At 40.7% G+C, this 72,089-nt stretch overlaps 2 protein-coding genes across 2 annotated transcripts; both read left to right on the plus strand.

Moving 5' to 3' along the window:
* The first annotated feature begins 1,089 nt into the window (after positions 1-1,089).
* Positions 1,090-35,668, plus strand: LOC113015946 (NLR family CARD domain-containing protein 3-like). Its single transcript, XM_026158332.1, has 8 exons — positions 1,090-1,191; positions 14,155-14,233; positions 14,396-14,600; positions 14,732-16,529; positions 26,785-26,958; positions 31,684-31,857; positions 34,849-34,895; positions 35,070-35,668. Exons 1-8 carry the CDS (start codon positions 1,151-1,153, stop codon positions 35,588-35,590), a joined length of 3,039 nt encoding a protein of 1,012 aa, XP_026014117.1. The 5' UTR covers positions 1,090-1,150; the 3' UTR covers positions 35,591-35,668.
* A 10,317-nt stretch (positions 35,669-45,985) lies between these two features.
* LOC113015943 (NLR family CARD domain-containing protein 3-like) lies at positions 45,986-65,339 on the plus strand. Its single transcript, XM_026158330.1, has 10 exons — positions 45,986-46,147; positions 46,383-46,438; positions 46,753-47,037; positions 48,785-50,576; positions 55,360-55,533; positions 55,818-55,904; positions 56,056-56,229; positions 61,511-61,684; positions 62,194-62,240; positions 64,418-65,339. Exons 1-10 carry the CDS (start codon positions 46,116-46,118, stop codon positions 64,960-64,962), a joined length of 3,366 nt encoding a protein of 1,121 aa, XP_026014115.1. The 5' UTR covers positions 45,986-46,115; the 3' UTR covers positions 64,963-65,339.
* The last annotated feature ends 6,750 nt before the right edge of the window (positions 65,340-72,089 follow it).

The raw sequence follows: 72,089 nt of genomic DNA on the forward strand, positions 1-72,089 counted from the left end.
AGTCCACTGTCAGAGGCCATAAGAAGATCATTGGTAACCTTCACTAAAGCTGTTTCTGTGCTGTGATGAGCTCTGAAACCTGACTGAAACTCTTCAAATAAACCATTCCTCTGCAGATGATCTGTTAGCTGTTTGACAACTACTCTTTCAAGGATTTTTGATATGAAAGGAAGGTTGGAGATTGGCCCATAATTAGCTAAGACTGCTGGGTCTAGAGATGGCTAGATGGCTATTTTATATATGTGTGTGTGTATATATATATATATATATATATATATATATATATATATATATATATATATATATATAATAAAGACCCTACAATAATACAAACGAAACAAAGAAAATCCAACAATCATTTCACTGAATCTATTTATTTTCATCACAACATTTATTTGTAGTGTTACCTGCAGACATGCATTTACTATGATCTGGGAATTTGGAGGGTGAAATCATCTCTCTGTGACATTCTTGTAGTAAACTGATGAAATCTGTTTGTGACAGAGCTAACTGTCTGGCTGTGGACTCTCAGTTATGACAGGAAACAGTGTACAGTGAACATTTATACTGTGAAATTTACTTTTTTATCCTAATAACATGTTACTGTCATAATTATATTTGTTTGATATATTCATTTATTTATTTTATAATTAATAACATAATGTTGATTAACTCCGATCGAAGAGGCCCCGACGGACTCGAGGGTCAACACTGCATGTTGCTGTTAGTATCCACTTATTGATATGTGACAGCAGATATTTCATATTATCTTGACTCAGATGGAGTGGATGTTAGTCCAACACATCAGACATGACCTCAGCAGCTCTCAGTTGATGTGCACATGAATGATTTGTGTTTCCTCTGCAGGTGAAGGTAGAAAGTGTGTGTGAGCTGATGTGGATGTGAATTCAGCAGCATGGATCAGTGTGAGGACAGAGAGGAGGGAGTCCCTCCCTCTAAAACCACTCTGTGTGGGGAACATGAGAATCAGACCAAAGCTCAGAGGTGAGATGATCATCTCTAACTGTCCATGACTCTTCTGCATGTCACAGCTCAGCACTCACATCATTGCACCATCATTATTCACAGGAACCAACCTGGACCTGAACCCAGCTGTGTGTCATTAAAGAGTGACCAGTCTAAAGCTGACATGATTGGTTTTAATGTCCAGCCTCTGTCTGCTGCAGAGAGGTGAGCTGTTAGTAACATGAAGTCTTTGATTCAACTGCTTGATGTTGTTGGATATAAACTGCAGTCCAAACACATCATTCCCTCAATCCCATTTAAACTGTCTTTTAAAAACAAGCCATTGTTTTTTAAACAACTGAAAATCCACTAATGTAGGGGAGAGCAGTGTGTCATGGCATTTGAGATGAATCCTCATCAATTTGCAAATTCTTATCACATTTTAATGACCACTACATCACTGCTATTTTTGCTTTCCACAAAAGTTAACAGAACAAAATTTATATTTACAGTTTTCATGTATTCTGAAACTGGGTTTTTTTGGACCTGGAATGTAAATGTAGGCCTACTTGTCTCTAAAGGCCTTTTACTTAACTTTGGTTGTTTAAATGTACTCTGGGCAATATGTAACACGACAGAAACAAAACATCAATCCTGTCACACTGGTATAAACCTAATACCAATTCCAGGGTTGGTATCAATATTATTTATATTTGGATTGATCCACCAACTTCTATCATGCTCATGTTTTCTTCCATCAGTCATGTTGTGCTTTATGTTGTGGGAAGTTAGAGGAGGTAACACTAACTTTGCTGCACAAATTTCACTTTCACTCATTTTTGATGCTATGAGTTTTATAACTCAAACACTGGTTATTATTTTTAACTTAAAAACCCCCCACAATTCTCCACTTTTCTGAAAACCCATCACATAAAAATCAAAATATAATCTGCTAAAATGTAGAAAACAAAGTTTCTTCTCTGACTTTGTGCCTGTTGGAGATCAGTTCATCTTCTGCTCACTGAACTGCTGTCAGAAACAGTAATTTTTAGTTTTTCCAAGTAAATGTAAGCTTCAAGCATCCATCTGTCCACACAGGCTGTGCTGTTTGACTTGCTGAGTTGAGTTACCTGGTGGGTGCAGCAGAGACTGGCATCACTCTGACTCTCACTCGGTTTGTGTGCTGTCCCTGGTTTGGCCCTTGTTGTGATGATGAAGTCCACTGCAGATAAACAGGTCAACGTTTGCCAAACTTTTAAGGTGGGCAGGAAACTGAGAAAGTTCTAGAGTAAGATAGCCGATGTTTCAAACAGCTGTCAAAGGCACCATGTGGTAGTCATGACGACCCCTGTAAAGCTGCTTTGTGTATGTGAACTTTAGACAAAAGTCATGTTCACTTGTTGACCCTTGTAACTCTGAGTGAGGCTAGCCAATACCTAATGTACCTCATGCTCACTGTTGTTGGTGTGAGTCTGTAACTGTGCAGCTCGGCAGCCTGCAGGTTATGGGCTACTTGAAGGGTTCAGTTGTGCTGATTGCGTTTTGGATTTTTGCCAGTTTTGAATTCTAGTTGGTGTTGTTTGCTGTAGTTGTTTTGAGCCCTACTGACCTATTGATACCATCTCTTGTTAGCGCAGTGTATTGTCTTGGTTTTTGGCTGGTATGTTTTTATGCCATTTGATTAAGGAGTCTTTGTTTTAAGTTGTTGTCCAGGTGATTGATTTGGACAGGTTTGTGAAAGATGCTGATACCAGTCAGGGCTCAAGAGTGCAACCAATTTGGTCACAAGTGAGCCCAAATTTTTTAATGGTGTGACTAAAAAAAATCCTAGCTCACACCAATGTGACCAACTTTTTGAGTACAATTTTTTTTTTTTTTTTAAAAATCTGCAACTCTGAAAGTCTCTGTGCGGTCAACAACTGACACACATTATGCCCCTATTGTGGTCTAAACCAATCAGAGATAGTCAGAGGCTGGACCCCTTTGTGTTTACATTTGAAAGTGCAGGTGGATAGAGGGAGGTGAGTAGCTTGAATATAGCGATATCAATTCATGAAAACCTGAATCGACTTTTAAATATAACTGTGTATTTTGCCAGAAATGCCAGAATCTCAGGTTAAAGCTCACAAAACTATTTGAACAACCACCAAACAGTAAATGAGAGCAGGTAAATGAATTCCACGTAAACACAGAGTGTGGACCCGACGCATCAGAATCAGCTTTCTCTTTCTCGGCCCGTACACGGACACGCCGTCAGGGCTGAAAGCCGACAGCTCGCTGATTCTGATACGTCTGGTCTGCGCTTTTGTTTACGTCTTTTTTGCGCTAGATTCTGAGCTGGATGTTTTGTCTCTCACCAACCAAAATTCACTGACCAGCAGCAAAATAAGATCAAAACTATGCTTCACATTTGATAAATATTGTATTGAATTCCCTCTGACTTCTGCTGTTTTCCACCATGCTTCCACCATGATAAAGTCACACTTCATGCACAGCTCTCTCTCTCTCTCTCTCTCTGTACTTCAAGAACAGTTTCCCATCTCAAATCTCTGTTTTCAGCATTATTCATTTGCTTATTGCCCACCAGTCTACCGTTGTTTACAGCCCTGTTGGCTGCTCTTTTTTCTTTTTTTTGTTTTTACTCAAATGACCTTGGAAAAGAGAGGCAAATTTTTGTTGTTCAATACTGAAGAAATTTAAACTTTTTAAAATTATGTAAAATTGGAGAATATATTTAAGTTTATCTGCTATAAAAAGCATGCAGGCCAGGAAAATCTCCTTTTTCTGTGTTTTATCCTTAGTTACTTTGACACAAAGGCATCTGCTGTGATGCTCACACCTTTGATGAAGTCTCACATGTATCAGTATTGATAAATGACCAGAATTATAATATTTCTGACTATCTGAGGAAAAATTGAATCGAATCGGGACCTTGTGAATCGGAATTGAATGGATTATAGAAATCAGTGATGATACCCAGTCCTAGTGAATAGCCTAGGCCCGACAGAAGTGGATGTAGCTGTGGGTAATAAGAAAAGGGGAAAAGAACTATTGATAAATTTTGTTAAGTTAAGGCCTGATCCATCTGAAATTCATAGCCAGTGCTCTGACACGGAACCATCAATCTGTTTGCTGCTGCCTGCTGCAGCAATAACTTATCTCTCTTGTAGAATTGTGCTCCAAATAAAGAACTTTGTGTTAACAAGATTGCTAGTTAATCATTTACAAATTAATAGTGTCTATACAGACAGCAATCCCCCCCCCCCCCAAAAAAGTGCACATGTAAAACTGCGGCTTTAAGCGATGCGGTTGAAAAATTTGGGTGCGCCTAAGAAAAAAAGTTAGGCGCACCAGTGCAACCGTGGCAAAAAGTTAGTCTAGAGCCCTGCCAGTATGGTGTTAGTTTTCAAACAAATTTAAGAAAAGAAGAACTGTGTGCTAAAGTCATGTCTGATTGAACAGGAAATATTGACTGAAGAGTTTGACTTTGCCTGTTGATAAAATGACTCAAACACTGAAGTAGAAAAAAGAGGAACTGAAGAAAGTAAATGGTGCAGTGAAGGCAGCGCGGTGAGAAATCATATGCAAATAGTGTTGTCTCTCTGCACAATAAAGCAACGCAACTAATTTATTGAACCATCTGAACATACATCCCAATCTGCAGAATAGTTCATGCATAATGCAGATCAAGGGCGTAGATTTGGTTTTGGCATTGGTGGGGCTGGATGATTCAACCACCGAACCCTGCCCTATTTCTTTTTCCTTTTTGTCTTTGCTTCTTGATAAAAAAAAAAAGGAGAAATATACTTTCCTACATATGCTATTCTACATTTAAACCATTTAAAATTACAATTCATACTTTTATATGTGAATTATATAATGTTAAATTACTATTAAACAAATGACTAAGTATTTTAGGCTTCAGTTTACTTCAGCCATATTCCATATAAATCAGGTATCATACAAAAATAAAAATAGCTTCAAATACAGTCATGACAATAAAAGAATATGACTTTAAGGACTTAACAACATTAGTTCAGTCACAGTACACCAACATCTGTTATATTTTGGCACTAAGGGAACACTGAATGACCTGGTGAATTTTTGTCCATAAAACTACTCATCTAAGATTACCACAAAGTAAAAGATCTCTCGGAAAAATTATGAAACATTTTGGGCACACTATTGCCCCGATCAAATCAATGAGCTGGGATTTTTTATTCTAAACATGAGCTACTGTTACAGCAACAGACATGGACTACTGATGTCCCACAACAACTCAGTGTCCAAACACATGCTTTCTCCTCTTGTTAATGTATAGCACGAAATCATCAGTCAGTCACCTGTGAACTTGCCTCTTCACCTCTGTCCAAGCTACAACATGGCAGAGCTGTCTCTATCACCTGATAAATAACAGTGAGACATTTGAAATGCATGCAGTCACACATGTGCTTCAAATACAGTAATGAACCAACAGGTCATTATCCAATTTCACCTGTGATCTTGTATCACCATTACTCTCTGAGCTTTGTGTTGGTTCTTCTGTCACCTGACAAATACATGAAAATAAGAATAAAATGGGTAGCAGCTTCAGTGTGTCTGTCATTTAAAGAAAAATGTGCAAACTGCACTACAAGGTGGAATATTTGCAAAATCATGACTACCTCATTATATTTTGTCTCAAAAATTAACCCTATGAATATGTCAGTACCACTAGGATGAAATTATTGTGTCACCAACATTTTAACGTTAGACATATAATTTTAACAGCCTCTGTAAACTAATATCCTGGCTTGCTCGAGGCTCCCATTTTCTCTGACAGTTTCAATCAAAATTAGAAATGCTACTCTGAGACCGAGATAACTAAAAGTGCTGCCTGTTGTGCAGTTAGTTTCCAAAACACGTACAATTTTAGACTGATGTGGGCCAAAGCCTAACATAGCCTGTAACGTTATTATGACTGACATTTTATGAGTTAACTTGGCTTTAAGTGACTTACAGGTTTCTTTGAAAAATGCTTTCTTATATCCAGGTTCTTCCTTTTTGCTGCCATCCTCCCCTCCTCCTTGCAGGTCCTGGCAGCGCAGGCTTGCCAGGTGTTGTGCCAAAAATTGATTGCCGGCCAAAAACTGATTTCCAATGTTTCCGTGTATTTTTTACATGTAATATCTTTATGTATGTAAATAGAACGGTGAACAGCGTTTATAAAGGGGTTATATATAGAATTTAAAAAATTATCTGTTTTTTCAAGTATCTTTACAACTCTGTGTTATTGTACTGACATTATAACCAATCCGGTCCTTTATCCCCACTTAAAATAATTACTATTGTAATATTTGCTGCCATTTCTGCTGTCCTCTTGGCCAACTTACAAAAGACATTTTAATGTTAATGAGAGTTTTTGTAATTGCATAAAGGTTATATAAAAGTCACTGCCAAAAACTAATTGCAGCTTCTACCTTGTTACACAAATGTTGTTTGTGGCTCCAGATGACTTTATGTCATCCATGAGGGATGCATTTGACATATGTTTCACATATTATAGCCCAAGAAGTTACTTATAGCAGTATACATGTGAGCCATCAGTTTTTGGTAAATACCGGAAATCAGACAATCACTTTCTGGCACAACACCGGCCGCTGCTAAAACTAAACAGAGCTCCCTGAAAGGCCCAGCCAATCACATTGGCCATATTTGGCACATGAGGTAGGACTCCAGTAGAGAACGTAATTTAACTCTTTCTGCACCGCTGGGTGAATGAGACGATGACAGATCGTTTTTTTTTTCTTTCTATCTGGTTTGTTTTTCTTTACTCGAAGAGATCAAATTCTTGGTGGAGACAATTCAATAATCGCTGGATATTGGTGGGGACATGTCCCTTCCATTCCATCCAGTTAGTTAGCGTATTGTCTGTCTTGTCTTAATGTTGGTTTAAAATGGAGCACTGTAACAAAAAATAATTTCCCCCAGGGATCAATAAAGTATTCTGATTCTGATTCTGATTCTGATTCATTCATGCCAAATCTATGCCCTTGATGCGGATCCATCCAGTTCACAAAGGCACTGAAATCATCAACAGTCTCACACTATCTGGCTAAAGATGTTTTTCCAGAGAAAGTAACAGGTGCTTCATGATAATTGGCCACTTCTCTGGACAAAACACATGGCATCCCCTCTAGCATTTTTTTCCCAAAGTGGTAAAACCTGCACTGTGCACATCTCAAGGAAAAAAGAGAGGATCTCACAGCTTTCCAGTACTTTGGTTCAAGTTTCATTCACATCCATCATGCAGGTACAAGGAATCAAGTGAAAAACTTTATATAATTTGTGTCCAAAGGTTAATTATGAAGACTCATTAACAGAAATGTATCACTATGTTTAGATAAAGACAGAGTTGCTGACCCCACACAGCTGTAAACTAGTTTCCAGTTTCTAAAAGTTCCAATTTAGTGTGTCACCTATCGTCACAAAAACTTGACTTCTACAATTTCACAGTCAGCTTAATCAAACATGTGTTGTTATTATTATTATTATTATTATTATTATTAATAATAATACATTTTATTTAAAAGTGCCTTTCAAAACACCCAAGGACACTGTACGACAAATAAAACAGGCATAAAAAACATGAAATATAAACAATAATGAGAGTAGCATATAGAAAGTTTAAGATCAGGGATAGGTTATAAGTAGTAGGCAATTTTAAACAGGTGGGTTTTGAGGTTGGACTTAAAAAGATGGGATAAAGTGATATTTCTTAGGTCTGTGGTTAAGGAATTTCAAAGTCGGGGTGCAGAGCAGCTAAAAGCCCTGCCCCCCATAGAAACAAGACAAGAGGAAGGAACAGAAAGAGATAGGGAGGAGGATGATCTAAGGCACCAGGATGGGGTGGCGATCTGAACCAAGTCAGAAAGTAATGGTGGGGAGAGAGAATGAATAGCCTTAAATGTACTGTATGGGGTAGTATTTTAAAATTAATGTGAGATTTGACCGGGAGCCAGTGAAGCTGCTTCAGAATAGGAGTGATGTGATGGGTAGAGGGAGTCCTAGTAATAATACGGGCAGCAGAGTTCTGGACACGTTGAGGCTTATTGATGGATTTTTGTGTAAGGCCAAATAAGAGTGAGTTACAGTAGTCAGTCTGAGAGGTAACAAGGTAACGATAGCAGTAGCATGTGGAGTGAGGAAGGGGCTGAGGCGATTGATGTTACAGAGGTGGAAATATGCTGAGCGAGTAACATTATTGATGGTATTGAAAACCATAAATTAAGTTCAGCTAAGCAGAGGGTGAGGGAGGGTGGAGGGAGAGTAGAGTCGGGTTTGGTGGATAGGTAAAGCTGGGTGTTGTCGGCATAACAGTGAAACTGAATATTATATTCATGGAAAATATGCCCAAGTGGGAGGAGGTAAATAATGAAAAGGAGGGGACAGATCCCTGGGGCACCCCAGTAGACAGAGGAAAAGGCTGAGAGGTGAAGGATTTTAATCGAATGAACTGAGTGCGGTCAGACAGGTATTATTTGAACCAAGCTAGCCTGGTATGAGAAAAGCCAATAGAAGCCAATCTGCTGAGAAGGATGGAGTGAGAGATGGTGTCAAAGGCTGCACTCAGATCGAGAAGAATAAGGATGGAGAGGAGACCGGAGACAGCTGCCATAAGAAGGTCATTCGTTATTTTTATAAGAGCAGTTTTGGTGCTATGAGAGGGACGGAAACCAGACTGGAACTGTTCATAAAGGTTATTGTTGGTTAGGTGTAGAAGAACTTGTGAAGCAACTATGTTTTTCAAAATGTTTTTAGAGAAATTGGAGATTGGAGATAGGACGAAAGTTATTAAGGTTGTTGGGATCTAGACCTGTTTTTTTTTTTCCAGATTTGGGGTGATAGCAGCAACTTTGAAAGAATTCAATTCAGTTCAATTTTATTTATACAGCGCCAAATCACAACAACAGTCGCCTCAAGGCGCTTTATATTGCACAGTAGATTGTACAATGATAGAAACAGAGAAAAACCCAACAATCATATGACCCCCTATGAGCAAGCACTTTGGCGACAGTGGGAAGGAAAAACTGCCTTTTAACAGGAAGAAACTTCTGGCAGAACCAAGCTCAGGGAGGGGCGACCATCTGCTGCGACCAGTTGGGATGAGAGAAGGAAAACAGGATAGACACACTGTAAAAAAAAAAAAGTGCTGATTTTACAGGAAAATTCTGGCAGCTGGGGTTACCAGGGACTTCCTGTAAAAAAATACAGTAGACATCCAAAATATGTAAACTGATTTACAGTGAATGAAACTCACAACTGTTAAATCTACAAAAAAAAAGTTAATTTCACACAACAATTGTTGTATATTCATAGAATAGAATATATATATATATATATATATATATATATATATATATATATATATATATATATATATATATATATATATAGCTGGATAGCAGCTGGATAGCGTAGTGGTTAGACTACATGCCTTTGGAACAGAGGATCGCAAGTTCGATTCCTGCCTGGGGCGTCTGTATCCAAGCCTACCGCAGACATATAAATATGAAGGCATGCCGGCTCGGACGTCGCCCGGATCAACAAGGTCCGCGTCAGGTGTTGAGGAACCAGGGCACCCTGACGAAAAGTGGGCTACTGGAACAAGAAGGCATCGGTGGGCAAGGGACGAAAACAGGGCGTTGTTGGAATGCTACTACGCAAGTAACCCCGGCGGAAGGGGCTACATGAATAGGATGAGGGACCTATGGATTCTTCGATACCCAACATCCACAATGACGGCGAAACAACTAGTAGCTCAGTGTTCCAACATTCGAAAGAAGGGACTGCTCTCACAGCTAGAGATTGACGAGGTACAACACAAATGCTACGGCAAGGAGGAGTCAGGACGCCAGGTCAAGGGGGCGATATCATCACCCGCACCCGAGATTGGGTACATAGCCCCAAGTGCGAGAGGAACTGACCTGAAAAATAGGATCATGGCCAAGCTTGAAACCTGGATCCCCCGTAGCCAGTTACCAAGATTACGTGAAGTACCCTCAGAAGGTCTGCTAGATGATGTTAATGCAGCACTACGGGAAATACCTACAACCACGATTACCGACACTAACAAGCTGATCTACAATACGGCAGCAGTGATCAGTGAGATGCTTGGCTACAAGTTGAACAGCCACAAGGCGCAGTACCCTCCATGGAGAAGGAGGCTAGAGGGCAAGATCAAAGTAGCACGGAGGGAGGTTAGCCAACTAACGGAGTTGCAGAAAGGTGAGACAAATAAGGTGCATAAGAAATACAGCAAGCTGTCCATACCTGAGGCCTTGGAAACTGCCAAGCAAAGACTCACAGCCTTGGCCAGCCGCTTGAGGAGGTACACCAGAGAGATAGAAGGCAGGAGAATAAACCAGCTGTTCAGAACCAGCAAAGGTGTACTCTCAGTGGCAAGGGAACAATAAGAGAACAGCACCACCAAGGCTGGAGATGGAGCAATACTGGAAGAGCATATGGGAGAAGGATGCAACCCATAACGGCAATGCTCAGTGGCTAGAGGATCTGAGGGCAGACCACAGCGACCTCCCTGAACAGGGTCCAGTAACCATCACAGTGGCAGATATCCAAGAAAGGGTCTCCAGTATGAAGAGTTGGACAGCACCAGGGCCCAACATGGTTCACGCCTACTGGCTGAAGAAGCTGACTGCACTCCACGAGCGTCTGGCAGCACAAATGAACCAGCTGCTAGTTAACGAGAGACACCCGGAATGGCTAACTGAAGGCCGGACGGTCCTGATCCCCAAGGACCCCAAGAAGGGACCGGTCCCCTCCAACTACCGACCAATAACCTGCCTCAGTACTACATGGAAGCTCCTGTCAGGCATCATATCGGCTAAGATGAACAGGCACATGGGTCAATACATGAGTGGGACACAGAAAGGAATTGGCAAGAATACCAGAGGCGCAAAACACCAGCTACTGGTAGACAGAACAATCAGCCGAGACTGCAAGACCAGACTGACCAACCTGTGCACTGCCTGGATTGATTACAAGAAGGCCTATGACTCAATGCCCCACAGCTGGATACTGGAATGCCTAGAATTGTACAAGATCAATGGGACCCTAAGAGCCTTCATCAGGAACTCAATGGGGATGTGGCGCACAACACTAGAGGCCAACTCCAAGCCCATAGCACAAGTCACCATCAAGTGCAGGATCTACCAAGGAGATGCTCTGTCCCCACTGCTGTTCTGCATAGGCCTGAACCCCCTCAGTGAGATCATTAACAAGACTGGCTACGGATACCGACTATGGAACGGAGCAGATGTCAGCCACCTCCTGTACATGGATGACATCAAGCTGTATGCCAAGAGTGAACGAGACATCGATTCACTGATCCACACTACCAGGCTATACAGCAATGACATTGGAATGTCGTTCGGACTGGAGAAGTGTAGTCGGATGGTAACAAAGAGAGGGAAGGTAGTCAGAACTGAGGGGATTGAACTACCAGAAGGCAACATTGCAGACATAGTGGACAGTTACAAGTACCTGGGGATCCCGCAGGCGAATGGGAACCATGAAGAGGCCGCTAGAAAAGCTGCAACCACCAAGTACCTGCAGAGGGTCAGGCAAGTCCTGAGGAGTCAGCTGAATGGTAAGAACAAGATCCGGGCCATCAACACGTACGCCCTGCCCATGATCAGGTACCCTGCTGGGGTAAGAGGCTGGCCAAAGGAGGAGATAGAAGCCACTGACATAAAGACAAGAAAGCTCCTTACCATGCATGGAGGGTTTCACCCCAAGTCCAGCACCCTGAGGCTGTACGCTAAGCGGAAGGAAGGGGGCCGGGGACTGGTGAGTGTCAGCACCACAGTCCAGGATGAGACAAGGAACATCCAAGAATACATTGGGAAGATGGCCCCAACTGACCGAGTGCTCAGTGAATACCTCAGGCAGCAGAAACCCAAGAAAGAGGAGGGAGACAAGGAACCATCATGGAAGGACAGGCCCCTGCACGGTATGTACCACCGGCAGATAGAGGGGGTGGCTGATATCCAGAAATCCTACCAGTGGCTGGACAAAGCTGGACTGAAAGACAGCACAGAGGCACTAATCATGGCAGCACAAGAACAAGCTCTGAGTACAAGATCCATAGAGGCTGGGGTCTATCACACCAGGCAAGACCCCAGGTGCAGGCTGTGTAAAGATGCCCCAGAGACAATCCAGCACATAACAGCAGGGTGCAAGATGCTAGCAGGCAAGGCATACATGGAACGCCATAACCAAGTGGCCGGCATAGTGTACAGGAACATCTGTGACGAGTATAACCTGGAAGTCCCGAGGTCAAAATGGGAGATGCCCCCAAGGGTGGTGGAGAATGACCGAGCTAAGATCCTGTGGGACTTCCAGATACAGACGGACAAAATGGTGGTGGCTAACCAACCGGACATAGTGGTGGTAGATAAACAGAAGAAGACGGCCGTAGTGATCGATGTAGCGGTTCCGAATGACAGCAATATCAGGAAGAAGGAACACGAGAAGCTGGAGAAATACCAAGGGCTCAGAGAAGAGCTCGAGAGGATGTGGAGGGTGAAGGTAACGGTGGTCCCTGTGGTAATCGGAGCACTAGGTGCGGTGACTCCCAAGCTAGGCGAGTGGCTCCAGCAGATCCCGGGAATAACATCGGAGATCTCTGTCCAGAAGAGCGCAGTCCTGGGAACAGCTAAGATACTGCGCAGGACCCTCAAGCTCCCAGGCCTCTGGTAGAGGACCCGAGCTTGAAGGATAAACCGCCCGCAGGGGCGTGCTGGGTGTTTTTATATATATACATTAATTTTTAAATTAACAGGGAAATATCAAACAAAAAATTAATTCGAACTGGTAAAACAACTGTGAAACTGTGCATTTTAAAAGGAGCTGCTCTGTATATTATGGTAAATTTACCATTTACAATAGTCTTATCTAATTCACAATGTGCGTTCTACTCTGATCTGATGAAACCTTTGTCAGTGGTAAGCTTTCATACAGGGACCTCTCCCTGGTTCTTTTGTGACAAAACACTGAGTTTTCAACCTCTTAGATATGTATATGGTTGACTACCAGGAAGTGGGTGAGTAGGAGACAGTTATCAACTCTGTAGTAGTAGTAGTAGTAGTAGTAGTAGTTGTAGTAGTAGTAGTAGTAGTAGTAGTAGTAGCCAAAACATATCAGATGATTAAGTTTGGGAGCCAAAATTATCTTTTTTTTAAACTAAGGTTGTTGAGCTGAAGGAGGAATTATTCATATATTAAACGGGTGATTGTTTGTTTTTCCAAAAGAGGATTTGTTAGCAACTGATTTTGGGTTTTAGTTAGAATAGAGAATAGAATAGAATAATCCTTTAATTGCCCCACAAGGGGAAATTTGGTTGTAACAGCAGCCAAAAAGACAAATATACAAACAAACAGTACACAGGACACGGAACAGAAACATACACAATTTTTCTTACATATTTACATTAAGGACAATGGTTACTATAAACAGAGAGTACTGTACAGTTATTAAATTAAATAAAAATAATTACAGGTAAGAGGCAAACCAGGTTGTAGTGCGAATTGGTTAATTAACTAACTTATTGCAGTTACAGCATTGATGTAAACATCTATGTTTGTTGGGAGCAGTTCAGATTGTACAGTCTGACAGCTGCAGGGAGGAAGGACCTGCGGAAACGCTCCTTCATGCATCTAGGATGCAGCAGTCTGTCACTGAAGGAGCTATGGAGCTATTCAGCAACATCTACATGCATGGGGTGGGAGACTGTCCATCAGAGATGTTATTTTGGCCAGAGTCCTTCTGTCTCCCACCACCTGCACTGGGTCCAGGGTGCATCCCAGAACAGAGCTGGTCTTCCTGATGAGTTTATCCAACCTCTTCCTCTCAGCTGCCGATAAACTGCTGCTCCAACATACAACACTGAGGACTCGGTCAGGTCGGAGCTGCTGATACTGGCTGCCAGCTCGGAGCGGTGCCGGAAGCTGAAAAAAAAAGTTGGAAGACTGAAATTACAACACTAAGCAGAGCTGTGGATTTTTAGTGCAGCTGAAGTAGTAGACATTTAGAAATATGGGGAGCTATCTAAATCATGGTCTTTGTCAACATTTCTATGGCTGAATAGTGACTCTGTACTTAATCTAATTTTTTGTGATTCCCCCACAGAGTGGACCAGGAGAGCTCAGAGGTTCCCAGTAGTCAGTCTGCCCAGCAGCATCAAACAGACCTGGACTCCATATTTATGGTCTGTACATCTACAACAACTACTTTTACATCTATTCTGTTCAGGGTCATCTCCATGCTGCTCTTTGTAGACCAGTGGGTAGTCAATGTGTCCAACATGGATCTGATATTTGGCTCCATGATTTCAGTCTGATTGGGTCATTCATAAAGTATTCTGTTCCAGCTGCTGGAGGACAACATCATCATTTTCATAAAGAATGAGCTGAAGAAGATACAGAAGGTTCTGAGTCCAGATTACCCAATTGCTCATCATTCTCAGATGGAGGATGATGAGCGGAAGAGGAGCAGCAGTGAGGCATTTTTGAAGATCACACTAGACTTCTTGAGGAGAATGAAGCAGGTGGAGCTGGCTAACCGTCTGCTGAGCAGTAAGAGATAGATAAAAATTTAACCTGCCTCATGAATGAGACATTTACCAGTGTCTCAAAGATGGAATAAAATGCATGCATGTGCACATAATAAATTCTAAATGTAGACTTTCATTCATTTGTTCCTTTAGGAATTCCCATGGGAGGTTTAGAACCAAATCTTAAGTCTTTCTTGAAGAAGAAGTTTCAGTGTGTCTCTGAGGGGATTGCTAAATCAGGAAAAACAACCCTTCTGAATCAGATCTACACAGAGCTCTACATCATAGAGGGAGGGACTGCAGAGGTCAATGATGAACATGAGGTCAGACAAATTGAGACAGCATCCAGGAAAATAGACAGTCTAGAAACAACAATCGGACAAGAAGACATCTTTAAAGCCTCACCTGGAAGAGATAAACCAATCAGAACAGTCCTGACAAAGGGAGTGGCTGGCATTGGGAAAACATTCTTAACACAGAAATACACCCTTGACTGGGCTGAAGACAAAGCCAACAAGGACATCCAGTTCATATTTCCATTCACTTTCAGAGAGCTGAATGTGCTGAAAGAGGAAAAGTTCAGCTTGGTAGAACTTGTTCATCACCTTTTTACTGAAACCAAAGAAGCAGGAATCTGCAACTTTGAAGACTTCCAGGTTGTGTTCATCTTTGATGGTCTGGATGAGTGTCGACTTCCTCTGAACTTCCATAAAACTAAAATCCTGACTGACCCTCGAAAGTCCACCTCAGTGGATGTGCTGCTGATAAATCTCATCAGAGGGAAACTGCTTCCCTCTGCCCACCTCTGGATAACCACACGACCTGCAGCAGCCAATCAGATCCCTCCTGACTGTGTTGACATGGTGACAGAGGTCCGAGGGTTCACTAACCCACAGAAGGAGGAGTACTTCAGGAAGAGATTCAGAGATAAGAAGGCCAACATGATCATCTCCCACATCAAGACATCACGAAGCCTCCACATCATGTGCCACATCCCAGTCTTCTGCTGGATCACTGCTACAGTTCTGGAGGATGTGCTGAGAACCAGAGAGAAAGGAACACTGCCCAAGACCTTGACTGAGATGTACATCCACTTCCTGGTGGTTCAGGCCAAAGTGAAGAAGGTCAAGTATGATGAAGGAGCTGAGACAGATCCACACTGGACTCCAGAGAGCAGAAAGATGATTGAGTCTCTGGGAAAACTGGCTTTTGATCAGCTGCAGAAAGGAAACCTGATCTTCTATGAATCAGACCTGACAGAGTGTGGCATCGATATCAAAGCAGCCTCAGTCTACTCAGGAGTGTTCACACAGATCTTTAAAGAGGAGAGAGGACTGTACCAGGACAGGGTGTACTGCTTCATCCATCTGAGTGTTCAGGAGTTTCTGGCTGCTCTTCATGTCCATCTGACCTTCATCAACTCTGCAGTCAATCTGCTGGAAGAACAACAAACAATCACCAAGAAATCTAAATTATTGAATGAACCAAAACTCCATTATCTCCACCAGAGTGCTGTGGACAAGGCCTTACAGAGTCCAAATGGACACCTGGACTTGCTCCTCCGCTTCCTCCTGGGTCTTTCACTGCAGACCAATCAGACTCTTCTACAAGGGCTGCTGACACAGACAGGAAGTAGCTCACAGACCAATAAGAAAACAGTCCAGTATATTAAGGAGAGGATCAGTGAGAATCTGTCTGCAGAGAAAAGCATCAATTTGTTCCACTGTTTGAATGAACTGAATGATCATTCTCTAGTGGAGGAGATCCAAAAGTGCATGAAATCAAGAAGTCTCTCGACAGCTAAACTGTCCTCTGCTCAGTGGTCAGCTCTGGTCTTCATCTTACTGTCATCAGAAAAAGATCTGGATGTGTTTGACCTGAAGAAATACTCTGCTTCAGATGAGGCTCCTCAGAGGCTGCTGCCAGTGGTCAAAGCCTCCGACAAAGCCCTGTAAGTAAATATGTGATCATGCGTTTAGTCTTTAAGTATTTTTTTGAACAAAAGAATATTCAATTCAACTTTATTTTATTTATATAGCACGGAATCACAACAACAGTCGCCTCAAGGCACTTTATATTGTACAGTAGATCCTACAATAATACAGTGGCTTTCAAAAGTATTCGGCCCCCTTGAACTTTTCCACATTTTGTCACATTACAGCCACAAACATGAATCAATTTTATTGGAATTTGTATTGGTCTTTCATGTGGAATTCCAATAAAATTGATTCATGTTTTTGGCTGTAATGTGACAAAATGTGGGAAAGTTCAAGGGGGCCGAATACTTTTGCAAGCCACTTTACATACAGAGAAAAACTCAACAATCATATGATCCCCTATGAGCAAACACTTTGGCGAACGTGGGAAGGAAAAACTCCCTTTTAACAGGAAGAAACCTCTGGCAGAACCAGGCTCAGGGAGGGGCGGCCATCTGCTGTGACTGGTTGGGGTGAGAGAAGGAAAACAGGATAAAGACATGCTGTGGAAGAGAGACAGAGATTGAGAACAGTTACAATTCAATGCAGAGAGGTCTATTAACACATAATGAGTGAGAAAGGTGACTGGAAAGGAAAAACTCAGTGCATCATGGGAATCCCCGGCAGCCTACGTCTATTGCAGCATAACTAAGGGAGGATTAAGGGTCACCTGGTCCAGCCCTAACAATATGCTTTAGCAAAAAGCAAAGTTTTAAGCCTAATCTTAAAAGTGGAGATAGTGTCTTTGTCCCGAATCCGAACTGGAAGCTGGTTCCACAGAAGAGGGGCCTGAAAACTGCTGGCTGTCCCTCCCATTCTGTCATGGTCCTGGGTCTTTTGACCCAGCGTTTTAAGTTTGAGTTTATTTTGTTCATTAGGTTATCTAAGTTCATTTGGTTATTAGACTCCTTGTGTTTTCTTCCCCTGTATTTAAGCTTCCCCTCACCCTTCGTGTTTCATGCTGCGTGTCTTATGTTATCAAGTTTGTATTATCATGCCTAAGTGTTTCTAGTTCTTATTATTTCCCCCTCCGTTTCCAACCATGTTAAATCTCCCCTGCTCTTCATGCGTTTCATGTCCGTGTCTTATGTTGTCAAGTTCTGGTTGTCGTGTCTAAGTCTGCATGTTTCCTGTTTTATTTTGAAAAGGGGTCTTGTGTTCTGTGCTCATGCGGTTAGTTTTACTCTTGCCTGTGCATCATTATGTTTATCCTAGTCAGCTGTTTCCTCATGTGTCTCCACTTCCCCTAATCACCTCCTGTGTATTTAAGTCCTCTGTTTTCAGTGTGTGATTGTCAGGTCGTCTGTTGTCCATGCCATGTTTCCTATGCCATGCCATGCTTCCAAGTTTCTTGTCTAGGTTTTTCTTATTGTTTGTTTAGATTCCCCAGTTTAGGTTTGTGTTAATTTTGATTCAGTTTGCCTTGCCCTTTGTTTGTGCCTTTTCTACCAGCCATATTAAACGGCTCGCCTTTTGTTAACATCTCAAGTTCTGTTCCCTGTTCCTTGGAGTCTGCGTTTTGGGTCCTTTTCTCAATTCATACAGTCTGCCCTCGCCAGCCCGTTCTCACTCCCGAGGTGTAACATGATGAAGATTGAAGAATTAATTAATGGCAGGACTTCTTTGAGCAGTTTTGTAGGAATGGGGTCTAAAAGACACGTTGAAAGTTTGGAGAAAGCAATTATTGAAGTTAACTCAGAAAGATTAATAGGAAAAAAAGAGTCTAAATGAATATCAATGGTACTAAAAGTAGCTGAAGATAATATTAAATCTGTGAGATAATTATGGGTAATTTTTTCTCTAATGATTAAAATTTTATTTGTGAAGAAGTTCAAGAATTCATTGCTAGTTAATGTTAAAGGGATGGTTGGCTCAATAGAGCTCTGACTTTTTGTCAGCCTGGCTACGCATTGTAGCCAGGCTGACAAAAAGTGTCAGCCTGTGAAGAGTGCAGAGTGCGTTTCTCTTCACAACCCCAGGTTGTGAAGAGAAACCTGGGGTTGCTCTTATTTTCTTCAATCAGTGACGAATAGTAAGACGTTCTAGCTTTACGGAGGGCTTTCTTATAAAGCAACAAACTGTTTCTCCAGGCTAAATTATGATCTTCTAAATTTGAGACACGCCATTTCCTCTCCAGCTTATGAGTTATCTGCTTTAGGCTACGTGTTTGAGAATTATACCACAGAGTCAGGTACTTCTCATTTGAGGCCTTTTGAGGCTACAGTATCCAGAGTCGTACGTATTAAGGAGGTAAAATTATTAACAAGATGATCGACCTCTGTTGGAGTAGCGTTCAGGTAGCTGCTCTGCTCTGTGTTGGTACAGGGCATTGACGACGATAGCAATGGGTGGATTAAATTCTTAAACTTAGCTACAGCGCTTTTAGAAAGACATCTACTTTGATAAAGTCTACTCTCCACTGCTCTATAATCAATTATTGAAAATGTAAATGTTATCAGGAAATAATCAGACAAGAGAGGGTTTTCAGGAAACACTGTTAAATGTTCAGTTTCTATGCCATAGAGTGTGATTAACGTGGTGGGTTCTTTTACATTTTGAGAGAAGCTAATTGAGTCTAATAACAGATTAAATGCCATGTTGAGGCTGTCATTTTAACATCTACATGGATGTTAAAATGAGCCACAATAATTATTTTATCTGAGCTGAGCACTAACCCAGGTAAAAAGTCTGAGAAATCAGACAGAAACTCTGTGTGAGGATCAGGTGGACGATAGATGAAAGACTGGTTTCTGAGTTTCACAGCTGGGGTGGACAAGGCTAAGCATCAGGCTTTCAAATGAATTAAAAGTCTGTCTTGGTCTTTCGTTGATTAATAGGCTGGTGTGAATAATTGCTGCCACACTGCCCTCTCGGCCTGTGCTTCAAGGTTTCTGGTAGTTAGAGTGACTCGGTTGTGTTGATTCATCTAAACTGACACAATCAAGAACATAATAATGTGGTAATCATTTTTAAGTTATTATTCCTCAATTACCCACGGCAGTTTCTGTGTAATAGACAAGAAACAGAGCTGCCAAATGCAAAAATTCCATTTTCTCTTTATCAAATCAAATCAAATCACTTTTATTGTCACATCACATGTGCAGGTACATTGGTACAGCACATGTGAGTGAAATTCTTGTGTGCGAGCTTCACAAGCAACAGAGTTGTGCAAAATACAATAATGTAAACAAGCAAAATACAAGAATGGCTACATCTGAAACTAATAAATATATGTACAATATATAATAGCATATGTATTTCTGGATGTGTATACTAAATATTTTTCTACGTGTGTGTGTGTGTGTGTGTGTGTGTGTGTACACATATTTTACAAATTAAATAGAGTAAACAATAAATAAAATATATAAAATAAATAAAATAAAATATACAGAGTGAGACATGTGCAAAACAGTGGCATTACTGTACAGTATGGAGTGCATAATGTTAAAGTTCCAGTAGTGAAGCTGAGGTGTCTATGAAGTGTTCAGCAGTCTGATGGCCTGATGGAAAAAGCTGTCTCTCAGTCTGCTGGTACAGGACCGGATGCTGCAGAACCTCCTTCCTGATGGAAGTAGTCTGAACAGTTTATGGCTGGGGTGACTGGAGTCCTTGATGATCCTCCCCGCTTTCCTCAGGCACCGCTTCCTGTAGATGTCTTGGAGGGAGGGAAGCTCACCTCCAATTATCCGTTCAGAGCACCGCACTACTCGCTGGAGAGCTTTGCAGTTGTAGGCGGTGCTGTTGCCATACCAGGTGATGATGCATCCAGTGAGGATGCTCTCAATGGCACAGTGATAGAAGGTCCTGAGGATGCGGGGGCTCATGCCGAATCTTTTCAGTCTCCTGAGAAAGAAGAGGCGCTGTTGCGCCTTCTTCACTGTTTTGTTTGTGTGTACTGACCACGTAAGATCCTCAGCCAGATGTACGCCAAGGAACCGGAAGCTGCTCACTCTCTCCACAGCAGCGCCGCTGATGGTGATGGGGGTGTGTACTTCTCTGCACCTCCGGAAGTCCACTATCAACTCCTTTGTCTTTGCGACGTTGAGGGTGAGATGGTTGTCTTGACACCAGTGGGTCAGGGCGCTTAATAACATATGAATAACCTATTAAGCTAACTTAAATAAATGTGAGGCAGCACGGTGGCACGGTGGTTAGCACTGTTGCCGCACAGCAAGAAGGTCCTGAGTTCAATTCCACCATCAGGCCATGGTCTTTCTGTGTGGAGTTTGCATGTTCTCCTCGTGTTTGCGTGGGTTCCTCCGGGTACTCCGGCTTCCTCCCACCGTCCAAAGACATGCAGCTTGTGGGGATAGGTTAATTGGATAATCCAAATTGCCACTAGGTGTGAATGTGCAAGTGAATGTGAGTGCGAATGGTTGTCTGTTTCTGTGTGTTAGCCCTGCGACAGACTGGTGACCTGTCCAGGGTGTACCCCACCTCTCGCCCTATGACAGCTGGGATAGGCTCCAGCGCCTCCCGCGACCCTGAAAAGGATAAGCGGAAGTGAACGGATGGATGAATCCATAAGTCTGTGTCCGGCCTGGAGCGGGGTTCTTTGGAGCACAGGGCTGGGTGGTTGGACAGCAACCCGCAGGTTCGCGGAAGCGAATGGATGGATAAATAAATGTGACCATTAACTGGAAATAACTCTGGTAGTTTCAGGGTAATAAGCAGTATAGAGCACTGCAAAATGCAAAACTGCCTGTTTCCCTTTAATAACACATTAATAACCTATTAAAGCAAACTTTAAAAGTGTGTGACTATTATCTGGAAACAACTGTGGTAGTTTCTATGTAATAAGCAGGATATAGAGCTGCAAAATTCAAAACAGCTTGTTTCTTTTTAATAGCATATTAATAACCAGGTAATAACCTTTTAAAACAACCAGTATGAGAAAGGGTTTTATTGCCAAATGTTGAGCAGGTTTACAACATTAGGAAATTGCTGCGGTACTTAGTGCAAAAGATACTATAAGACAAACACTTAAATAAATATAAAAACAAAAATTAAAAGTGCTAAGAAGATCGATATATACATAAATGAAGGTGATGATCAGTGCAAAAATGGAACAGATGTAGATGACACAGTATACGGTCATGTGTTTGTGGTAGTCTTATGGTTATTGTTCATGAGTCCAACAGCAGAGGGGAAGAAACTGTTCTTTTGGCGAGAGGTTCTGGTCCAAATGGACCGGAGCCTCCTGCCTTAGGGGGGCATGTCAAACAGACTCTGTCCAGGGTGAGAAGGGTCAGCTGTGATGTGAGCTGTACGCCCCAGTGTCCTGGAGGTGTATAGGTCCTGCAGAGATGGGAGTCTGTGGCCAATCACCTTCTTAGCAGAGCGCACAACACGCTACAGTCTCTGTTTGTCCCTGATGGTGACTCCAGCATACTACACGGTGTTGGAGGAGGTGAGGATGAACTCAATGATTGTAGTGTAGAACTGCATCATCATCCATGTTGGCAGATTGAATTTTCTTCTGCTGCCTCAGGAAGTACATCCTCTGCTGGGCCTTCTTTATGACGGAGACGATAGTGGTGTCACACTTGAGGTCCTGGGTGATGGTGATACCCAGGAAGCGGAATGACTCCACAGTGGTGATGAGGGTGTCAGTCATGGGTCAGGCTAATATTACTCAACTGTAACCACTGTTGCTGCCATGATATTACTTGAATATTACATAGTTATGACTTTGGTAATTGCATAGTAATAACCCTCTTGTGTCCCCTTGTTACCCTACTATTACCCCTTTATTACCTAGCTGTAATAGAAAGTGCTAACAGATAAAAACATATTTTTCCCTCCACTAAGTATAGATTATCTTTCATTTGTCCCTGTAGTGGAGAAACTTTGTAATCGTTGGAGCATAACTCTCTCTCCATCCTTCAGTGTTATCTTTCCAGAATAATTCAGATGTCAACACTAAGTACCTCCAACATGGACAAAGGAGTCAAAAGAGACCCTGCAGGGATGCTTTGAGTCAACTGACTGGGATGTTCCTTGTGATTCTCATCAGGACAATATTGACAATCTGACAGGCTGTGTTACAGATTATATCAACTTCTGTGTGGACACTGTGGTTCCCAAAAAAACATTCTGTGCTTCCCCAACAATAAGCTCTGAGTTACCAAAGACATCAAAGCAACCCTGAACAAGAAAAAAAGAGCTTTCAGAAACGGTGAAAGAGATCAGCTGAAACTGGTGCAGAAGGAGCTGAAAGCCAAGATTGCAGAGGGTAAAGTGTCCTACAGAAGGAAGCTGGAAAACAAACTGCAGGAAAACAACACCAGGGAGGTGTGGAATGGAATGCGGGCCATCACTGGCCTGAGACAAAAGAGAGGTATTGGGATGGATGGGGACGTCGAAAGTGCTAACAACCTAAATCTGCACTTCAATCGGTTTGACTGCCCTGCGTCTCCTGTCTCCACACCCAGCTCTTCCCATCTCCTCCTTTCTCCTCCCCCCTCTCCTGCCCCCTCAGACTGTCTCACCCTGTCCCTCTCAGCAGATAACATCAAAAGAGAATTGGGCAGACTCCACTCCAGCAAAGCCCAGGGCCCAGGGCCCTCAGGTGCTGTGCTTCCCAGCTGTCTGGAGTTCTACATCGGATCTTCAACACGAGTCTGGTAATGCAGAGAGTCCCATCACTCTGGAAGATGTCCTGCCTGGTTCCTGTCCCTAAAAAGATTAAGGACAGTCGCCAGCTTTTGGAGTTTTACCAGCGCTGATGGAGTTAAAATGACTACAGTCGTGGCCAAAAGATTTGAGAATGACACAAATATTAATTTTCACAAAGTTTGCTGCTAAACTGCTTTTAGAGCTTTGTTTCAGTTGTTTCTGTGATATACTGAAATATAATTACAAGCACTTCATACGTTTCAAAGGCTTTTATCAACAATTACATGATATTTATGCAAAGAGTCAGTATTTGCAGTGTTGGCCCTTCTTTTTCAGGTCTCAATCAACTTCTGGGCCAAATCCTGACTGATAGCAACCCATTCTGTCATAATCACTTCTTAGAGTTTGTCAGAATTGGTGGGTTTTTGTTTGTCCACCCAGGATTGAGGATTGACCACAAATTCTCAATGGGATTAAGATCTGGGGAGTTTCCAGACCATGGACCCAAAATTTCAACGTTTTGTTCCCTGAGCCACTTAGTTATCACTTTTGTCTTATGGCACGGTGCTCCATTGTGCTGAAAAATGCATTGTTCTTCACCAAACTGTTGTTGGATTGTTGGAAGAAGTTGCTGTTGGAGGGTGTTTTGGTAACATTAGTTATTCATGGCTGTGTTTTGGGGCAAAACTGTGAGTGAGCCCACTCCTTTGGATGAGAAGTAACCCCACACATGAATAGTCTCAGGATGCTTTACTGTTGGCATGACACAGGACTGATGGTAGCGCTCACCTTTTCTTCTCTGGACAAGCCTTTTTCCAGATGCCCCAAACAATTGGAAAGAAGCTTCATCGGAGAATATGACTTTGCTCCAGTCCTCAGCAGTCCATTCACCATACTTTCTGCAGAAGATCAATCTGTCCCTGTTGTTGTTTTTTTGGAGAGAAGTGGCTTCTTTGCTGCCCTTCTTGACACCAGGCCATCTTCCAAAAGTCTTTGCCTCACTGTGCGTGCGGATGGGCTCACACCTGCCTGCTGCCATTCCTGAGCACTCCGATCCCGCAGCTGAATCCTCTTTAGGACTTTCTTGGATGCCCTGAAGCCTTCTTAACAAGAATTGAACCTCTTTCCATGAAGTTCTTGATAATCCTATAAATTGTTGATTTAGGTGCAATCTTAGTAGCCACAATATCCTTGCCTGTGAAGCCATTTTTATGCAACGCAATGATGGCTGCACACGTTTCTTTGCAGGTCACCATGGTTAACAATGGAAGAACAATGATTTCAAGCATCACCCTCCTTTTAACATGTTAGGTCTGCCATTCTAACCCAATCAGCCTGACATAATGATCTCCAGCCTTGTGCTCGTCAACATTCTCACCTGAGTTAACAAGACGATTACTGAAATGATCTCAGCAGGTCCTTGAGTGACAGCAATGAAATGCAGTGGAAAAGTTTTTTTGGGATTAAGTTAATTTTCATGGCAAAGAAGGACTATGCAATTCATCTGATCACTCTTCATAACATTCTGGAGTATATGCAAATTGCTATTATAAAAACTTAAACAGCAGTTTTTCCAATTTCCAATATTTATGTAATTCTCAAAACTTTTGGCAACAACTGTAGCTTGTGCTTTTGTTTTTCTAAAGCAGTAAAAACAGTCTCTTGATTCCTTAGTAGACGAGAAACCATACCCAACGTTGAATTCCACCGTGTGGAAACATCCTGGCTCTTTCTGTTGCCCCAGTCTTGTTTGCTCCTAGTGTACTTCCTATATATTAGCAGGGCTGTCTGTAATACATCCAATTTTGTTTACTTTTCAGTGTCATAAAGCTTTTGACACGGTAGTTGGAAAGTTGGATCATATGACACTAACTGTAGCACATTTTCTAACCCCCTATCTTCTACAACTGATAGTGGTCTACAGTCCAGAGCAATCCATTTTGCAAAAGAATTTGTAATTTTGTCCAATGTTGACTTACTAATTTTGGTCCTGAAGCCAGTCCTCAAGTTTGGGCTGCCAACACGTTTTGTTGGTACTCGGACTGCTAGTGCTAACAGCTCTGCAACATGTTTTGCATTAGATGGTACCATAAGGTTGAAGTGCTTCCGTGGTATGCAAACTCCTTTTTGCACAGTTTGCACAACACCACACTTTTATCAAGGCTTCCGTCTGGTAGTCTTTTGAAATTAAATTAGCCTCCGATCAATGCACTTTCTTCAGATTCTTCCATTTTTGTAGCCGTATCAGTATAATCGGTATACTAAGAAATCATGCATTGCCAAAAGTTCCTCTTTGCTTGGAATGCTAAGTGCGATTAAATGCGTTAATTTTTTTAACGCGTTATTTTTTTCAAATTAATTAATTCCTGTGGGCAAGCCTCCATTTCTAGGCTCCAGTATCTCACCTGCTCAAGTCTGCCCACCTGTGAATATTTCTCTGTTGTCTTGTACCACAGAAAATTAAAACAATAGCCCAGGAAACATATGAATTTTAAAATAATAATTTATTTTGAACATTACCTAATAGGACTATCAAAATAAAAATAATATAAATCAAAATATGATTTAATACAAACTGAAATGCTAGTATTCTTTAAACAAAAGAAATAATGTGCAAATAGAAAAAACTTAAAATGGATTCTTTCCATAAGGTAAAAAAAGGTTCAAGTTAAATCAAAAAGATTTTATTTTTAAGTTTCCAAAAGTTTACAGATGACTTAGTTTATGAATTCACAATTGCAATGGACATGCTCTAAAGTGAGGCTTGCTGTTGTTGCTTGCTGAAACTATTCTCTGTCATGATTATAGCTATTTGAAAGGTTCATTAGGCTCTTTGCTGGACAAACGAATTTATATGGCTTTGATTAATACAGAACAAAACAGAATTAGCAAAGATAATTACGAATCACAAATTTGGTTGCATATCATAGTCTTTTTAACTGAGGAGTGCTTTAATCTGGCAACTACCATAAAGACAGAGTGGTGGATTACTGTATGAATGTTTGTCATTCTAGAACATTCTCCGCTCTTCTACTTTGTTAGAGTCAACACTGGATTTTTGGTTACCTCCCTGTTTTTGCTCTGAAATGCACACTGTCACCTATGGGACCTTTTATAGACCAGCAAGTGCCTTTATGAATCATACCCAATCAACAGGTGGACTCTATTCAACTTTTAGATATATCTGACAGATAACTGTATCAATGGAAACAGAATACACCTGAGCTCAATTTTTAGTTTCATGGTTGTAAATACTTATGTAAGTGTTATATGTATTTATTTGTTCCTTTGTTTGTTTGTTTGCTTGTTTATGGTTTTTATTTTAAATGCTTTTGCAAGAATATCACGCAAACTTCCAGGAGTTTTTATTTTTCTATTGCATTCTATTGGAAAGTGACAAATAGTGCCTTTTGACTATGCCAAAAGGAGTATTTAGACAGAGTGATTTAATTGTTTTTTCACAAAGGAAATTTAAAATATTTCATTTTTGCTCCAACTCAAATTTTAGTTGTTTTTTTTTTTTAACCGTGAAGTGGGTATAGAAATTTCTTTTTTCTCTTCTTTTGTCTACGTCTACAGTAATTTACTCTTATCACAAATATTGCTTTTCAGACTGGATGGCTGTAATCTCTCAGGAAGAAGCTGTGCAGCACTGTCCTCTGTTCTCAACTTCCAGTCCTCTAGTCTCAGAGAGCTGGACCTAAGTAACAACGACCTGCAGGATTTAGGAGCGAAGCTTTTCTCTGAAGGACTGAAAGATCCACATTGTAAACTGGAATCTCTAAGGTCAGGAATCTGGTATTTTTGCTGATCATAACAAATTGAATTGTGTTAATACTTAAACAGCTAACCCTCACAGAATCACCAAATTACATTTAACTTTTTCCTGTGGTGTTATGCTCTCCATTACTGTAGATTTTTTTTAATATTCAGATTTTCTGTTTGTTTGTATGTTTTATATTTCATAATAACAAGTGACTTCATACACATTTGATAGCTGACTAATAGTTGGCTGGGCTGAGTTCAGGGCTATTTTGTATTTGAGATATATTAATTCCCTTTTATTGTTATGAATTGTAGATATAGAATACATAATTCAGAAGACTGCAGGAAATGAAAAAATGACCTAAAATTCCAATTCTTAAAACAAAATTGAAAATGGAAATAAATAAATATTTATAGGTCTTGTGTAGAACAAAGAAAAACCAAAGAAAGTACACAGACCAAAGGAAGGTAAGACTATTCTCACAGAAATGGGACATAATTTTGCCATACATATTTCTAAGGAATGTTTTTTTAGCATTGCACAATGCATGACACTTTATTGACGTTATTATGCACAAAGGCTGTCATGTTGCCTTCCTCTCTGTCTCTTTTTCTCCCTCTTGCTCTGTCCGTTCCTACTTCTCTCATCTCTGTCATCCAGATAGGGGATGGAATAGGGGAGACAGGAACAATGAGGAAATCTCCTCAAGCCTCCTCCTCCGGTGTTAATAAACACAATTTATTAAATAGAGTTATATGAACAACAAAAAAGCGCATCACAATACACAGAACAGCAAGAAAACATACAGCAAAGAAGCAAAGCAAACCCTGGGGTGTTGAGCCTTTAAGTACAAACAGCAGAGACACAAAAAGACAGAAAAAACTGCTGGCGAGTGTACAAGTGGTATGAAGTTTCAATATAAATGTGCATGATATTTGACCTGAGGTGATGGGTCATATACAGTTTGAATATATAGGTTAAATGATTAACATGGGGATTCCAATATATAAAAATCTCCAGTGTAGGTTTATAGTGTATGTGACTATTTGACTAGGTACACATGTCCAGTCTGTGTTGTAATCTGGATTGTATTCAGTGGTTGAGACTTGAAACACTCAGCAGGACAGTCAAAAACCCATGACCACACTGGTACTGGGAATTCCACAGTGCTTGTCCTGTAATAAACATACTCTTCATCAACCTTACAATGGCCGGTTAAACGGCTCTTATCACACAATATACCAGCATGTGCAGGATTTACAAGGGGATGTTCTGTCCTTACTGCTGCAATGAATAGGCCTGAACCCCCTCAACCAGATCATTAACTACTCTAGCTACAGATACGAACAATGGAATGGAGCAATCCTTAGCTAGGTGTGTTACATGGATGATATCAAGTTGTACGCCATGAAGTGAATGATACATTGATTCACTGATCCACACCACTAGGATGCACAGCATTGACATCTGAAAATCATTTGGACTGGAGATGTACTCTGACAGTAACAAAGAGAAGGGGGGTAGTCAGAACAGAGGGAATTGGACTATCAGAAAGCAGCAATTCAGACACTAAGGACAGTTTCTAGTACCTGGGAATCCCACAGGTAAATGAGTCTTCTAGGAAAGCCACAACCACCCAGATAATAAGACAAGTTCTGAGGAGTCAGCCGAATGGGAAGTACAAGATCTGGGCAATTAATACGTATGCTCTACCAGTGAGCAGATAATGAAATGGCTAAAGGAGGAGCTAAACCAAGCAGAGGAAGATGGCCCTAGTCGTAGCTATATAAAGTTATAAAGCCCCCGGACCAGCTGGCTCCCATCTTTACTCGCATCTTCAACAGATCCCTGGAGCTGTGTGAAGTTCCCTCCTGCTTCAAACGCTCCACCATCATCCCTGTTCCCAAGAAACCCACCATCACAGGACTGAATGACTACAGACCTGTCGCCTTGACTTCTGTGGTCATGAAATCCTTCGAACGACTGGTGTTAGCCCATCTGAAAGACATTACAGGCCACCAGCTGGACCCTCTGCAGTTTGCCTACCGGGCAAACAGGTCGGTGGATGATGCAGTGAACATGGGGCTGCATTACATCCTGCAACACCTTGACCGCCCGGGAACTTATGCCAGGGTCCTGTTTGTGGACTTTAGTTCGGCTTTTAACACCATTGTGCCTGAACTTCTTTCCTCCAAACTCTCCCAGCTCAGCGTGTCACCAGCTACCTGTCAGTGGATCACCAGCTTCCTGACAGACAGAAAGCAACAAGTGAGGCTGGGGGAGATCACCTCTGAAACCCGGTCCCTCAGTATTGGTGCCCCTCAAGGATGTGTCCTCTCACCACTACTGTTCTCCCTCTACACTAACGACTGCACCACCAAGAACTCGGCTGTCAAACTCCTAAAGTTTGCAGATGACACCACTGTCATTGGCCTCATTCAAGATGGTGATGAGTCTGCATACCGGCAAGAAGTTGAGCGGCTGGTACTCTGGTGCAGTCAGCACAATCTGGAGCTGAACACTCTTAAGACTGTAGAGATGACAGTGGACTTCAAGAGACATCCCTCAACTCTGCCCCCCCTCACCATATCAGACAGCCCTGTGTCAACTGTGAAGACCTTCAAGTTCCTGGGTACAACCATCTCCCAGGACCTGAAGTGGGAGACCAACATCAACTCCATCCTCAAAAAGACCCAGCAGAGGATGTACTTCCTGAGACAACTGGGGAAGTACAGTCTTCCACAGGAGCTGCTGATCCAGTTCTACACTGCGGTCATTGAGTCTGTCCTGTGCTCCTCCATCACAGTCTGGTAAGGAGCAGCCACTAAACAGGACAGGAGCAGACTGCAGCGGACTGTACGGGCAGCAGAAAGATCATCGGCACCCCCCTGCCCTCCATCCAGGATCTGTACCTCTCAAGAACCAGGAAACGGGCAGGGAAAATCAACACAGACCCCTCACACCCAGCACACAGACTTTTTGATCTGCTGCCCTCTGGCAGACGGTACAGAAGCCTGCAGACCAGGACCACCCGACACAGGAACAGTTTCTTTCCCCTCGCCATCTCCCTTCTTAACAGTTGACCTGTCACACTGCTCCCACTGCCAGACTGCAACTGCACGTTATGTACATTTTGTAGTATTCATTCCACCTCATTCATTGCTGTATTTTATGTATATAAGTTTAGATTCGTTATTTATAGTTGGTTTACACAGCTTTGTGTACAGTATGTATGTGTAATATGTATGTAATATGTATATATAGACGTGTGTGTGTGTGTGTGTGTGTGTGTGTGTGTGTGTGTGTGTGTGTGTGTGTGTGTGTGTGTGTGTGTGTGTGTGTGTGTGTGTGATTTACATTGCTGTGCTTGAGAGCCACCATCTACCGGAACCAAATTCCCTGTATGTGTCTGCACATATACTTGGCCAATAAACACGATTCTGATTCTGATTCTGATTATAGCAATATCAGGAAGAAGGAATATAAGAAGCTTGAGAAATACCATGGAATGAGAGAGGAACTCACAAAGATATGGAAGATGAAGGCAAAAGTGGTTTCTGTAGTAATCGGAGCAGTCGGGGCAGGGACCTCCAAACTGGATGAGTGGCTCCTGAGGATCCCATTTACAGATGTTTAAAATAAGGTCCAGTGTTGGGGAGTAACGGAATACATGCACTGGTGTTGCGTATTTAAAATTTAAAAAATGAGTAACTGTATTCCGTTACAGTTACAGTTTAAAAAGGTGGTATTCAGAATACAGTTACTTTGTTGAAATAAATGGATTATGCGGCAGTATTTTCCTGTTTGATATGTTAGGCTATGCCCTCTCTATTTCTGGTAATTCCACGCCGGTGGAAACCCAAACAAAACACACGTTAAGAGGCTCTAATGCCTGTGTATCAATCTCATGGCCCATGTCATCCCTGCTTGCTGCCCACATAATGACGTGAAGAAATATTTTTAAAAATTATTATTCAAAAATTAATTAATATGAAGGCAATAGGCAGAGTGCTACAGGCATAGCCCTAAAGAATGTAGCCTCATGGGCAGTGTAGTCCGTGCTGCAGGGAGAATGGACTGCCATACCTGTGATGTGTCTGTGAGCGAGGGAGACAGAAAAAGGAAAGTGGAAAAGTACAAGATGGAAGAATGTAAATATAATAATAGCAACCACTGCAGCCAAAAAGAGTGCCTGACGAGCCCAGTTGTAAGCTATTAAGACTCGACTGTACACTGTGTTCGTGTTTTCCTACGAAACAATAAGTTCCGTTGGAGCAGCCTTTCAACGCCGCTCTCTGTCTCTAGCAAAGTTCACCCAGACAAGACAATAAACACCGAACCCGTCGTATTAGCCAGAGGTCCCTTTTAAAGAAACAGCAGGACTGAAGTTCCAGAAGGTTGATTCTGTTAATCTGGATGTAGTGTTTTCAGTGGGAGAAGCATTTTAGTCTCAGCTGACTGCAGGCTTCATGTACTATAAGTATACATTTGCATACTGACAAAAACTAGCAAATACAATAGGCAAAGAAAAAAACAAACAAACAAAAAAAACCTTATAGTACCTCATTATCAATAATAAAAGTTGACACAACTTGTATTATGTGTTCTAAATTGTTGTTGCTATAAAAAAATGTAAAATTAACTAAATGCATGGCAAATAATCTTAAAAAAAAAAAAAAAAAAAAAGCAAGGAGCAATAACACAGGACCAAAAAAGTGTTCACATATCAATTGTTCTGTCTGCAGTCTATCAGGGTGTCTGATCACAGAGAAAGGCTGTACTTCTCTGGCCTCAGCTCTGAGCTCTAATCCCTCCCATCTGAGAGAGCTGGACATGAGCTACAACCACCCAGGAGCCTCAGGGATAAATCTCCTTTTGGCTGGACTGAAGGATCCATGCTGGAGACTGGACACACTCAGGTATGGAGAAAATGTCTGATAGAGAAGTAAGAATATACTTTCCTCAGGGAATGATAGAGTAATCTGATTCTGAAATGTTTTCTCTGTTCACTCAGTTCCTTTTTGACATGTGTGTTACAAATGTTACAAAGTTTGCTCTTTGATCACAACAGAAACACTAGTCTAGTTTAATGATAATGAGATATTTATGTTGTGGAACTCTAGGAGTTTGTCCGGGAACAATAATAACTGTTTTTTGTTGCCATTTATTGACTTTTTGGATTATTTCAAATAAATAAAAAATAATGTGTAAATAATCACAAAATGCTTTATTTCCATCTCATGCAAGCATATTTACATGTCCCTCATGACTGTTTGCACAGTTTAGCTGAATATCAAATATAAGAAATATATATAAAGATATTCGAATTACTACGAAACATTTAGCATTAATGTGTTAATTTACATACCTACTTTAAATACTAATACATTTACTTCTAAAAGAATTGTACAACTTATCTCTGAAATTCCAATAGTTCCACACGATCTCCAATGCAATTCTATTTAAGCTATTGGTCCTCGTGTTTTGAGTTCTGCTGTTAGTCTGTATTATGGTTTTTGTTCTGATTGTCTAGTATTGCTGTTTTGGTTATTACTATCTGGTGTTTCGGTTTTATTCTTGTTCAGAGTTTAGCTCTTAGGTTTTGATTCCATGCTCATTCCTGTTCTGTGTCTTCCTTGTCACTCTTGTCTCTGTGGTCTCTCTTCTGTTTCTGTGCCTTCCTGTACGCCTGGTGTCTTAACCCTAGAGAAGATTAAGTCTGTTCAGTTTTATCTCCGTATGTTGGGTGCTTGGTGTCAAACCTGTTATGTCTATTTCTCTGTGTCAAGCCTGCTTTTGTCTTGTGCTTCTTGTTTTGCCCTCCCCCCGTCTCATCTGTGTAATTCGTGTCAGCCATGTCTCCCAGCTGCTTCCTCTTGGTACTGTTCACCTCTTGTATTTGGTGTCTGCGTCTTCCCCTGCTCATCGTTGCGTCATACCCTCATACTCGCCTGTGTGTTCTGTTCCAAGCTCTGTTTCTAGCCTTATCACTTTAGTTTTCTGTTTTGATTTATGCCAGTAATAAAGCTGAGTTCTTTGAGTTTACGTTTCGTCTCCACAAGTCTGCATGAGGGTCCCTCTTTCCTGCCTGCTGCACACAGCACACAACATGTCAACTGTCCTATTTTAAGTTTTTTAAAACCAGATGAAACTTGTCAGGATCAGTACTTGAGCTCTGTTATTTGCATAAAGGATAGTGTGTGGTGGACCACCAGGTGGCTCCACTCACACCCAAGTTGAAGGGAAGTCCTGGGGTGGAGATTTTGGCGCTTACTGTGTGTGAGGTTGTTCAGAGTCAGTTAATAAAGTTGGAGTGAGACACTGAAACCTCTCCGGTCGTTATTGCGTACCTCCACAAGTGTACAATTGTATAGGAAAAATAAGCAATAATTCTTAAAATATTACATTCTTTTCATGCCCTAATTGCAATGTGGCATTACTGTGTTAGCAAAATATAGAGTTACTGCTGTTACTAACCATCATCAATCATCAATTCTGTTGCATTTTTTACTGCAACAAGGTTGAATAACTGTAACATGGTTGAATCTTTGATGGTCTGTTTTGAGTTGGTCTTGCACTTAACTATAAAATGTCTGAAATAATTTTTAAGCTTTTTTTTGCAACATATTTCCAGATGAGGGCATGACAGAATCAGTACAGGGGCAAAGAACACAAAAGGAAATGCAGACCCAGAGAAAAGGGAAAATATTTGTAGAAGTGAATGGGAGGGATGGAATAGACTGTGACCCAGGAAAAAAGAAAACAAAAGAGTAGCTGCAAAAAACCAGAAAGATCCAGGATCAGTCCAAATCATCAGCAACTTGATCAATGTATGGATTCAAGTCTAGTGTGAAAATGTTGGACTGTTCCTTTATCAGTGTCTAACAATAAGTGTATTCAATTCAAATTTCAATTCAGTTTTATTTATAAAGTGCTAAATAACAGCAATAGTTGCCTCAAGGTGCTTTATATTGTAAAGTAGACCCTAGAATAATCCCCCCCCCCCCCCCCCCCCCCACCTCCCCAATGATAGGCATTTTGGAAATTAAGGGAAGGGAACACTCCATGCTGTGGAAGAGAGCGAGTGATTAATTGTGATGATTTAATGCAGAGAGGTCTACTAACAGGGAGCAATGTAATGTCCATGGCTGTATCACAATTCAGGGTCTGCAGCCTTAAAGTACGCAGCCTTAACGGTCCACAAGGGCCGCATACTCAATGACCGCTAAGGCCGGAAGTGCGAGGCTTGCGAAATGGGACGGTCTAGCCTCCGTCGCACTGCCCAGGTTGCCTAGCAACCATGATACTAACAGCTGGAAACGTTTCATACAGCATTGTTTGACAGAAATGAAAGAGAAAATCTTTTGTTCATTTGTTTGTTTGTTTCTACATGAGCTTTGATCATTCTCTGTAATATTAAGGTTAGCTATTGAACGGCGTATATTTTAAAGTAAAGGCTTTAAAACCAAGTTAGCACAAACGTCACTAATGTCACATAACTTTGCTGACATGTGGCCAACAGTAATGTTTTAATGTTCTTCGTTATTAAACATTTCCACATAAATAAGTGACATAATATTCAGTACTTACTTAAAGTTTACTCTTCGGGCGCCCCTCATCCACCGTTTTTTTTCGCCAAAATTATCCACACCCACCGCCGCGCTATGCATTCTGGGATATATTGGGCCAGGAAGTCTATACCGCCACATCCTTAAAATTCAGGGAAATGAAGGACGCATTTGAGAACCGCATTTCGAGCAGCCTTCGAATTGGGACAGCCTTCATCGCGTCGCTGTGACGTAATCGGCCTTAAAATGCAGCCTTTAAGGCTGCAGACCCTGAATTGGGATACAGCCCATGTGTGCATGCTGAAAGAGATTGTACTGGTCTGACCCCCCTCCTCCTTTCAGGGTGGAGCCTGCTGGAGTCCAATGGTTGACACCAGGGCTGAAGAAGTGTAAGTGTGTTTTTAATGTGAAATATGAAAACAAAGCAGCACACATTCAACCTCTTCAAAATGTCACATCACTCATTCACATCTCTGATGTCAGGACTCATGATCAAAGTGTCAATCAATGAACAGATGATGGATCAATAACTGCAGCTGGATTGTGTTTGTTCTCTCCATCAGATTCCTGTCAACTCACAATCGATACAAACACAGTACACACAAATCTCCAACTGTCTGACAACTACACGACAGTGAAACATGTGGAGAAGGTTCAGTCATATCCTGATCATCCAGACAGATTTGATGTTTGGCCTCAGCTGCTGTGTAGTAATGAACTGACTGGTCGCTGTTACTGGGAGGTCAAGTGGAGTGGAAGGGTTGACATGTCAGTGAGTTACAGAAGAATCAGAAGGAAAGGAGACAGTTATGACTGTGTGTTTGGATACAATGATCAGTCTTGGAGTCTGAACTGCACTGATAATGGTCCTGATTCTGTCTGTCACGCTAACAGTCGAACATCCATCTCCTCCTCTGTCTCTAACAGAGTAGCAGTGTATGTGGACTGTCCTGCTGGCACTCTGTCCTTCTACAGAGTCTCGTCTGACACTCTGATCCACCTCCACACCTTCAACACCACATTCACTGAAACTCTTTATCCTGCATTTTATTTCTTTCCTTGTGCCTCAGTGTGTCTGTGCTGAGTTGAGAGTAAAGAGTGTCCTCTTGTTAGAGAAACACTCTGACTGTTGAACTGATTATTCAGTCTGTACATGTCTGTTTCTTTCAACCAGAAAAAATGGTAAATGGCCTGTATTTGTATAGGGCTTTACTAATCCCTAAGGACCCCAAAGCGCTTTACACATCCAGTCATCCACCCATTCACACACTGGTGATGGCAAGCTACACTGTAGCCACAGCCACCCTGGGACGCACTGACAGAGGCGAGGCTGCCGGACACTGGCACCACCAGGCCCTCTGACCACCACCAGTAGGCAATGGGTGAAGTGTCTTGTCCAAGGACACAACGGCCGAGACTGTCCAAGCCGGGGCTCGAACCGGCAACCTTCCGATTACAAGGCAAACTCCCAACTCTTGAGCCATGATTCATGGATTCAATGAGTTGATGACGTTTCTAAATGATTTCTTGTAAACTTCTTCCTCTTCAGTCCTTTAAAGATGGAACTATGATTATCCCAGGATCCACGTTTTTTCCCACTCAAAGCTTCACAGTCAATATCAGTATGTTGTGTTTCTCTGAATCTCAGTTCACAACCAGCTCCTCCGCATTTTTAATAGGTCTGAGCTCATTAAAATTAATACAAATGTTTGATTTCTCTTTCTTAATGTGATTTTTCCATAATTCTTATATAAGCGGACATCCAATAGTACTCAGTGTATAAAATATTCAAGACATTCAGCGTCTCTCCTGTTTCTGTCATTTTATAAAATCAAGTGCTTTTAAAAACTAATCCAATCAAAGAAACATGGACTGTCACTAACATCTCCTTGAACACTTCATCAGTGGTGATTTTTTGCCCTCTCCTGCTGAGATGAATTGCATGGTTTCAATTTAATTAACACACATGACACAAAGTGTTTTAAAATCTACCTTTTCTAATTGTTTGCAAATATTTATTCTCTTAAATTCAATTTTATTTATATAGCGACAAATCAAAACAGCAGTCGCACCTACAATAATACATGCAGAGAAAAACCCAACAATCATATGACCCCCTATGAGCAAGCACTTTGGCGAAGGTGGGAAGGAAAAACTGAGTTTTAACATGAAGAAACCTCCAGCAGAACCAGGCTCAGGGAGGGGCGATCATCTGCTGCGACCAGTTGGGGTGAGAGAAGGAAGACAGGATAAAAGACATGCAGTGGAAAAGAGCCAGACATTAATAACAAGTGTGGTTCAGTGCAGAGAGGTCTATTAACATATAGTGATTGAGAAAGGTGACAGAAGAAGAAAAACTCAATGCATCATGGGAATCCCCCGGCAGCCTAGGTCTATTGCAGCATAACTAAGGGAGGATTCGGGGTCACCTAATCCAGCCCTAACTATATGCTTTAGCAAAAAGGAAAGTTTTAATTAAGCCTAATTTTAAAAGTAGAAATAGTGTCTGTGTCCCGAATCCAAACTGGAAGCTGGTTGCACAGAAGAGGGGCCTGAAAACTGCAGGCCGTCCCTCCCATTCTACTTTTAAATAATGGGAACAACAAGTAGGCCTGCAGTGCGAGAGCGAAGTGCTCTAATAGGGTGATATGGTACTACAAGGTCATTAAGATAAGATGGGGCCTGATTATTTAAGACCTTGTATGTGAGGAGCAGGATTTTGAATTCAATTCTGGATTTAACAGGAAGCCAATGAAGGGAAGCCAATGAAGGAGAAATATGCTCTCTCTTTCTAGTCCCTGTCAGTACTCTTGCTGCAGCATTTTGGATTAGCTGAAGACTTTTCAGGGAGTTTTTTAGGGAGAGTTTTTAGGACATCCTGATAATAATGAATTACAGTAGTCCAGCCTAGAAGTAATAAATGTATGAACTAGTTTTTCAGCATCACTCTGAGACAGGACAGTTCAAATGCAACAAAGCAGTCCTAAATATTTGTTTAATATGTGCATCGAAGGAGCTATCCTGGTTAAAAATGACTCCAAGGTTCCTCACAGTGTTACTGAAGGCCAAGGTCATGACATCAAGAGTAAAAAAAGTATATATATATATAAAAAAAAAAAAAAAGTAAAAAAAAGGTTAGATACCATATTTCTAAGATTTCCAGGGCTGAGTACAATAACCCCAATTTTATCTGAATTAAGAAGCAGAAAGTTAGCGGCCATCCAGGTCTTTATGTCTTTAAGACATTCCTGCAGTTTAACTAATTGGTGTGTGTTATCTTGCTTCATGGATAGATAAAGCTGGGTGTCATCTGCATAGCAGCGAAATTGTATGTTGTGTCTTTTGATGATACTGCCTAAGGGAAGTATGCATAATGTAAACAGAATTGGCCCTAGTGCTGAACCCTGTGGAACTCCATAATTAACCTCCATTTACATAACTCTCCATTTACATAAACAAATTGGATTCTGAGCGATAGATGTGATACAAACCACTGCAGCTCAGTACCTGTAATATGTAATGCTCTAATCGCTCTAATAGAATATTAGGGTCGACAGTATCAAATGCTGCACTGAGATCTAGCAGGAGAGGCACAGAGATGAGTCAACTGTCAGAGGCCATACGAAGAACATTTGTAACCTTTATTAAAGCTACTTTTTTGTGCTGTCATGGGCTCTTTTCGACAGAAAATAGAGCAAGTGCAATCATATAAATATCTTGGGACTGTAATCAATGAAAAACTGAACTTTGATGAGAATTGCAAATCGGCTTGTAAAAAGGGTCACCAGCGCCTTTACTGCCTCAGGAAACTTGCTCATTTCCACATTGACTTAAAAATTGTAACTTTGTTTTATCGTTCTTTTATTGAGTCTGTTTTATCTTTTTGTTTGGTAGCATGATTTGGTCAGACCTCTGTCACAGAGAAAAACTCACTGAATCAGATAGTGAGATGGTCCAGTCGCCTGATAGGTGAGTCACAGTCCTGTTTAGCCTCCCTGTACTCTACACAGATACAACAGATGGCTTAATCAATTCTTAAAAATGGTTCTCATCCTGTACGGGGTGAATTTCAGCTTCTTTCCCCAGGAGGGAGGTTTCTATTTCCAAGATGTAGAACAAAGTATTATAAAAACAGCTTTGCCCCTGTTGCTGTCACTGAACTAAATAAGATATGTTTTTTATTTGATTCATATTGTTCAAGTACTATATATGTGTTTTTTGTGAGGTTTTAACTAGGAATGTGTGTTCGTGAAGGGATGCCAAATGCTATCATTTTTCTGCAAAGCAAATTTACCTATGGGTATAAACAAAGTAACCTTAACCTCAAGGTCAGCTAAAAACAACTTTCACTAACACACTGAGTGTTTCTTTGATCTGTAGTCAAACCAGTTTAAAGTGTCACTACAACAGAAACTACAATAGAAACATAATTTTAATGCTTCGCTCAGTAACAGGACAGAAAGCCTCCAACAAACATTTTTACATGTTTCTAAATTGCAAACTTGAGAATTTCTGATATTGCTTAATCCCTGGTTCCCCACAAGCACCTCCCTTCCTGCTCTTCCTGTTTCGCTTCTCTTTGCTGATCTCCGTGTCAGACGACCTTCTTTAGCACAAACAGCACAGATCTGCCGGACTCACAGCTGGACCAACGAGGCAGAGTGGAACCAAACCAGCAGCAGGTTTGAATTCATCTTTTCTCTCAGACATTAGAGGCAGCTTGTGCTTCTGTAACTTAAAGCACTGAAAGTTCCTTCAGCACATTTCTTCTCTGCTCTCCTTTATTGACCGTCATTGTTCTTGCTTTCTAATGATGCACCATAATGTTTCGTAAAGCCCATCTTGTCGTCTTTCAGTAACCGTTTGAAATGTCCCTCTAGCCCCAATAGTCGAAGAGTTACATTAGTGCGAAGCGCACATTAAGTGCACCACTAAGCGGTGTTCACTTTTCTTTTTCCAGTCAGCTGTAGCTTGTGAACGCTTTGTGCTACCGTAATACACTAAATATCCCCGTAAAACTCAGTCTCTCTTCTTTCAGTAACCATGTGAATTTTTTCCCCTAGCTCAAATGGTCAATGAGTTACGGTAGTGCGAAGCACACATGGTAAAATCTAGGCGGAGTTGAGTTTTCCTTCTGTGTTTAGATTTTTTTTAATGAACTTTATTGAACACACAATGAGTGTACAACATACAAACAGATGAAGTATACAAAAGAACAGAACATTTCTGTGTTCAGACAGCTGTAGCTTGTGAATGCTTTGTGCTACCGTAATACGCAAAATATCCCCATAAAGCGCAGCTTCTCTTCTTTTCGAAACCTAGCTTTCTCTAGCATAAATGAAGAGTTACAGTCGTTTAAAGACTGCTTGTGAAATGGGCCCGTCGGCTGGCCATTGGTCAATAAAGCGTTAAGTTCTTCTGCTTTGTTTGAGTATTTCATCTTTTTCACTGATGCACTCACTTCAACCCAGAGGTCTCCTCACACTTTCTCCTTATCATCTTTTTGATGGACATTATGGTAAAAACTCTCTCATGATGTCATTTTATCTCTATGTGAATCCATATTTACTATGAAAGTCGTTTAACAACGTTATTATTTGAAAATAAGTGATGTACAGCAGAGCAAGCATTTCTGAGGCCACTGAGAGAAAAGAGGGACACACTGCCTGTGAGCTCACCAACACACACATTTACACTTGGTTTGTCTTCACAGCAAAAAAAACACACTTCCTGCTCCTGATGTTCTGCAATTAAAATCAATTTAAGAATTGACACTGTGATTTGTGCTTTTAATTTGATTTTAATTCAACACACAGGAAATGTAATTTGTAGAAACAATGTAACGCAGTGTAACAGAGCAGAAGCACTAAAATAGACTGATGGATTATTCTAACATCAAGGATCAAGGACAAGTATGTTCAGTTCAGTTTTTCTTCTATAACATGTAAACGGCAGCTGCCTGTAGCTGTTAAGGTGGAACCTTTTCTGATATGCTACTTTAATATCAGTGTGACAGCTCTGACCATCAGTCGTTGTCTTGCCTGCTAATTTCAGAGGATTCAGCCTTTACAGAGCAATAAATCAAATACAAAAAACATCCTGTTAAAACTGTAACTGTAACAGTAACACGGTCATTATTTTTATTGATTGATTTATTGATTAACATTCAAATATCTCAGTGAATACAAAATAAAGATTACCACAAAGCAAGAAAGCATAAGACAAGGCTAATCAAAAGGTATTGGCTGAAGCATATGATTTACACCAACACTTTTAACAAAAGATCTTTTAACATGCAGCTCATGTAGGGCTCAAAGCAAAGAATAAAACAAAACAAAGCAAACAAACAAACAAAAAACAAAAGAAAACAAAAAAACTTTGCACCTTAGATGAGTAACTACATTAAATTAAATTTCATTAAAATAATTGAAGCAAAACAACCAAGAGTTTCAGTATTATTATTTTTGCTCTTTTCATTCTTTATTTATATATTATTTTTCTAACACTCTATTTTTAAACATGCTTTCAAACAAGGAAAATGAACTACACCTTAACTCCTCTAACAGAAACACATCTGTGCTTTATGTTTGTCCTTATCTTGTTTTTTTGGGTTTTTTTTTTAAAGAATTCTGTTCCCATTAAGTCATATTGACTCTCTCTGACTTTAAACAGCTTCTGAGTACTGCGGCAAAGCAAGTTATTTTGTGCTTTATACAGTATCTGTGCCATTTTATATTCAACTAAATCATAAAATAGAGAGCAATAAAGTGTGTATAATGATTTCTTGTTCAGGACATGCTTTGTTTTGTAGAGAATAGCAACTTTTGTTTTCACATGGTTTATATGAGACTTCCAGCTAAGCTTATCATCAATTATCACTCCAAGAAATTTATTTTTCCGCACACGCTTTCAATTTCAATTCCATTAACCCTGATTTTAGATTCATTTTTCATTTGTCTAGTGCCAAAAATAATAAATTTTGTTTTGTTTATATTTAACGATAACTTATTTATATCAAACCAGTTTTTTAATATATTTAACTCCTTTTCCACTGTAGTCAGAAGCTGTTCTAGGTTTTTACCTGAGCAGTACAGAGTGGTATCATCAGCAACCAATACACATTTTAACAATTTGGAAACACTACATATGTCATTTATATATGATATGGATACTTCAGGGCCCAGCACAGAGCCCTGAGGAAAGCCACAAGTTACCTTCAACTGATTAGATTTTACATTATTGATTTCAACATATTGATATCTATCATCCAGGTAACTTTTCATCCACTTGTATGCTATGCCTCTTATACTATATCTCTCTAGTTTATTCATTAATATAGAATGATCAATTGTACCAAACAGCTTTTTTAAGTCTATAAAAACACCAACAGTATATTCCTTATTATCTATTTCAGTAGATATCCCTTCTACAACTTCCATCACTGCCATCCAAGTGGACCTTTTTGCTCTAAAGCCATATTGGTTATCACTTAGGAGATTATGCTTCTCAATATATTTATCAAGTCTATTAACAAATAACTTTTCTAAAATTTTTGAGAACTGTGGGAGTAGTGATATTGGCCTGTAATTAGTAAATTGACATCTCTCTCCATTTTTATGGATTGGAATAATTTTTGCTATTTTCATTTTTGAGGGAAACATACAGTACCAGTTCAAAAGGACAGATTACAAATGTATGTGAAAGGTCGCAGTATATATTCTATAATACTTTTAACTAATATCATGTCAATACCAAAACAGTCAGTGGACTTTTTATTTTTAAATGTTTTCACAATGTTCATTATTTCTCTATGAGTTACAGGACCAATAAACATGGAGGACAAATTCTGAGTAAAATATATATTAAAATAAATAAATAAATATATATATATATATATATATATATATATATATATATATATATATATATATATATATATATATATATATATATATATAATTACAGTGAAAAGGCAGTTTCTATACATTGTATTGATGAAATCTGTTGTTTTCTGATGTCTATTTGGGTTTCAGCAAATTTATATTAAAATCACCACAAATTATTGGTGCTTTTTTTTATCATTTAGGTGGCTAAACATAGCAGAAAGTTTTTCATTGAATGTGTCAAGGCATGACTCTGGTGACCTATAGATGCAACTTATAATTATATTACTAGCTTTTTCAACATGGATTTCAATAGTAACACATTCCAATACGTTATCTATGGTGCTTGACGTACATTCAATCAGACATTTGATTATACTCAGACTGACAGCAGCTTCAGTGCATTTACTTCATGTTTGTCTGATTAGACACAATCACTGCTGCATTTTAGTGTCTCTGCTGGAACTGCACCAAAACTCCTTCATTCACCATCCCAACACTGAGAGGGATGTTAGAGACACAGGGACACCTTCACCTCTCCCCCTAGAAGTTCCCCTGGAGCTGAGAAAGTACCAGAACACAAAGAGAAGAAAAGACGTCTTTTCAGGAGGTCAGAAGGAACCCACTTCAGTTTTCATCCACTCAAGCAAAAGTTCCAGCAAAACAAATATTTGAAAGATTAGAAATTAAAACATCAAATCTATCACATAGATCAGCGGTCCCAGACCTTTTTTGCGCCACGGACCGGTTTATGCCAGACAATATTTTCATGGACCGGCCTTTAAGGTCGCGGATAAATACAACAAAATAAAACTAGTACTGGTACCGAAAAAAGGAAAATTTATTCATAACACACGTGAAAAGACCAAGGAAAACCGAGTAAACGATAAAAACAATAACAAAAAAATGCTGAAAACCAATAAAAACCCTGAAAACTATACATTTCACACCTGAGCCTAAACTCTCGCGGCCCAGTACCAAACGACTCACAGACCGGTACCGGTCCGAGGCCCGGGGGTTGGGGACCGCTGACATAGATGACCTTTGACCTGAGCAGGAAGAAGAGAACAGCCTGAGGTTTCTCTGGTTTATACTCCACCTTATCCTAGTCTGTATGACATCAGAAACATAGCAACCGCTTAGACACCCCACTTCCTATTTTTTTTCACAGCTCTCTGAGCCACTAACAGTCACATGACTGTAACAACATGAAGTTGATGAACTTAATGAAACGAGAAACAAGTTCCTCTTCTAACACAGGCAGATGTGCAGAGACATCTTTGCTCTTGGCTCTGTGGGTTTGCACATCTGGTTTAGATGAGATTCTGCTTTCTGTCCAACATTTTTGGACCCAAATAAAAGTTCAGATTGTACTACAACACACAACACAGAAAAAAAGTACTAACCAGGTAATAGTAATTGTCACAGAACACGGAGTGTTCAGGTAACCGCAGCTCAGAACTATGTACAAGTTTTATTTAACTGAGGAATCTTTTAACAAAGCTAAGGAAAAGAAAAACTAAGGCTCATGCCACGGGGGGAAACAAGGAGCGTGGAGCCCAGGAGTGCCGTAATCGGGACCGTGGGGAAACTGCAACAGAAAGGGGAGACACAGTTAACAGCATGCAGGTTCCCAAGAAATGAACAGCTAGACTTCATACAGTAAGTTGCCGAGGCTTACAGGTAGAGCAGGACCGTGGAGCTTGGACGGGAGAGGTGCCCGTGAAGGGAATCCTAGGGAGGGAGGCAGTCAGGCAGGAGGACAGGCAGGCCACAGGCTTCCACGCCGAATGCTGGTCACACTGGGAGGAGACTTACGGACTGGCGAGGAGAAGCCGTCAGAGCTGGTTGAAGTAGTCCTCTGGTGATTGCCTCAGATGAGACGCATGTGGTTTGGAGGCGGCACAGCCCGAGGGTGTGGCCACCGCAGCCTCCCACGGCTCCCTGGATGCCGAGCCACGGGCCGTGACAGCAATAATACCAAACGTGTTTTCAAACAACTTCAGTAAAACATCCTGTTAAAACTGTAACTGTGTTTAACAGGAACAAGGTCATTGAAATCATCACTTGGTGCTGCTGTCTCTTGTGTCTGTACAGAGTTTGAACCAGAAGGCTGAACTCTTTTTCAGTCACATGATGTTTCTCTGTCTCTGCATCTGTTTTTCTGATTGCAGCTGCATTTGAATGAACTGGAACGTCCAATTCTCCAACACGTTAACTCTGCTGATCCTTGGTGTTTAAATAACATTTCTTTCTTTGACTCAGTCAGCAGTTTCTTTAATGTCCTTTTCTCTGCCACTGTCACCAGAGTGTCCAGCTTCATGCCGACCACAGAGCTAGCCCTCCTGATCAGTTTCTCCAGCCTGGATGAGTCCTTCTTTGCTGTGCTGCTCCCCCAGCACACCACAGCATAGAGAAGTACTCCAGCAACCACCGACTGGTAAAACATCCTCAGGAGCTTCCTGCAGATGTTAAAAGACCTCAGCCTCCTGAGGAAGTACAGTCGGCTTTGGGCTTTTTTATACAGGTGCTCTGTGTTGCATGACCAGTCCAGTTTATTGTCCACCCACAGCCCGAGGTACTTGTACTTGTTGACCACCTCCACCTCCTCCCCCTCTATCTGAACCGGCAGTGGACCTTCTCTGGACCTCCCGAAGTCCACAACCAGTTCCTTAGTCTTTGAGGTGTTGAGTTGCAGGTGGTTTGTGTGACTCCATGCAACAAAGTTCCTCACCAGACTTCTGTACTCGAGTAAAGTAAGGGATTACTATTGCAAAAACGGTAATTAGATTACCGTTACTTTCCCGTAGGAACGCTGCGTTACTGCATTACTAAAACCGTGATTTTTTAGCAAGAATGTCTCATGACAGTGACGTAAGCGAGTGTGACGTTCGTGACAACAGCTGTGTGCAGATCAACAATGGATCATATATCGAGTGCGGGAGAGAGTATGAGCGTGCAACGTTTAAAGCTTGGAAGTACTGACCTTACTTTGAGTTTGATTCCATAAAAAGTAACAAAAACATTAGTGTCCGTTGTGCGTGGGAAGAAAACTTCTTTTAACCACGAAAAAAAAAACCCTAAACTTCCAAGCAAGCACTGGGAGTGCGCTACCACGTAAAGGGAAACTCACAGAGAAACTCGCGGATTCTTCAACTGACTGCTGCGGCACAGCTGCACCAGGGTAAACCTACGCCTATGCCACTCCTGCTTTACAGGTGAAAATAGAGCAACAGGACCACTAGTCTTTGATGTTATTTATTTTATGCTGTGTTTTACTTGCATCTATTTGAAAGAGTGAGTGTAAACACACAAAAAAATATATATTTTATGTGCTGGAATGTACAGAAAATAAGTTTAAATGTTAAACAAATTTCTTCCAGTCAGAGAATGTTGCATAGAATTAAATTTTTGCTTGATGCATAAAGTTAAAAGGTTAAAACTAATAAAACAAGTTTTAAAAAGGGACTTTTCCATTTGATTACATTTTGCATGATGGATTATGCATTACAAGTAACGCGTTACTGCCCATCTCTGCTGATTACTTTTTTCAAATAACTTGACCAACACTGGTCACCGCGCTGATGCCTTTTCAGAATTGCAGCAAAGTTAATAAACTTTTGGCTAAATATTCTTAATTTTTCATATATATATATTACTGTAGGGGGATCACACTCCCATACCCAGTTTGGGTATAAAACTGAAGACTGACAGTATAAGTTAAGGATGAGGATAAGGATGCATTTGTGGTTTATAAGGTCAGATTTTTTATTATTACACTGAACTAATACCTGAAAAAGTATATAAAAAATCAACCATTATTACCTTATTATCATTACCACCACATTCACATGTCATTGATGTTTTATTTCAAACAGGTCAGTTTTGGATGTATGTGGCTGAGACACTAAAACCTAATATCAATAAAATAACGTGACACATGACTGTGTTCACAGTTTCTTCTGTTAAAATCGTCTTCTCATGTTTTCATAGAGAGATGATGAAAGAACCTGTAGAAGAATCACCAACTAAAGCAGCTTCCACAGCAGGTAGGAGATCAATGGTTTGTCTGATGAGCTGTATGGATGTAAAGAGACAAGGTACAATCCTTTGCCTTTTTGTAACACTTATTGGAAAAAATTTGTCAGAGCACTTGCACATAGTTATCTATATACTGTCTTTAAAAATGGTCACAAATTCAAATCTGTTGCAACATGTCTTAATCTTTCTTTGGCACATTTTCATAACATGACAACTGTCAGTCTAAGGGGCTTGGAAAAGAAAGCAACTTCACTCAAAATGATCTCCTTGTCATCAATGTTTGAGGGGGATGCATGTTTATGTCTCTTCCTTCTTCTTGTAGAAGAGGAGCTTGCCAGGGTGCGGTCAGCTTTTGTTTGGAGGGTGTCAACAGAAATCCTTAAACAGCTCCTTGAGGCCCTTGTAAGTGACGGTGTCTTAAATGAATTGGAGAAAGAATCAATACTGGAAGGGAACCCAGTCAGAGCAGATAAGGCACGTTGCTTCATTGATACAGTGAGGAAGAAAGGGGACAAAGCCAGCAGGATCATGGTCAGACATCTTCAGACTATAGATCTCTCCCTTTTCTCTCAGCTGCGTTTATACTCTGATCCATCTGCTCAACAAGGTGAGTCCACTTTTCTCTGTAGTTTGTTGAGATGTGAAGTGTAAAACCTCAGAATTTAATATAACGAAAAGCAGAAAGCGGGAACTTCATTCCACAACATACATTTGGATTTATTAAAGGGCTGCTCACAATGGAAAAAAAAAACCTTTCCCAAACGGCCATGACCACTCTAACAACAATCATCACATGTACAAACTACAGACTACTGGAGAATAAAAAAAATCTCTTAGAGACATGCTGAAAACAACTCCCTGAAAAGTAATGAGGTGGAATAAGAAGTATGTTGTACTAACCAAGGGTTTTAAGTGTGTTGTACTTACAGAGTAGTAAACTAAAGTATTAACTTGAGAGAAATTATTTCACATAAGCGTTTAACTTAAAATAGACTGCTCAGAATTATTTTTTTAACATAGATTTTTCTTAGCTCTATTTATGTGAACAGTAATCTTATTTAGTTGTTAAAACCGTGAAAAACTAATTGCTTTAAAAAAAAAAAGTAGTGTCACTTGTGTGACTTCTTGAGTGCTTCAGAAACCCATGAAGGAAAAATATTCCAGTCTTCTATTAGTCACAGTGTGCATAATCTCTTTTTGAGTTTATGGCAGGAATTTAATGTGAAATATTGAATTCCCTTCAGATGTTTATTTTAAACAGTGTAGGTAGCAGTTGAAAGACAGCATGAAAGTTTAGTGGGATTTTTTGTGACAAAATTTGGAGAAGTCCAGAGTTGAAAACCTGTTTAGTTTGTAAATGTTCCCATTGGTTACACAAGCCACAAAGCCAATTTTTTATTTTACATATGTAGGTTTAAAAACCTTTAGTGTGACTGCGCAGAAGTTCCATTTATTTAAATTATAACAGAACAGGAGCTTCTTTGGTTTGGTGATGATTTGTTGTATCTCAAGCTGAGCATCACTCAGTGAATGAAGCCAGATGTATTTTTCATGACATCAAGATTGAAGAAGCACAAATAACACAACAATCCAAACAAGAGGAAAAGTAATTTAAGTAACTCTTTGAGACCATTCATTAAAATGTCAGTGGAAGTACACACTTGATCAAAAAGAAAGAGGAAAAGATTTGAAGAAACAAGGCACCTCTTCACATTTGCAAAGTGATATCTTTGCCCGTCCTTCATCACAGAAGCCTGTTTAAAACCAAACACAAAGATGGTAAATGTTGGTATAAGTGATCAGTCGTCACCATGCTCTTGCCCTGTGTACAATCACTAAAAGACACAGATTTGATAATATAATAAAATGACCTAAAACTTGTTAATGGGAAAGCTGGTAAATATATGATCGTTATGTGATGGCTAATATCCATCTGCTTATGTCCAAGAAGATAGACTAAATCATTCACTGTTGAATATAAACAACGTCAGCAGCTGTTTGGTTCTCTCCCATTTCCTCATCATGCTGTTAACAGGCAAAATACTACCTGCTGTCTCTTCTCCAGGCAGATACCCTGAAGCGAAAAAAAACTACAAGAAATATGAATAAACATTAGAATGTAAACAATGTCCGGCATCCAAGCTTTTTGGTTTAGTACTAATGCAACTGAAACAATTTTCTCTTCACTTTAATAGCAGGATGGTGCACTTATAATTAATGAGATTTCTTCAGTATTGTAATTTGAGATCTAAGTACGTTTGAAGAAAAAATATGTAAAAATGCAAAACAAAAAAAGAAGACAAAGAAATAAACAGACTGTTTTTTTTTCTTGCTATTTTTAATGATTTATTTAGAGGCTCTTCAAAGTTGTCAGCCTCGGCTTAAATCTAAGTTGAAGAAGAAGTTCCAGTGTGTGTTTGAGGGGATCGCTAAAGCAGGAAACCCAACCCTTCTGAATAAGATCTACACAGAGCTCTACATCACAGAGGGAGGGACTGCAGAGATCAGTGATGAACATGAGGTCAGACAGATTGAAACCGCATCCAGGAAATCAGATAAACCAGAAACAACAGTCAGACAAGAAGACATGTTTAAAGATTCACCTGGAAGAGATGAACCAATCAGAACAGTGCTGACAAATGGAGTGGCTGGCATTGGGAAAACAGTCTTAACACAGAAGTTCACTCTGGACTGGGCTGAAGACAAAGCCAACCAGGACATCCAGTTCATATTTCCATTCACTTTCAGAGAGCTGAATGTGCTGAAAGAGGAAAAGTTCAGCTTGGTGGAACTTGTTCATCACTTCTTTACTGAAACCAAAGAAAGAGGAATCAGCAGCATTGAAGACCTCCAGGTTGTGTTCATCTTTGATGGTCTGGATGAGTGTCGACTTCCTCTGGACTTCCACAAAACTACAATCCTGACTGACCCTTGCAAGTCCACCTCAGTGGATGTGCTGCTGATAAATCTCATCAGGGGGAAACTGCTTCCCTCTGCTCGCCTCTGGATAACCACACGACCTGCAGCAGCTAGTCAAATCCCTCCTGACTGTGTTTCCATGGTAACAGAAGTCAGAGGATTCACTGACCCACAGAAGGAGGAGTACTTCAGGAAGAGATTCAGAGATGAGGATCAGGCCAGCAGGATCATCTCCCACATCAAGACATCACGAAGTCTCCACATCATGTGCCACATCCCAGTCTTCTGCTGGATCACTGCTACAGTTCTGGAGGATGTGCTGAAAACCAGAAGGGGAGGACAGATGCCCAAGACCCTGACTGAGATGTACATCCACTTCCTGGTGGTTCAAGCCAAAGTGAAGAAGGTCAAGTATGATGAAGGAGCTGAGACAGATCCACACTGGACTCCAGAGAGCAGGAAGATGATTGATTCTCTGGGAAAACTGGCTTTTGATCAGCTGCAGAAAGGAAACTTGATCTTCTATGAATCAGACCTGGCAGAGTGTGGCATTAATATCAGAGCAGCCTCAGTATACTCAGGAGTGTTCACACAGATCTTTAAAGAGGAGAGTGGACTGTACCAGGACAAGGTGTTCTGCTTCATCCATCTGAGTGTTCAGGAGTTTCTGGCTGCTCTTCATGTCCATCTGACCTTCATCAACTCTGGAATTAATGTGCTGGAAGAACAAGCAACCTCCCAGAAGTCTGAAACGGGACAATCTACACTTAAGCACTTCCACCAGAGTGGTGTGGACAAGGCCTTACAGAGTCCAAATGGACACCTGGACTTGTTCCTCCGCTTCCTCCTGGGTCTTTCACTACAGAACAGTCAGATTCTCCTACGAGGAATGCTCACACAGACAGGAAGAAACTCACAGAGCAGTCAGGAAACAGTCCAGTACATCAAGAAGAAGCTCAGTGAGAATCTGTCTGCAGAGAAAAGCATCAATCTGTTCCACTGTCTGAATGAACTGAATGATCGTTCTCTAGTGGAGGAGATCCAACAGTGCCTGACATCAGGAAGTCTCTCCACGGAGAAACTTTCTCCTGCTCAGTGGTCAGCTCTGGTCTTCATTTTACTGTCATCAGAAAAAGATCTGGATGTGTTTGACCTGAAGAAATACTCTGCTTCAGAGGAGGCTCTTCTAAAACTCCTACCGGTGATCAAAGCCTCCAAAAAAGCTCTGTAAGTAAAAATGTACTCATCCTTTTATTTTTGAAATATTGATTCTACTTAACAAAAAAACAATCAAGTGAGCAATTTAAGCAATATAAACATCGTGATGGGTGCTGATCCATTAAAAAACCTTAAAAAATTCAAATGAATGATCATCTGCAAGCATATGATCCTTTTGAATTGTCAGAGCAGCAGAAATTATCAGCATTTCTGAGACATCTGTGGGTTTATCACTTATCAAAGTACCTTCCAGAACTGTTTTCTTTGTACCAAAAACTCATCTACCAGTCCGGTGTTCTGTTACTGTTTACTCTTCAGTTATCATTCATTTAATCTCTGGTGTTCTAAAGTAATTTCTCTGCATTAGTGCACTGCTCAGTTCAATATGGGAGTTAAGTTTTTTCTATATTATTATTCTTTATTGCGCTGGTTTCCAAACTAGGGTACGCCTACCCTCGGGGGTATGGGAGAGGCTGTAGGTGATACGTGGGACGGGGTAATTACCAATTCAAAAAGCCTAAATTTGCACTAATACAGTTTAATGTGGCTATTACATACATGTGTATATACCACCCTCTGGTGTTTAGCAAAACAATTGCCCTGACAAAATACATGGGTGCGACTTCCCCAATTGACTGACGCCTGACTGTTGAAGTTGCACTGTTGAAGAAATGGACAAATGGTTAACCAAAAGAAAATGCTCTGCCACCGAAACAGCGGCCACTACCACCAATCAGCTCATATCTGAAGATGCATTTGCCAGTGACCGCACAGGTGATTGTTCAACAATGTGTTTGTCAGATTGGGATGCCAGCACAAATGTATCTGTGGTTACTAGCCAAGTATCTAGCATAGAAGGAGACAGTCATGTGGAAAGTAATGAAGGGTCTGATGTGGAGCCTCAAAGTGGGAGAAAGCATGTCACCTCTGACTGTAACACAAAGAAGCGCAAATATGATGACAATTATATTTCACTGATGTTCACATGTATAAATACTGGGGATTTTCCCAGCCATAATGTGATAATTGTGCAAGTATTGTTTCACAACTCAATGAAACCTTCAGTATTGCACAGAGATTTAGAGACAAATCATCCCCATTTGAAAAATAAACCATGAGAACATTTTGAGCGACAGCTAAAATCACTTTAAACAAGTAAAAGCTGCATTCGAGTGCCGGATCCTATGAATAAAAACAGACCACAAGCATCTTATATGGTCAGTTTTAGAGTGGCTAAAAACAACAAACCCCACACTATTGTGGAGGACTGCATTCTCCCTGCTGCTTTAGATATGGTAGTGAGAATATTGGGGGAAAAGGCAAAAAAGACAATACAGTCCATTCCCTGTCCATTACAGTCCCTCCATCATCCCTGTGCCCAAGAACAGCAAACCCTCATCCCTGAACGATTACCGGCCAGTTGCACTGACCTCGGTAGTAATGAAGGTGTTTGAGAGGCTGCTGAAGAACATCATCTCCTCCTCCATCCCAGACACCACAGATCCGCTGCAGTTCGCCTACAGATCCAACAGATCCACAGAGGATGCCATCGCCCACGTCCTACACACCACTCTCAGCCATGTGGACAAGAAACAGGGTAACTATGTGCGAATGCTGTTTGTTGATTACAGTTCAGCGTTTAACACAATAGTGCCCTGCAGACTGTTCACAAAGCTGAGGGATCTGGGACTTAACAGCCATCTGTGTGCATGGGTGTTGGACTTCCTCACTGGCAGAACTCAGGTGGTGAGGGTGGGCAGGTGCTTCTCCAACAGCATCACCATCAACACAGGAGCACCTCAGGGTTGTGTCCTCTCGCCACTGCTCTACTCCCTCTACACTTCAGACTGTGTGGCCACCCATGGCTCCAACACCATTGTGAAGTTTGCTGACGACACAGTGGTGTTGGGTGCCATCTCCAACAACGATGAGACGGCCTACATGGATGAAGTAAAGAATCTGGCATCGTGGTGCCAGGACAACCACCTCCAGCTGAACGTCAGCAAGACCAAGGAGCTGGTGGTGGACTTCAGAAGGGGTCAGCACAGAGACTACAAGCCCATTATCATCAATGGAGCTCCAGTGGAGAGGGTGCAGTCCTTCAAGTATCTTGGTGTCCACATCTCCTCAGACCTGACATGGGCTGCCCACATTTAGGTCCAGACCAAAAAGGCTAGGCAGTGCCTGTATCACCTACGACAACTGAGGAAGTTCAGGGTCTCTCCAAAGATCCTCAGGATTTTCTATACAGGTGCTGTGGAGAGCATCCTCACACAGAACATGACATCGTGGTTTGGGAACAGCTGTGTGAATGACCAAAAAGCTCTCCAGAGAGTGATCCGTACAGCAGAACGCTGCTGCAGGATTGCTCTCCCCCCGCTTCAGGACACCTACGCCAGGAGATGCCGGACTAGAGCAGCGCAGATACTGAAGGACCCGTCCCATCCTGGCAACAAACTGTTCCAACTTCTGCAATCTGGTAGAAGGTTCCGCATCTTCCGGGCAAGGACAGAGAGACTCAAGAGGAGCTTCTATCCCAAAGCCATCCGTGCCCTAAACACACACACCCGCCCTCTCACATCATCTATAATTGACTGAGTCAGGACTCTTCCAGACACTAAACCAAGGCACAATGTACATTTCAATTCCTTTAATTTTAAATATGTTTATATTGTCTATCCTGTAAAATAGTCAGATGTCTATTCATAATAATGTACAGAATTCACCTGCTTGCTGCCACTACTGCACATTCACCCAATGTATATACTATATATATATATATATATATATATATATATATATATATATATATATATATATATATATATATATATATATATATATATATATATATAAAACACCCAGCACGCCCCTGCGGGCGGTTTATCCTTCAAGCTCGGGTCCTCTACCAGAGGCCTGGGAGCTTGAGGGTCCTGCGCAGTATCTTAGCTGTTCCCAGGACTGCGCTCTTCTGGACAGAGATCTCCGATGTTATTCCCGGGATCTGCTGGAGCCACTCGCCTAGCTTGGGAGTCACCGCACCTAGTGCTCCGATTACCACGGGGACCACCGTTACCTTCACCCTCCACATCCTCTCGAGCTCTTCTCTGAGCCCTTGGTATTTCTCCAGCTTCTCGTGTTCCTTCTTCCTGATATTGCTGTCATTCGGAACCGCTACATCGATCACTACGGCCGTCTTCTTCTGTTTGTCTACCACCACTATGTCCGGTTGGTTAGCCACCACCATTTTGTCCGTCTGTATCTGGAAGTCCCACAGGATCTTAGCTCGGTCATTCTCCACCACCCTTGGGGGCATCTCCCATTTTGACCTCGGGACTTCCAGGTTATACTCAGCACAGATGGTCCTGTACACTATGCCGGCCACTTGGTTATGGCCACTTGGTTATATATATATATGTATATATATATAATGTTCTTCCTCTACACCCCCCCCCCCCCCCCCCCCAATTTTTTTGCACATGTTGAGGAGCGTGTCAGGCTACATTTCACTGTGTGTTATACTTGTATAACTATGCATGTGACAAATAGAGAACCTTGAATCCATCATCAAACAATGCTGTCTCATCAATGCAACATCAGAAAATGTTTTACAGCAGCTACTTCAGCACATACGCCACAGTGAATTTTACGCAATACAACTGAATGAGTCCACGGATGTGGCTCCTTGTATATTTGCACAACATTCATGAAGGAACCGTCAAGGAGAACATGCTGTTCTGTAAACCACTCGAAGAAAGGACAACTGCAGTAGATATTTTTCAAAAGCTGGACACATTTATGATCACACATGGACTCGTGTGGGACAGATGTGTTGGCATCTGCACTGATGGTGCATGGGCCATGACTGGGAGACAAAGAGGTGTGGTTTGTGTGTACAGGCAGTAGCGCCAGATGCTTCTTGGGTACACTGCAGCATCCAGAGAGGCTCTTGCTGCAAAGGGAATACCTGTCCGTCTGAAACATGTCTTGGACACCACTGTAAAAATTATTAACTTTTTGAACTCCCACTTATTTGCTGCATTGTGCAGTGAGATGGGCAGCGAGCCTGAAACTGTATTACTCCACACAGAGGTTTTCTTGCTCTCAAGAGGGAAAGTGCTGCCCTGTTTCTTTGAGCTGAGGGAAGAACGTAAAGTTTTCTTCAGTAACCATCCCTTTGAGCTGTCTGAACATTTGCATGATGTAGAGTACCTTACGTGCCTGGCTCATCTGTGTGATATATTTTCCCGTCTGAACGAACTCACTCTCGGATTACAAGGCATTTCTAAAACCATATTCATTGTTTATGATAAAGTTGTGGCCATGATAAAGAAGTTAAACCTTTGGAAGAACTGCATGGTCAAAAACAACACAGAAGCACACATTATCAAACAGTGTAAAGCATGACTGTAACATGCACCTTCAGGAGCTGGCGGCGCAGTTATGCTGATACTTCTCATAGACGGGCAGGTTAAATGATTGGATACATTACCCATTCACCTCCGTGCCTACTTCGTCATCAGTGTCTGAGCAGGAGAGCCTAATTCAGATCACCACAGATGGATCTCCTAAAAGACCCTGCGCACTGAACAGCCTGTAACTTATTTATATGCAAATACAGAAGTGTAATTAGGATTTTAAGGAAATTTAAATAGTTTCCTTCATTTTATGACTTAAGAGATTTCTAGTTAACCATAACTTCTAGTGGACTCCAATATATTAGTTTTTATTGTTTAGGTTGAACAAATGCCATAAATATAATCTTTCTGTATTTTTTCTTATTTTTTTGTAGGCTAAGCATCTGTGAACTTTCAGAGAGAAGCTGTAGAGCTCTGTCGTCAGTTCTCACCTCCCAGTCCTCAAGCCTGAGAGAGCTGGACCTGAGTAACAATAGCATGGAGGATTCCGGAGTGAAGCTTCTGTCTGAAGCAGTGGAGAGTCCACATTGTAAACTGAGAACTCTGAGGTCAGATCAAATATATTCATTTTTTTTCTTTTGGTCTTTTTTTTCAGCTGACAAAATTAAACAGTTAAAAATTTAGCCCATAAATGTCAGCTTTATGAATTGTTGTTTTTACATTAGTTTTAAGTGAAACTGTCACATTTTTAACCTGTTTAACCTCAGATGATAAGGATTCTTTAAAACACACTGCAAGTAAATAGCGCTAATTGTAGTAGTAAGTAGCTCCTTACTGAACCCTGATTACAGTTTAACAAGTGTTGTTTCATTGTTCATGTTTTAATTTTCAGACTGAGTCTTTGTAATCTCTCATTGAGAAGCTCTGACAGTCTTTCTGCTGGACTGCAGAATCTGAACTGCAAGCTGACTAGTCTGAGGTCAGATCAAGACATATTTTGTTTCTCAAAATTAACCAATTAAAGTCCATCCATTTTTTGTTGCATGTTATGAGGTTTCCTGAAGTATTACTGAAAAAAAAAGTGATTAAATATATGAAACATATTATTTATGCTCTTGATTAATTTTCAGACTGAGCGCCTGTAACCTCTCAGAGAGAAGCTATGAAGCTCTGTCCTCGTTCCTTAGCTCCCGGTCCTCTAGTCTGAGAGAGCTGGACCTGAGTAACAACAATGTGCACGATTCAGGAGTGAAGCTTCTGTCTGGCGCAGTGGAGACTCCACAATGTAGACTTAAAACTCTCAGGTCAGGATTCAAAAATGTTCATACACTGTCATTTAAAATCTATATTGTTGCACAAACAGCTAAGCTTAGCAATTGTTAAGTGACCTTTTATTTACCTTTGAGTGGATGATTCTACTCTGAAAAACAGTCATAACATTTTTTATAGTCACGTTTTGTTTTTGTTATCGTTTCTTTTTAGAAAATTACTTTATGAACTGATAAACTTGCATATATATAGCCATTATGTGTCTATGACATACCAATATCCTTTCATGCTGGTAGGACAAAAACTTCTAAATGACATGTTTAAGATTCTTATGGGCATTAATGATATAGAATTTTGGGAAACATTATAAAAATGTCTTCATAGAAATAATCAGTATAGGAGGTTATTGGTGATATTTATTCACTGTTTAATTTTAATTTGTACAACATAATGTTACATTTCTTAAAATTGAGATTTTTATTCTTTCTTAAAAAAACAGAAGTCTTTATTTCAGAGGAACTTCTGTCCACTAAACATAAAATCCCAATTTCTGACAGTATTCTGAAGTTTCTTGCAGTATTGATTGTACATTATACAATTACACACAAAAAAAAAAAAACGAGAATTTTGAGCCTGACTTCATCATAAGAGGAAGATAGGACAGCTGAGTGAACTTCAGTGACTCAAAAAAGCAGAGAGAGAGAGAGAATTATCTCAAAAAACACCCATGGTTTGAAGGAGAAAATAAATCCTGCCCAAATATCAGTTCTAAGTCATATTAATACAGAAAGTATATTTTCGTTAGAAAGTAGGAAAAAACCTAAACATAATAAAGTTACTTAATTGTTATTCTAACCTTTCCCCTGCATTATGGGCAATGAAAAACTGATGGAATGTTTCATAAGACTGTAACCCATTTATTACAGGTGACCTATTTGTTAACAGTTCTCTCAAACTTTTTTTTCACTTTCTTTTTTCTCCACTAACAATTTTGGTGTAAATATTTCATAAAGGGGAGAAAACAGTTTTTTGGGGTTTTTTTGGATTATTATTTTCAATTAATTAAAAAATAAGACTCATGGTAGGCATTACTGAAGCAGTTCCGACCATGGGTTTGACTTCCCCAAAATACCAGACCAGCTTTTGCTCCTCCCACAAAACAGCTTTAAACCTGTGTGGTTACCACAATAAATGTAGTAGTCTTCCCCAAGTATATTTCATTTTATATACAATGCAGTGCCTCTTCATTCTTCATATATCCATGCATGACATTTTGATAGACTTGGTTTCAGATTTTTTGCAGTTTATTGCTCTTGTTTAAGGTCTGAAGTCCTTGTACATGTAGCAACCCACTCGTTATACTGAGTCTAACCCTGCTTGCCTCAGTTTCGACTTACTAGTTGGGGTGTTGGGTTCTTTATAGCACAGATTCCACAAATGGTTGTCGTATGGACAGGAATCAGGGATACTAAGAGTAAACCCCTGCATAAACATTAAAGAAAGAATTGACCCCAGACCACTCTTTAGGACAGAAACTGAACATTTACTGAACATAAGGGTAGGACAGACAAAGTACAAAAACACACTTTTTTTTTTTTAACTCAAATGATATTACAGTTTCATTCAGTAAATGAAATATACTCTTTGAATACCCTTTAAAATGATATTAAGTCTTAGTGGTTAACTCACTGATACCTTATCAGAAATACGCTATGTAAATATACTAAATGCGCTATACTCACATATAGGCCCCCCGGCACACTGACATTCACACTCATTACAGGCCAGTTTGTCAGCTGGAAATCATTCTACAATTGGAACAGCAGTGTAGCTGGTGATATCTCAGCTCCAGAGTTTTACTGCCATCTCCCGTCAATTTAACTGTGATTAATATTTAGAATGGAAATTACACATGATGTGAAAAATTGCCACCTAGCAATTTTTAGTAGATTTCTTTAAGAAAAAAAGAGTTTAAAAAGGTATTTTAAGCAGTCTGACAAAATTTGCTATTACATATGTTTTGTTTTATAATGTCTAATAGGCTTTATACAGTTAAGTACAATCACGGCATGACAGAAAGACAAGCTTAATCTCTCTATTAAAACAAATACTATACATGTATGCTCGAATAATAACAAACAGGTGAGATGTTAGAACGCTTTTATTTTAATTTTTAGTAGACAGTCAAGCGACATGCCAGGAGTCCGCTGTTCTCACCAGCTCTAATGAGCCTTGACCTTCCAGTCAGCCATTGAGCTGGTGGGCTAACAGACCTCTCCAAAAATATCAGAGCACTTTTGCAAATATGATAAATCGAGCAGATATTATAGGTCTACACAGCTACATTCTCATCTGAAAATATCTTAATAGTTTATTTTGTGTCACAGAAACAATAATATTTAAAACTTTTAGCTGCTCTTCTCCGCTATTGCTGTGTTTGAGTTTTGGACAAAAGTCCATAGGAATTATAAGTACTTACTGCGGAATTCCTATCCGGGCTACATCCAGTACATACACTTCTTTAAAAGCTCTCCACAGCAGTGCAAGGCAAAGCATGCAAACAGCAGGGTAGTCAGGGTACTCTCTCAACTAATCAGATAGCCCCTTAACCTACATCACATGGCTAATTTGCGTTCCTTTTCCTCTTTTAGCAGCACAAGGACCCAAAGACCTGACGTCTACTGAATCTCTTTATGTCTTTAATATTTCAACAAACAAAAGCAAGAAAATGCAAAATAAAAAATAAAATAAAAAATACGTACTGAACAAATCAATAGGATAATACATAATAAATAGTATTTGTTCATATATAATCTGTATTCATATGTAGCCTCTTGAAAACAATTTTGATATTTTTAAGCAATATTATACTTATTTTGGCCTTATTTACGCAATGCTATTAAGTAAGTGGGCTCTGGGTTCTTTTTTCAGTGTACTGTATAATTTAACTTACTTTTAATTCACTTGTCTGATTTGTAAAAGTAGTATTACCCACGAAAATGAACAGTAGTGATTAACAGTGCAGTAAATTACACCATACACAATGTAAAGTAGATCTTCGCAACAGTCCTTTAATTAGCCAAAATAATAAAACGGCATGTTTTAATATTCGGGCTAACCGAAAAACAGAAATATACTAACTGTACAATGAATCCCCACATACAGTGTAGACCACTGGTAATAGAAACAATTACTGACCCAAAAACTAAACATAAAGCTCGCACAAATACATCCTACTTTGCAGGCCTATGCTAATACTTGAGAATTTAGCAATCCAATAAGATCTCCAAACTAAAGTCTTTTCAGTAAAAGGGCAAAAAATGCGTCAACAAATGCGTTTGCGCTGACAAACACCTCCTTCATTTCCCCAGATTTGAAGGATGGGTCAGGTTCGTGGCCCAACCTATTTCAGAATTCATAACACGGCTCAGCCAGTTCCAGTTTCCGAATATGGTGTCAGCTACTTAGCTGTATTATTACTCTTTCTGGGTCACAAAATGAACTTTTAAGATATTTTCAGATGAGAATATCCATCCATCCATTTTCTGCTGCCGGGTTGTGGGGGCAGCAGCCCAAGCAGAGAAGCCCAGACCTCCCTCTCACCAGCCACCTCCTCCAGCTTGTGCGGGGGAACACCCAGGCATTCCCAGGCCAGTCGAGAGATATAATCTCTCCAGCATGTCCTGAGTCTGCCCCGGGGCCTCCTCCGGTGGGTCATGCCCAGAACACCTCACCCAGGAGGCACCCAGGAGGCATCCTTGTCACATGCCGAAACCACCTCAACTGGCTCCTTTCAATGTGAAGGAGCAGTGGCTCTACTGATCCTGGTCCTGCTTTTTCTCCTGATTGGCCGAACTTCTCACCCTATCTCTAAGGGAGATGCCAGCTAACCTTCGGAGGAAGCCCATTTCCGCCGCTTGTATCCGTGATCTTGATCTTTCGGTCGCTACCCACAGCTCATAACCATAGGTGAGGGTAGGGATGTAGATTGACCGATAAATTGAGAACTTCGCTTTTACACTCAGCTCTCGCTTCACCACAACAGCGTTTGCACCACTGCGGCCGCAGCACTAATCTGTCTGTCGATTTCCCGCTCCCTTCTCCCATCACTCATAAACAATACCCCAAGATACTTGAACTCCTCCACTTGGGGCAGGAACTTGTCCCTGACCCGGGTTGGGCACTCCACCTGGTCCTCAGCCGAAAGATGAAAATGTAGCTGTGTAAACTTCAAATATCTGTTCGATTTATTAAGACATCACATATTGGCAAAACTGCTCTGATGTTTTCGGAGACACCTGTTATTCACCAGCTCGATAGCTGATCAGGAGGTCAAGGCCCACTAGAGCCGGCGAGAAAATTGGACTCCTGGCGTTTTCAGATCTGCCACGGTCTTTTGCTTCTTAGGTTAAAGATGACATATAAATCACTTAGATAACTTAAATATGTTGCTTGGCTTTTGGCTTATATTAAACAATGCACATATGTTTTTACTCATTTTACATGAATTTTGACTTTTTAATAAAATAAAGAAATTGAATAAATGAATTTATCTCTTTGCTATTCATAATCTTAGACTTTACTTATTTTTTACTATTTATGCATTTTTAAAATCTGGGTTATGTTATTAAATGTGTATATTCTCTGCACTTGTTATAGATGTTCACATGACCAATAAAAAATTGCCAAGTCCAAATTTCAAAAGGTGAATGTCATATTGACCTTCAGGTTGGGTTGTGGTTGGAAGTCCAAATTGTGGACCTAGTTTGGATGTCGTATAATATCCAGAATGGACCCAATGGGATCTGCATGTCTGTCCTATGTCCAGTGTTTAGTGGGTTATAATAACTAATAGAAGAAAGAAGAAAGGTTTTATTATATTGACCATACATACAATACACAAACTTCACGTTAGGGAGACAGGAATGTGTAATGTGTAACACAAAAGGGCAGATCAGGAGAAAAAAACAATTTCTGCTCCAACTTATCCCCAAAGTAGTTGGCATGAGGAGAAGACAAAAAAACATCAGCACATAAAAAGCACAAATATCATCACATCATAACACCATAAACACACAAGACAAGCAATATGGGGGAGTATGCCAATGTGCAAAGCTGCATCTTGGACGCAGCTTTCTCGCTAATATTGTAGTGTGTTGCCTTACTCTGTTAACTTGAAGTGACTATTGTTGTCCATTGGGAATTGTCTCTTATAAATAAAGGTAAATGAAATTGAATGGATGGAAATTGAAAAATGTTATTGTATCTGACAAACAGAAAATCATAGCTCACAGATGGAGTGTTGTGTGTTTTCAGTCTGTCAGGCTGTTTGGTCACAGCAGACGGCTGTAGTTTTCTGGCCTCAGCTCTGAGCTCCAACCCCTCCCATTTGAAAGAGCTGGACCTGAGCTACAATCATCCAGGAGACTCAGGAATAAAGCTGCTCTCGGCTGGACTGAAGAATCCACGCTGGAGACTTAAGACTCTCAGGTATGGGGAAGAGTGTTTGATTGAACAGGAAGAGAGTACTTGAACATATTTATTCTGGATTCAGCTGTGAATGTAGAGAACAGTTAACATAAAACCTACGCTTAAGCTGAGAATGATTTTTGTTGAACAAAATGTGCTTTGCTGATAATCATCCACAGCAGTTCACTTAGTATAGTGTTGTTAGCTACCGTGCTGTTAAATCTTTGTATATATAAATAAAATATTCAAGGATCAGTGTTTGTTGCCTTCTTCACATATTTAGGTTTGTATTACCACAGTCAGAGATCCTGCTGTTGTTCATTTTATTATTTTTAACATTGTATGCTAGCCAACAACAGTCGCAATTAAATTTTTATTGTTATATTTTGATGGAATAGAATATATATTTGAAAATGAATGATTTTCTAATTCTCTGTTTGTCTTCATTAAGTTGTCAGTAATCAGACAATAACTCAGACTGGAAGTAATCTTAATGACATATGATTTTTCCTCTCCCCTCCTCCTTCCAGGTTGGAGCCTGCTGGAGTCCGATGGTTAAAACCAGGTCTGAGGAAGTGTAAGTGTGTTTTTAATGTGATTTATTAAAACAAAGCAGTACACATCCAACCATCTTCTGTCAGGATGCCCGGCTTGTTGACCCAGTGTTTCCAGTTAAGCTTTGTCACCATTGAGTTTTCTATCCCCGTTTCCTGTTTTACTGTCTTAGTTACCTTTCTGTGTGCATTATGTTCTGTTCCACTTCCTATGTATTGTTAGTTAGATTAAGTTCAGCTATGTACTTACGTGTTTCTTATCATCCCCATTATCCAGTGTATTTAATCCGTCAGTTCTCCTCAGTTCCCTGTCTTGTCACAGTCTAATCCATGTGTGTGTTACCCAGTTCAGTTTAAGTCAGCTTATGTTCTGTCCATCCATTCCTTACAATATGCACCATCTACTTCCCCAATCTGCCAGCGAGTCCTGCATTTAGGTCCCCTCTTCTCTCTCACCACACCACACCACGATGCTGATAGAATGACGAGACTCGTGCTGCGAAGACATGATATGAACCCAGTGGACCTCGAATTATACCAGTGGCAGCAGGCAGCATTCTTCTTTCTGGAAAGAGAGCTGGGGGTTAATCTGTGGCTTATGCTCCAACATGAGCATGTCTTTGAGGGGATTCATCTGGCTCTGGAGAGTCCTTGAAGGCACTGCAGTCCTCCACCTGCTGCCTCACCTACACGCGAGCCTTAGCCATGGGAAATAGGCGCCAACCGCTGATCTCCGGCTGCTCGGTCCTCATGCGTCCACCTACTGCCTCATTCACTAGCACTCCCACCTTGTCGTGTCAAAGCGGTTCCGCCTCCCATCTCATCCTGATGGAGGTTACATCATTCAGCAGGTCTGTTGTTTCAGCCAAAGCTCCCGCTGCTGCTGCTGCCGCTGCTCTCGCAAGCTGCAATATCTGGTGGTGAGTGAGTCAGACATTTTTCTTCATTTTCACCATGAGCCAAAGACTCCTCCTCACCATAGACCAAATACCATTTCTTCTACTAAAAAAGCCAGTGATTAGTTATTGTCAACCTATGGTGGACTGTCAAAAAAAATGTCATTACCACCCTGCACCCATAAAAACTGTTTTTCCCTTTTTGGCTTCACAAAGGACATTCTTAAGTCCAGATCTGATCACTTCTCTCGTCCTGTCTCCATGCCAAGACCTGTCTCCCAGCCCCAAGACCTGTCTCTCAGCCTGCTCCTGTTCGCAGTGCCGTTAGGGCCCAGCCAGTCCCTGTACCACTCCCCGGGCAGATAGCACTCAGCATTTCCTTGCACCCTTGCCAGTTCCTCAGGTAGGGGCAACTGACGTCCAGCCGTCACCCATTCCCATGCCTGCTCCCAGGGCAAGGACAGCTGAGACCCAGTCCACTCCAGCACCCATACCTGTTCCCCAGGCTTGGGTGACTGGTGTCCAGCCAGCTCCTGCACCTGTCCCTGCACTGAAGCCACTCAACCCATCCCTGCATCCATACTTGTTTCTCGAGTTGGGACGGCTAGGGTCTGGCCAATTCCTCCACCTGTTCCGGTGCCAAGTCTCCACCAGAGGTTTCCCACCTGCGGGTCCTGCTTTTTCTCCACTAGAGAGCTTTGCCAAATCACGCCACCAGCAACCTTCCCACCTGTTAGAGGTGTCCCATCACCTCTGCTGGTCCACAGTGGAGCATCGCGGGTGCTGCCGCTGGCCACACAACCACCCACCTGAACTGATTTGTCTTTGGCACTGGCCACACAGTTGCCCACTCGAACTGATTCATCTTACGTGCTGTCCATGCGGTCATCCACCCAAATTGAGTCATCTTAGCAACTGGTCACGCGGCTGCCCACCGAAACTCATTTATTTTCAACTCATTATCCAGTATATTTAAGTCATCGGTTTTCCTCAGTTACTTGTCTTGTCCTCTAATCTGCATGTGTGTTTTCTGGTTCAGTTCAGTCTACCAGTCATTCAGTTTCAGTCAGTTTATGTTCTGTCCGTCCAGTCCTTGCAATAAACACCATCCACATCGTCAATCTGCCTGCAAGTCCTGCATTTGGGTTCTCTCTTCTCTCTCACCACACCACAACACTGACATCTTCAAACTGTCACATCACTGATTTACATCTCCGATGTCAGTAGTCATCATCAAAGTGTTAATCAATGAACAGATGATGGATCCATAACTGCAGTTGGATTGTGTTTCTTCTCTCCATTAGATTCCTGTCAACTCACAATCGACACAAGCACAGTAAATAGAAACCTCAAACTGTCTGACAACAACAGGAAGGTGACACATAATATTATGGAGGTTCAGTCATATCCTGATCATCCAGACAGATTTGATGTTTGGCCTCAGCTGCTATGTAGTAATGAACTGACTGGTCGCTGTTACTGGGAGGTCGAGTGGAAGGGAAACATTTCTATATCAGTGAGTTACAGAAGAATCGGAAGGAAAGGAAACAATGATGACTGTTGGTTTGGACTCAATGATCATTCCTGGAGTCTGCACTGCACTGATGGTGGTCCTCAGTTTGTCTGTCACAATTGCAGATCCACAACCATCCCCCCCTCCTCTTCCTACTCCTCCTCTGTCTCTAACAGAGTAGCAGTGTATGTGGACTGTCCTGCTGGCACTATGTCCTTCTACAGAGTCTCGTCTGGCACTCTGATCCGCCTCCACACCTTCAACACCACATTCACTGAACCTGTTTATCCTGGATTTTTATTGTCTTTTCATGGTGCCTCAGTGTGTCTGTGCTGAGTTGAGTATAAAGAGTGTCCTCCTGTTAGAGAAATACTCTACGCATTTTAAGGTTAATGGATTCAATGAGTTGATGTTTTAAACTGTTCTAAATGATTCCTTGTAAACGTCTTCCTCTTCACTCCTTTAAAGATGGAAGCTACAATTATTCAAGGATCCATTCTTAGGAATATTTTAATGTGCCTGAATAGCACTGCATATGCTGTGTTTCACTTTAGTTTGAATGAAACATGAAATCTATCACAAAGGGCCCTGGAGTAGAATCTGGTGGATTTTGGTAATATACATTAGATTTGTTTTGATGCTAATTTTTTTTAAGCTGTTTCATTGTTATGATTTCAGATCTGAATTTTATAAAATGCTGCATCAAAAACAAAGACAGATGTGTTTGTCCACAAATGACAACTACCTCCAAAAGCACCTTTTAAACAACCTTCTGTATTTTGAATACATTGCTCAGTTTGAGCTGATGTTTGATATCATTACTATTTTTCATGACTTTTTCAATCACTATCATATTTTACTGTTTCTATTTGAATTTTAGCTTAGAGCTTATTTTTATTGTATGCATATCTCTAATGCAGCCACAGCAAAACAGCTGCCGGATGTCATGATCCTGGGTCTGGTGACCCAGTGCTTGTGTTTTGATTATTTATTAATATTTAATCTTCTTTGATTTAATGTTTTTCATAGTTTAGTCTTTTGTATTTCTAGCTTCCTAAGGCTACACTAATCCGGATAAATTTTAAAACATTTTTGGCTAAAAACACTACGCGTCCACACTAGTGTTTTTAATCATTTCCGATCAGTTGTTCGTCAACACTGAAACACCTGAAACGCTTATGTTACTGTTTTGCGCATGAGTGAAATGTAAGATGATTCAACCTGCGTTATTTCTGTCTGCCGTTTATTTACTTTCCGGCTATTCATCGCAAAACATCGCACCAAAATGTTGAGGAAAAGCACAGAGTTTTTTAAATGGACTAATAATGAGATGTAGTTGTTGCTGTGAGTAACACAAAAGTACAAAGTTGCAAAACTGATTGAAAATTAAAGAATTTGAAGAAAAGCTATCTGAAGCATGTACAAACTGATATTAATTAATCTTTAATAGGGCTGTCAAAATTGAGAGCAAACAAAACAACTACTGTATAATGCTCTCTGCTATCTTAGTTTAATTAGTCACATGACTGCATCACATGACTAAAATGCGTCATTGTTTCCGAAAGCCAGTGGTTACGCTGTCCACACTGCGACAGCGTTTTCAAATGTATCCGCTTTGGAGAAAGGTTTCAAAAAGTTTTCCTTGACCAAAAACGCCATCTCAGTGTGGACGGAAGGCCAAAACAGAGAGAAAAAGAGTCTTTTTCAAACGAAAATGTATTAGTGTGGACATGACCTAAGTTATTTAGTATTTTGTGATTTCTAGTTCTTAGGTTTTGTTCCTGTGCCTTCCATGGTTTGTGTGTTATGTCTCTAGTGTAGGTTTAGTTCTTTCTCCATGTTTATTCCCAGTTCTGTATCTCAGTGTGAATTACACATATATATTTTATTGTGATAGTTCTGTTTCCTGTGTGATGGTATTCTGTTTGTATGCCATCGGAGTGCCATATGGCTGAGCACACACGGTCTGGGTTCAAGTCTAACCCACGACCCTTTGCTGCACGCCTTCCCCTCTGTCTCTCCTCCACTTTCCTGTCACTCTTCACTGCACATCTATTTGATAAAGGATGAAAAAATGTTGAAGGGCTTGGGTAACTGTTCATTTCATTATATTTTGAAAATGGGAAGCAGGCGCAGTAATTAATAGAAATGTGCACACATTCATGGAAATGCAAAATATATGTCAATAACAGTTTGTACAACTCTGATGAGCCGTGGTATGACCACCTTTATTCTTCAACACAGCCTGAAATTTCTTAGGCAGGTTTCTTGTAATTTTTTAAAGTAGTCTTCCGGAATAGTTCTCCAGGATTTGTGAATGACATTCTGCTCCACCGTGTTTTACAAATGGCTGTAGACATTCACTGTTGATCCTCTCTCTTGACTTCCACACATACTGATAGTGATTTATGTGTTTTCATCACTCCATCAGACCTGTTGCCACCTGTTGATTTTGACACAGAGTTCCTATGTAATTTGGCATACCCCGTATTTTTCTCCCCATTTCCCTTCCTTAGCAGTGGCTTCTTGACAGCCACTCTTCCACTGGGACCACCTGTGATTATTTTAAGTGAACAGTACAAGGATCAACTGAAAGTCCAGAGGTATATCTTAGGTCTTTGCTGAATTTATGTTGTATATTTATGTTTGAATGATTAATCATTCAAACATAAATATACAACATATATTTACGTTGTATATTTATGAATTTATGTTGTATATTTATGTTTGAATGATTAATCATATTTATGTTTGAATGATGAATCATTCAAACATAAATATACAACATAAATTCAGAAAACAAACAAAAAACATTTTTCTAAAAATGGTCAATTACAGGGACTGGACTAAATATGAGTGAAAAAAAGGTGGAATGTCCAAAGATAACTATTGCTTAAGAACACTTTTTAATTTTAATTTTTAAGAAGTCTGAACCCTATCCCTAGTTCTTGAGACATTTTATGATTCTACTTCATTTGCTCTCAACAACCTGACTGCCTCGGACTCTAGACTGTACCAAGATACCTTCTGGATTCAGTCCAGCGTGACATGTGAGAGAAACATCAGCCTGATGGTGTGTATGACAGTAAGTAAGAAAACAATGGATATTTGATAACCAAATAACCACCACTGAAACTTGCTGAAGTAGGTGAAAAAAAAAAACCTATATAAAGAAATGATATCTGCTCAAACATTAAAGTGACACACTAATGAACAAATAGTTAGGATCAGATCAGATTCTGAATAATAAGTATTTGAAGCAGTTGGCATGATGAGGATCAACCTCTTTGTTAATATTTTTATATCTCTCCTGTCGTATTAACTGTAGAAAAATAAACAGAGAAAAATGAAATCAAATTAGAGAAATAAACATTTCTGATGGTTTTACTTTTTGGAAAATTAAAAATTAAAAAAAAAAACGGAGAGTCACTTAATGGAAAATGAGAATGAGGAGATTGTGCCATCTACTGGTAAGAGTGAGTCAGCTGCTGAAGACTTAGTGTCAAAATAAGGACATAAACAGCAAATTCATACAGAAACTTATAAACACCTGTTTGTATGTTGTGAAAAGTAAAAGGGAAGAAGACAGCATTATTAAATTGAGATTGCACCTTTAATTTGGTTTCTAAGCTCAGGAGACTTTGAAGTGCTCTCTGAAGGAGTGCTGCATTGATTTGGAAAGTGATGAGGACAAAAGTATTGTTCAGATCTTCCTTTAGAATTTAAGATAATTTAAGATAATTTTCATCTAAATGGGACAAAGTAACCATTCCCTGGGTCACTCTGAGGAACCACTGTCCATTTCTCTGGTGCATTAATGACAGACCTCTGTCATACTGTGACACTTCCTCCTTCATGTTTGACAGCTGATGTCACACACTGTGGAACCATCCTTTCGCCTACTTGACGGCCCACAAAGATCCTCCGTGATGAACCGAAAATTTCAAATTTTGATTTCTAAGTCCATAATACCTTATTCCAGTCGTCCAGTGGTGGTGTGTCATGGCACAGGCAAGCCTCTTTGTCCTATTCTAATGTCTTAGCAATGGCTTTCTTGCTGCCACTTGTCCTGTCAAACCTACAGCTCGAAAATCTTCTCTTCACAGTTGAAACTGAGACTTGCTAATTACGACCAATATTAAACTGTGCTTGAAGCTATTGTCCTGTCAGCCACCTTTTATGCAAGCTGTTAACTTTCGAAAATTGTCATCTGATTCAGTTGTGGCTTTGGCTCTGCCAGACCTCTTCCTGTCAAAGTTTGTCCCAGTTTCTGAGTGCCTTCTGATGGTGAAGGAAACTGTACTCACTGACACCTTTACGTTATTTTCAATATCTCTTTAGGTGTTATTTTTAAGTGTTATGATGGTCTGTCTGTCTTTGATTGTTAATTGCTACTTTCTACAGTCCAATACTGTCCAGCTGTTGCTCACGAGGGTATGGTACCACAGTGGGTTCCAACACTGCTTTTATACAGACAGAGGAGGTTGTATATAATGCAGAAAAGTTGGAACACCTGTAGGAATTAGTAGCACCTTTCAAGGCTTGATCAACCTCCTGTGTTATAGAACAGCTTTCAATTGTTAACCCATGTTGTTGTGTCTCAAAAGGCCTTTTTGTATAATTCTGAAATGTACATTATGTTTCAGTTTTGACCTTACCTTACCTTTCTTTTAAACCTCTGGTATTTCAACACTTACCTTTGTACCATTTCAAGTTAGTCATTGGACTTGGACAACTTGAAATGCAACAAATAACTGGAAAAATTGGGGTATTCTTGAGAAACAAAAGTTTCTCAAAGGTTTAATTTTTGCCTCTGATGGTGGTGTTCTTAATGTCTTTTTTCTACAGATATCTGTTCTTTTTTAATTTTGTGTCCAGCAACATGTTTCAATTATTTGTCTCAGACCCAACAAAAGGCTGCATCGTCATTGGCTGACCTATCTAGGAAGCTTTGAATTGTGAAAGTACCAGATCCATAATGGATATTTACATAATTTCATTTATCTGCACTCATTTATAACAAAGTCTGAATAAAGTTCAGGTGTTGATGCTGCTCATTGATTGGATGGTTGGTTTCATCTCTGCTCTCAGTCTTTACTGCACAGGTGAAGGTAGAAAGTGTTACTGGATTTATAGACTGGAAACAGAGAAACAGACTGCTTTGCAGTAAAAATGCTATTTTCTAAACAAATAATTAAATAAAAACATTTTAAAGAAAGTATGACTGTGTCAGAGCTTAACTGTGATCAGTGTGTTCAAACTAGTTGCTACAACATGGATGTCTGCATACGTCAGCATGTGAACTTTACTCTGCCTCAGACAGACTGATCATTATATATCAAAACATGAATACACACACACACACACACACACACACACACACACACACACAGTCCCTTTCACTGGTCCTGCTTCAGCATTCAAAGCGCTTTATACAACTTGCCTCATTCAACCATTCACTTTTTCTACATAAGTGCTCTAGCTAACAGTAGCATACATTCATACTCTAATAGATGGATCAGAGAGCACCTACAGGTTCGTATCTTACCCAAGGATATTTGGCTGATAACAAGGAGAATTTAGTTCCACATTGATGCAGGCACTGAGTGAATACATAATGTGAGGGTCTGTTCAGTTAAATATTTCTTGTTTGATGCTTGAAAAGCCCCTGGACTGGTTCGACCCTGGTCGCTTTTACACAACACTGGATTGAACCAAGGGTTACCAGCAAATTCCCTTGTCTGCGGAGTTCAAGGAACAAACAACCTTCTCCACTCCGTAGTTTGTACCAATTTGTCACACTTTCATTTGGCTTGCTCAGAGGCCCTGCCACTTTTCAGTGCCTAATGGAATGGGTGCTGCATATGCTGCCACCTACTTAAATGACATCATCATCCACGTCAGGATGATGGAGGAGGAGGAGAGAGAGCAATATGTTAGCTGAAAAGCTGCTCAGACAGAGTGTGTCAAGCTCATAATCAATAAAGCATATAGCAAAGTGCAACACCGTGTGAACTTTACTTTAAATTAAATAAATCTGATCTGAATTATAATCTGTATAATTTAGGTATAATCTTTATAATCTGAATTAAAGTGTGAATCAAACCTGAATTGTCAGCCTTTATTTAGCTCTGTTAAATAACATGTTGTTACTGTTGGTGCCTCACAAAGATCAGGTGTAGTGCAAACTGAAACTATGCTGCATGCAGTTACTAGTTTTTCTAGTTTGCTGATGGGAAGTTCTGCGGAAGAACGTTTCTTGAGTGACAACACCCAACATAATAAAAAATACTATAAAAATACTTGAGACAATAACTGCGCGTGTCAAACACAGCAAAGCGAACCTCTGGTGAAATAAAAGAACTGTGACTGCCGCTGCCTTTTCTCCTTTAGTTGGCACCAGAGCAAAGAGGCGGACAGGACGTGTGAAATAAATTACATTTTAGAAACCTAAGTTTTATATTTTTCTATTACCTTTTTTCTCCCACTGCTCTGTCTGCTGTTGAAGGGTTTTCCTTCTCAGAGTAACAACTGGTGTCCATGTGTATTTGATTCTTCATCTTCAAACATGAGTCTTTAAACCCTGAAGAGTGTGACTGTTTTGCATTGACTGATCGTGACAGTTTATCTGAATCTGAAAGCTTAAAAGAGAAACACACAAAAATCTAAATTTCCTGCAGAGCTTGTAACTCCATCACAGTAGTTAGTACAAACTAACCTGTTTATCCTGCACAGTTAGTCTACCTCTGTTTGTTTTGCAACACGCTTCACAATATGAAAAAAACATAATGGTAAATGGCCTGTATTTGTATAGCGCTTTACTAGTCCCTAAGGACCCCAAAGCGCTTTACACATCCAGTCATCCACCCATTCACACACTGGTGATGGCAAGCTACATTGTAGCCACAGCTACCCTGGGGCGCACTGACAGAGGCGAGGCTGCCGGACACTGGCGCCACCAAGCCCTCTGACCACCACCAGTAGGCAACGGGTGAAGCGTCTTGCCCAAGGACACAACGATTGAGACTGCCCAAGCCGGGGCTCGAACCAGCAACCTTCTAATTACAAGGCGAACTCCCAACTCTTGAGCCACGATCACCATAATGTCACATGTACAAACCCAATATCTGATTTAAAAACATGAAGACTTCCATGTAAGCTTTACATGAGCAGTCCTTACCTTTGACTCTAACGTCTCTTCTTCCTTTCCTATCTTTGTTACCTTTCTCCATCTCTGAGTGAAGTTAGCTTTCTTTTCTCTCCCTGTGAAGTATAGCAGCTGGACCATTGGCTAGCAACACACTGTGTGAGAAACTTTACACATACAGTTGTGCAAAAAAAACCCTGTCCCACTTTTAATCCCTGGGTTTGGTGCCCGTCATCTCTTTTTATGGCACATTCTCTGCTAAATAATAAGTGAACAGGACTGCCTTTCATGTGTTCCTGGTACTCTCAAATTGGCT

The sequence above is a fragment of the Astatotilapia calliptera genome, chromosome 23 (assembly GCF_900246225.1).
Source record: "Astatotilapia calliptera chromosome 23, fAstCal1.2, whole genome shotgun sequence".
Lineage (NCBI taxonomy): Eukaryota > Metazoa > Chordata > Actinopteri > Cichliformes > Cichlidae > Astatotilapia > Astatotilapia calliptera.

What these genes read in the sequence shown, in the direction of transcription:
- LOC113015946 (XM_026158332.1), top strand. Translation starts at nt 1,151, where the DNA reads ATGATTGGTTTTAATGTCCAGCCTCTGTCTGCTGCAGAGAG. An exon ending in AAAGCCTCCGACAAAGCCCT is followed by an intron (nt 16,530 to 26,784) that starts GTAAGTAAATAT and finishes ATTGCTTTTCAG; the next exon opens with ACTGGATGGCTGTAATCTCT. An exon ending in TGTAAACTGGAATCTCTAAG is followed by an intron (nt 26,959 to 31,683) that starts GTCAGGAATCTG and finishes TTCTGTCTGCAG; the next exon opens with TCTATCAGGGTGTCTGATCA.
- LOC113015943 (XM_026158330.1), top strand. Translation starts at nt 46,116, where the DNA reads ATGAGGATAAGGATGCATTTGTGGTTTATAAG. An exon ending in TAAAGCAGCTTCCACAGCAG is followed by an intron (nt 46,439 to 46,752) that starts GTAGGAGATCAA and finishes TTCTTCTTGTAG; the next exon opens with AAGAGGAGCTTGCCAGGGTG. An exon ending in TGGAGACTTAAGACTCTCAG is followed by an intron (nt 61,685 to 62,193) that starts GTATGGGGAAGA and finishes TCCTCCTTCCAG; the next exon opens with GTTGGAGCCTGCTGGAGTCC.